The sequence below is a fragment of the Ooceraea biroi genome, chromosome 1 (assembly GCF_003672135.1).
Source record: "Ooceraea biroi isolate clonal line C1 chromosome 1, Obir_v5.4, whole genome shotgun sequence".
Classification (NCBI taxonomy): Eukaryota; Metazoa; Arthropoda; class Insecta; order Hymenoptera; family Formicidae; genus Ooceraea; species Ooceraea biroi.
The window spans coordinates 19566437-19638525 of NC_039506.1; the positions used below are offsets into that span (position 1 = coordinate 19566437).

The 72089-nt window shown below is 42.5% G+C and overlaps 2 protein-coding genes across 2 annotated transcripts; one reads left to right on the forward strand and one right to left on the reverse strand.

Annotated features, from left to right (window-relative positions):
* Positions 1–13413: 13413 nt before the first annotated feature.
* On the forward strand, positions 13414–23569 carry LOC105277977 (tubulin glycylase 3A). The gene is made up of 9 exons (XM_020031233.2): positions 13414–14068; positions 14455–14566; positions 14712–14923; positions 15277–15696; positions 18290–18497; positions 18576–18666; positions 18802–19017; positions 20411–20670; positions 22276–23569. The coding sequence occupies exons 1-9, from the start codon at positions 13697–13699 to the stop codon at positions 22584–22586; spliced, it is 2202 nt and encodes a 733-aa protein (XP_019886792.2). The 5' UTR covers positions 13414–13696; the 3' UTR covers positions 22587–23569.
* A 109-nt stretch (positions 23570–23678) lies between these two features.
* LOC105277978 (zwei Ig domain protein zig-8) lies at positions 23679–48728 on the reverse strand. The gene is made up of 6 exons (XM_011336744.3): positions 46220–48728; positions 35854–36020; positions 29140–29350; positions 28013–28140; positions 25999–26167; positions 23679–24134 (listed from the first exon to the last, which is right to left on the reverse strand). The coding sequence occupies exons 1-6, from the start codon at positions 46263–46265 to the stop codon at positions 24028–24030; spliced, it is 828 nt and encodes a 275-aa protein (XP_011335046.1). The 5' UTR covers positions 46266–48728; the 3' UTR covers positions 23679–24027.
* Positions 48729–72089: the final 23361 nt, after the last annotated feature.

Genomic DNA, 72089 nt, shown 5'->3' on the forward strand with positions numbered 1-72089 from the left:
GGTGTTATTATCGCGAGTGTGCGAGTGATTGAGTGTGTGCGGAGAGCTGATCACGCCCGGACGCAACAGTATAATAAGAAAACATAAAAGAGTAAAAAACCGGTTTTAACGGTCGTGAAAATATGTAATTGATGCCTCAGATGTAACCTTTTCTACGTGAAAAATTTACAATATTTGTACAGCAAAGTTAACGCAAAAAATAACTTTGTTTCATTACAATGGAGCACTTTACAAAAACAACATATAGTGCATTTTAACTGTGCATGTAATGTGCGCGCATTAAAAATTAAAAATGAAAGAATTATGTACTAGTTTTTTCTATTCTATGTAATTTTATTGATCAGACGTTCTAGAAATTAAGTGTTGATTTATTCGAGATTGTTCCATACCATTCGACGTAAAAGATGAAACGAACATTTCGTTTTCGGCCGTATTCATGTGTTTTGAAAAGTTTCTCTGGATCGTGCAGGAATATTCATGCAAATTTACGGAGGCACCGCGACATGCAAGTATTTCGGTAACCGTCGTCTGATGACGACCTGGTGTCTACTCAAACGTTTACCCGTTCAAGAGCAAGCGACCAGCGCCGCGTCAGAAGCACTGCAACTCAAGAGGATGTTTAGCGGACGTATTAAGCAAATGTTCGTCTCTTTCGCGACCGAAATCCAGAGTTCCGAAATTCACCGGTATTAGACGCGCCAATAGCTATATAGCATTCCGCAACTTTGAGTTATTTAACAGCAAGTCAGCACGATCATGCATTTGCCGATTATTAAAGAAATATCGATGATATTGCAAATAATATCAATATTGGTATACATAGAGAGTTCTTGTTGCTCTTAGATGAGCTGCTTTTTGTGAAAGGACCGGCAGCATCCAACGCTTCTCGCGCGCTTTTTCGAGATGCATGCCTCTTTTTTTTCCTGCCCGAACTATGTTCGGCCGAGCGTATCAATCATGTACCCTTCGGGGTATTCTTGGCCGGCTTTTCGCAAGAATCTCGCGGGGGTGATTAATGACTGACGGATAATTTATCCCTTGAGGAGGACGCGCCGACGTTGTTGTAACGTGGCGTAGTTCCGATCGTACGCTACTCCAAATGATATCGTCGCGATCGATCTCGACGCAAACATGTGGTTTTAACCCCTTTTATTATGCATTATGTTTTGCTTTTTGCACTAATTCTGTCTCGACATCTCGTGGGTGGCAGAGGGTGAGATGCTCGACAACGGAGTAAACGAAGAAAGCATTCTGCATTTTAGATCAATGCTGTATTCGTTGCGGATACGAATCATGTTCGTGAATTAGTAGCGTGCTGCAAATTTTTACCCGGCTCGACGACGGAAAAAAAGGGTGAGAGGGTGTTCGACGCCGCGGAAGCCATTACACGGATAGTCTATTCGAAGGAAGCCGATAGATCAGGGGAAATGGGTTAGCGTTCGCCCGAAAAAGTACATCCAGCCAGTCGATGCCTCGCGGCCGCTCTGCGGCCGCCAATAGATCACCCGTCTAAGTGCACTAAATGTCCCGTCCTCGCGTTTGCGTCTCCGGTTATTATGCGGCAAACTGCAGCGGCTTTTTCACGTGGTGATACATTTATCACGACCAACGCCATTGCCAGGAGGCAAGAGTAGAAAGAGACCAAGTGCATTACGTTCGGGTGCGGAAAGAAATCGCGAATGAAACGGTCTCGATACCTATTCGAGCAACATGTATTACATCACAGTCACAAAGATCAGTGATTTATGAAAAATTCTCGTTCGGAAAAGTTTAATTGCAAAGAGTGCAAAGTTCGGATTACTGATATTATCGGGTTTTTTTAAAAATCGACGCAACAAATTTAACGGGCTGTCTCTCGTTCGTTTCACGAGAGTTGATTCGTAACGCATTTCGTGTGCCACAGTCACCCAGTCACGCGAAGTTAAGAGGGTCGTCATGGGTGAACTTCTGCGTCACCAGGGAGAAAAAGTTGTCATGGTGCTCTCTCAGGATAGATTTCTGTAGTGAGGCGTAGATGAATGACGGCCAAATGGAAGCGGCCGTGGATGCCTGCCCTATGCCGTTCCTCGAGCATATATTGCGATGTAGAGCAGCGGTGCGTGGTATTACATACGTAATTGATGCTCGGCTATTTTTCCCACTGTTATGTATGGCCGTGGTGTAGCGCAGCGCAACTCCCTTGTCTGCGCGAGAGGTGTTACATCGTAACTAATGCGCTACGATTTTTAACACGCGCGGAACACGTTGTATCCTCGCGTGGTACGACATTTTACTTGCAACGGGTCACCAGGATCGTAATATCTCCATAGGGAAACGAGAATATTGGAATTGTTACTTATCGCATCATAGTATCATTATTACAATTATGATGATATAATTATATCACTTATACAGGGTGAGGCACCTAAAACAGGCCACCTGAATATCTCGGCTGTTATTAGTGATAGAAAAAAATGTGTCAGACCAAACTTACATGGTTTCGAGGGACACATAATTTGTTCTAAATAGTTTTTTATTAGGTGGACGCGTAGAGGTCATATGAAAGTCAACTTCGTTTTTTTAAATGGTATATGTTTTTTTACGTACCATCTAGTAGAGTGTTTGAAGATGCGCACATTGATTTACGGGTCAAAATTATTCAAGGTCACTAAAGGCCAACTGCAAGGGAAAATAATTTACTTTATATTGCCTAGAGTTCTCTGCTATTAAAAATACTGTAAACTCAGAAATGAAAAAGTTCTGGCCCTTAGAAATTTCTTCTTTTCCGAGAAGTTCTGAGTTGTTGTTATCATTATTTTTTATATTGCCTAGAATTCTCTGCTATTGAAAATACCGTAAACTCAGAAATGAAAAAGTTCTAGCCCTTAGAAATTTTTTCTTTTTCCGCAAAGTTCTGAGTTGTTGTTATCATTATTTTTTATATTGCCTAGAGTTCTCTGCTATTGAAAATACCGTAAACTCAGAAATGAAAAAGTCCTACCCTTCGAAATTTTTTCTTTTTTCGAGCAGTTCTGAGTTGTTCATATCATTATTTCTTATATTGCCTAGAGTTCCCTGCTATTGAAAATACCGTAAATTCAGAAATGAAAAAGTTCTAGCCGTTAGAAATTTTTTCTTCTCCGAGAAGTTCTGAGTCGTTGATATCTATATTGTTTATATTGTCTAGAGTTCTCTGCTATTGAAAATACCGTAAACTCAGAAATGAAAAAGTTCTAGCACTTAGAAATTTTAGCCTTCAGTGACCTTGAATGATTTTGACCCGTAGATCAATGCGCATCTTCAAACGCTCTACTAGATGGTACGTAAAAAAACATATACCATTTAAAAAAAACGAAGTTGACCTTCATATGACCTCTACGCGTCCACCTAATAAAAAATTATTTAGAACAAATTATGTGTTCCTCGAAACCATGCACGTTTGGTCTGACACATTTTTTTCTATCACCAATAACAGCCGAGATATTAAGGTGGCCTGTTTTAGGTGCCTCACCCTGTATAATGAAATATCGTTATTTATATAATAAAACTGAAGAATGTGTGAATATCAAAGTCTTGAATCGCTCGTGTATTTGTCAAACTGTTTACCTATCGAATAGACTCTTGCATTGTAATCGTGTTGTGACAGCTGCATGTTGATATCTTAAAAAATGAGCGTTACGAATGTTGCGTATAATCGTTAACTGGTTAATGTCTTTCTAAGCGCATTTTTATAGCCTAAACAACTTACTTCGCTATACAGTCGTCATGTTGCATAAATACATGGGGATGTTTTTGTCACGACAGCCAAACAATTCCTATCGATCACTATGAACGCTTGTCTTGATGGAACTGACATTGACGCACTTTGTACGTCGACTTATTCCTATATCACGCGAATTTTATTTTAGTATTTTATATAGTCAGTATTTGATCTTATTGCCGCCGCTATAATCAGTTCGTCATTTTTATTCAGACCTTTGCGAAAAGATTGATCGAGATTTACACCATGATCAACGCGCGTTAAACCTTCAACGTCGCGCTACAGTAACGATCGAAGGTGCTTTGCGAGTGAAACATGTATAGCGGTAGTTACGACGGTAGTTGCTACGGTGATTAGGTTTATTACGGGTCGACGGGGGGTAGGCGGAGTAATAAAGGAAATTGGTAATAATTTTCGTGTAACGTCGGCGAAATGAATGCCCGGCAATAATGAGCTCGAGCGATACTTCCGAATCGCGTGGCGCGTCTTCCTTGTTCTCGGCGGCCGAACAGCAGATCGATTCCGTCGCCCGGGTATTGATTATCGAACTTGTTTGAGAAAGAGAGAGAGAGAGAGAGGTACCTCTCCTTTGCGTCTTCGCAACGCTTTCTCGAGGAATAAGTGTATTTATATTATCCCGGCAAACACTCCGTACTTCCACGTCACGATAATCTCTAAGAGAGCGGAGTTAATGGCGTTATTACGAGCTACGCGATATAGGTGCGCACACACGGCGTCGTCTCTCTATCTTCGATATAAATCTTTACGATCGCACAGCAGCGGAACTATCGCGTCTCTCTAACTTCCTTGAGCTACATGTATCAAGGGTATCGTGCTCTCCCTTTTGGGGGCAAGGGGATTAAAGATGGACAGCGGTGACCTGACATGAAATGATTGTGGCGGAAAACTGCCGGTTGCGCTCAGCAAAGTGCGCTCGGAGGAATGATTGGATGTTATCTTTATCGAATATGTCGAGAAAAGGAGAAGAAAAAAGAAGAGAGATATAAAACAGATTTTAAAGCTTCATTGAAAATTTTATATTTAATAATGGTCCCTCTCGAGAAAGATACAAGCAAATAATATGCTTCCGCACTAGCAAAGAAGTGCTCGTTTTCCATAACAGCATCCAGTTTTTTTTCAACCCCTTTACGTCTACGCCGGTACGGATCGTTAAATCAGAGTTGGCAACTCGCTATTATTTGCTTCGAAGCGAATCGGGGCCCTGTCGTGCGTTTGTTACGACGGAGATTAATGCGACGGCAGTGCGAGATGCATAAGTAGCTAATTGCCCGTCTACGGTGAATACTCCTTCGCGCGCGAGCGCTTCTCTTCATCCTAAGGCCGACTGCGAACCGCTAATGAGGCGAACGATTACAACGAGCGCCCGGATAAAAGCGCTCGGTGTGTTTGCCAGCTTCTTGTGCCCGTTGTGTGAACCGCGAAGAAATCTCGCGACGAGACACTCCTCGAGGAAACGTTTGTCTCTCCGGAAGACAAGGCGCGCGACGCAAGGCCACGCCAGTGCGATTCGGGTCCGAATGCGGAATGTACAATTACAAGAATAACAGCATGCTTGTTCGTTCCTCCTCCGGAGAGACCCTTAAAATAGGATGATTACAAATACCGTTCATTTTTTCTTCTGGAGGACAAGCCCGGGAATGGCGAGAAAAACGGGAGGAGACGAAGGTGGAGGAACGCGAGGATAAGAAAACCGGGGGTGGAAACAGAATGTTTTTCTTACGTAATTAGCCGTGAGGCGATCCTTTGGATAAACAGGCGAGAATTACGGAAAGGACGATTCCTCCGAAAGATAGGCAGGAGAAATAATTAACCTTAGCGTTTTCTCGTCGCATGGAAGAGCCGAGATCTTACGTGATTCTCTCGCGTCGGCGTTTAAAGACCGCAGTAAAAGAAGCGGAAAACGCCATCTTACCCAACGAAACGAGAGACGGCGCTTCCTTTTTTCGCAAAAGTCGTACGGAGAGCGCGTCGGAGAAGCGTTCAAGCGGAATTTAATTCGACAAAACAGCCACGCATACCGACCCCGAGGAATCCGAGTCGCTGGCGATTTTCTCCGACTACATTTTTAAGGAGTAATATACGGAGAAAACTAGAAGAAAGAAAGAAAGAAAAGGAGATAACCGCGGATGAATTATGAATATCTACTGTTGTGAGATTATTCTGTTTTGCGACGTGTTTCACGAAGATTAATAGATCAGAGGAGAAAAATCTGATAATACATTTATCTAGTGTATTCGTAAATTTAAATACAATATAAAAATCAGGTTGGAGAGTAGAGGTACTTTGAAGAAATTATCGCGTAATTGATTTGCGACAGCATGATTTACGTCATTTAACTTTGATGCATCATGCATCATCGCTTCTACGACAAAATGTATAAAATCTACAAAGAATAATGATGCCGTATCTCTATTTGGTTCCGATGAAAACGCTCTCTTTCCTTCTCTTTCTCACTCTCTCTCTCTCTCTTTCTCTTTCTCTCTGCAACTCGTTCGAATTTGACTTTAAAATAATTTCTGGGATAGCATTGCGGTCTCTCGGATAGACATACGGAGTGATATTTAATTCATGACTATTCACCAAACACAGCAGAGCGCAGGCAGTTGGCGAAGTTTAGCGACCAGTTTCGAGTTTATATACGTGAGCAAGAGCGAACGGAGTGCGGCGAGCGTGCGAGAGCGAGCGAAAGTCAAAGCGGAACGTTTCATGCGGAAGAACAGTCTCAAAGAGAACCGTGCGTAATGTGCGACTTTGCCGCGAATTGCACAAAAGTGCCTGCAGCGACGCGGTATTGACAGATATGACATACAAAGCCATGTCGATTTCGATTTTGTATCCGTTTACACGAAAGAAAGACGTCAAAGAAGTATTGAAAGCGTATTACTGCTTTATAGCAGCAATGTCGTTAACTCGACAACACACTTTCAAGATTATCGTATTATCATATTATCGTATCATATACCAAGAAATTGAAATTATCATTTATTAATTATTTAACCTTTAAACCTCTAAACTTTAAATCTCATTTATTTCTGACTGAAAATTTTGATTGGATATATTTTTACGTAAATTATTGTAATTCCATTATTTAAAATTATATTTATTAAAAATTAAGCTCTAGAAGCGGCTAGTTACAAAATGCCATCATTGTCAATTAACTCGAGAATAACCGCATTTCGTGATGCTTTCGGTCCTCCTTTCTAAATCGGGATTCATTTTACTCCACTCTAGCGAGTCGCGGATTGCCGTTAAAGCTCATAATTAGAGATCTCATCGTCTTCCATGATACAATCGCGCTCGGGCGAACTCTCTCGCGTTTCTTTTTCTAGATTACGCTAGCAGCCGCAGCGGTAAGAAAGGGGTGGTCCACGTAAGATCGGTGCGTGACCGGAGTTTTACGGAGGGAGTGGTGTGTCGCAGAGTTAAAGGGAGACGTCTCAACCCGAAACCCGGCTATTCCATTGACTTCATCTCGGTCAGCTTCACCGGCCACACTGCGTTTTGTCTTTGATTTCCGGCGAAAGCGCTCTAGCTAGAGTTATGAAACCTTCGAGACATAGAGGAACTCCGTATTCTTTCCGGACGGTGATTCGATATCTTTCGCGGCCGGGGTTGGGCCGTGTCGTATGAAAGCAGGAGGACGGAGAAAAAGCGAAGGAACGAAAGAGGAGGGGGAGAATGTGGGAATGAGAGGTAGACGGGGACGAGAGACGGGGGTAAAGGCGAGAATTGGATTTTCGCGTCTCCCTAAAGCTGACGTGATATTATCCATCGAGGGGGCGGGCACTCCGGGAGTTACCAGGATCAGCTGCTAAGTCCCTCTACGGCGCGCGAGTTATTGCTATAGTGGTACAAAATGATTTCTCGGTGGGAGATATATAGACTCGGATCTTCTTTCCTTTGCGCGCGGTATTGGAGCGCAAGGCTTATTGCACGTGCGCGGATAAGAACGGTAACACGGTTGATTAAAGTTGCAAATATTCGTGGGAAAAAAGGAAGAAAATCTACCGGTCAGCATAGCGCACACTGTACATCATTTTGGAAATACGTCTTATTAAGGCAACGGTCATCAAATATGCCGTTTATGGAAACGGAGAACGTGTGTTTTATTGAACTCCGAAGATATAAAATGTAGGTCATCCGTGCCAGACGCGCCGTCAGACTTCTTAACTTTACTTGGGTTATTTCCATATTACTTCCAACGGTAGCGCGGTCGTAGCTCCAGGAAGCAAATTCAGAACTGGAGAAATTCATTATCCAACGTAGACGGGGCGCATTGTTCTAAATTGAAGGTACGTATTACCCGGCAAAGTGCCTGACGTTTTAGCAGACGCAAGAGTCGTGGTGTCACTTCAGCCGGGATACAAATGCCGATAGAAATGGAAACGGAAAGTAACTCGGCACGTCTTAAAGACCGAGCGAGTTATTTATGATGCATTTTACTCGCCGATTAAGTTCGCTCGGGTCTATTTTAAAAACAGAGTTATGGCTGGAAGATACATTGGTTACGTGGAACGCATGCCGTTATCGGGACAATTACGGGATATCTTTGGTCCTTACGATAGGATTAGAATCCCGCGGTTGCGCCGAGCCGAGCCGAGCCGAGCTTATACTGCGTGACTATTAACCGACTTGCAAATTGCCCTTATCCAGTTTCTCCGTTAAACGAGCATCGTCGACACGATAGCGACGATACGTTCACACCGCGTTCGCACGTTCGGCCAGCGATATCCGGCTGCGATTAGTCTGACTTCTGTACCGAGACGCAAACCCCGACTAGACGGATGGGATAATCCGATAATTCCATTAACCCGCATTGTAATACCGTAAAGTTTCATCTTGAACCGCCGCGTGACCGCCGTCACCATCAACGGCGATCTCGGGTCGTCGCGCGCACGTCGCTCGTCCCGTCGAAAATTACGTTCCGTCGCATCGTGAACCACGGAGATTAACGTTGTTAGTATCTCCTCTCCGCATCACCCATCTAGCTCCTCGTTTTTTGTTATAGCCAGCTGCGGATGAGTCGATTAGCGCGTTCCTGTGATATGAGTATGAAGGAACGGGACGTAGAGATCATAGTAGTGCAAATACGTTCCCACGTTTCGTTGAATGAAATGTTGTTTGCAGATTTTTTTCGCGGAATGACAGGTGAATAATTTTTCACGTCGCTTTTTTCGTGCTTTTTAATATTCAACGAGAGGTACTTTCACGAAGCAACGCCATATAATGAAAATAGACTGAGTGTAAAGAAAAATAAAACTTTTTTTATTTCAATTTTTTTACGATAAATGTATTATTACATGGAATGGATTAGTCTGCATTCATGTTTATCGAAGTAAACTCGCGCAATATGATTAATGCAACGTAATTTAGATTTACGAATAGTGGAGTATAATATTCTGTACAATATTCTGTAATATTTTCTTCTTACAAAAATCCTATGTGTTCTTTAATATTATTTTATGTGTCACTTATACTACTTTTACTTTATATCACTTCATGTTATTTTATTTAATTTGGGGCAATCGTTTTACACTGTTACTTCGATGCAAAGTGATCTATAGTCTGAAATAGCAGAGCCAAAAGAGTTGGCCGATCGACAATCTACTCAGCCGTACGTCACGAGCGCGAGCAATCCTGATTTATGACCACAGCTAACCGGCGAGCTCGGCTGAAGTCTTTCGACCTAATTTACGATTAAGTCTCCGCTATTGTACGTGGCCTTTTTCCGAGAGGGTATCGCTTGCGACGAAACGCTCCACCCCCGGCGATTCCACCGAAAACTCTCGGACTTGATTCTTCGTTCTGTGCCCGGTACGTACTCTACCTGTTTATTCCGTAGTCGCTTCGTCGAAAGCACATCCACCAGACGACCAACATCGAGAGAGTCTCGGAGTATTCGGGAGCTCCATATTCGCATGCCGCGCGTCGAGTCCGGGATCAAGCTTCGCCTCCTTCGAGCTTTGAATTCAATCCGGCCAACTCGGTAACTCGTTCCCGGCGATCCTGCCCTTGCTTTGTTGCGAACGTCGCAATTTCTCCCTTGTTAACCAGGCGTAGTCCGATGAAGAAATCAGACGCAAATTTCTGTCCGCTTATCGAATCGGATGCGAATTTCGCGCGAAGAATTTTGATGATGAAAAAGGAGAAAGGAGAATGTGTGGCTTGTCACAATAATCAATGATATAGTAAAAATATAAAAATGTAATAAAATTAAAACTTGAGTTGCTCTGATGATAAACTTATTTCCAGCACGCAGATTGCGGAAACGAATAATTTAATCAAATCACGAATTAATAAAAAAGTATTAAATGTATTAATCGTACATGTAAATGATATTTTCTGCCATCGATGGGCGTAAATAGAATTTTACTGCGGCATCGGGAATTTAAATCCACTGAAATTATTTCGATTTAAATTCGCATGTCCGATCATTTGTGTCATAGTTTGTCGTGATGTAAATCGTGGTGTTTACCGTAGTGCGCTACGCTAATATCGATCGATGTTCTCTCGTAGCCGTTGCAGAATTACGTTTCATTGTAAGCCACGCCGGCGGCAACAACAGTACGTAATGCGAGAACACGCGTCATTACGATGCTATTTCATCGCGAATGACATAGACGCAGCTAAGGGTGGCTATGGTGGCTATGCGCGGCGTTCGCACGTCTTCCCGGTATCCAGCATCGATGAGACGCGTGCCGTCGTTCCATCGGACTGTTTCCGTTTGCGTAAATCAGAATCTGTACATTATTTTTGAATTATCCATTCTTTTGGTTCTTTCGAGCGACGTTACCGCTCGTACTTTTTCCGAAGAAGAGATTTGACGTTGTTAATCCCGCGCGAAATTACGTCGCTAATACGGAACACGAGTGAGCTACGTAATTAGGCGAAACGCGCGAATTATGCACGGTTACTTCGTTAAGCAAAAGGACATCGCGGTGTCTGCGTTGGATTAAGTTTTTCGGCCGAAAACGCGCATTAGCTTAATAAACGTGGCCGGTGGTCCATAGACCGCAAAGTTGTGTTTCGGTAATTTACAGCTACTTTGCTTGCACGGCACGTCGTTCGCCTCACTCTACACACACACAGACGTACCCTCATAGTACGGGAGAGTGTCATGCATGCACAACGAAATTGTAAGTTAACTACGTAATTTGTTTAGTAATTATCGGTACTCGCCGGTAGCGTGCAATAACAGTCATTACTGTCCAACGTTTTCGAAAAGCGGATGATAAGGTAAGGTAGGCGTAATTGAAAAAGCATGATGCATTAGGTCCAAGTTTAAGCGTATTATCTTGCCCGCGTTATCGCGACTTAATGGAGCAGTAAAAAATTAGTTGTGAGATAACCGTCGGTTACACGACCGAGCTAATACTCCCTGATGCTCTTCACACGAGAATCAGTAATTAACCAGAAATTACATTACCGCGGTGTTCGCGTAAATTGCATTAAAAGAACCACGTTCTTGCAACGCGGTATTCGTCGATTGTGGACAACGCTACGAGATAAACTAAAACACCTTTACTCCTGAATTTCCATGTTTCGTGGTTTCCGTGGTACAAGCACTTGAAAAATATGCATCTGAATGAGCTATTAATTAATTATCGTAATATACTATAAATTTCAACTTGAATAACATTCCAATCACGCGATACTTGAGTATTGTAATTAATGCTATGGCACGATATATTATTCAACAAAATGCTCTTCGTGCGCGGTCACATCGTTTCGCTAATTTCGCCCTGCCGCATTGCGCTTGACGATGCGTCGTCCCGCGCCGAGACGCGCCGCGCCGACGAGCACAAAAGTATGAGAACGAAGGAATTAACCGGTTAAGTAATCGCGCCTTCTTTTTTCCTCCTCTGGTACACTCTCTAATTACCGAAGGCACACCGAGAGTGCTCTTAAACCTACCTATCTCCTACTGCAGCTATATTCACGTATGGAGGGTCCTTTATTAGACCTTCCATTATTTTAATTATATTGCAAGAGACGGAAGAGACGGGAGAGCGACGAAAAAATCTCGTGAAATATATTAGTCAGAACGGGGTCAAATACCGATCGTAAAAATACGACTTGAACGTTCTTTGAGTTTTCTCACTGGGTTCGATATGATCCCAGCTATCGATAATGATTGTTTGACGACGGAAAGATTCCACATGCATCGCCGGAAATTGCAGTCTCGTTAAAGAATGAAGCGTTCTTTGATAGATGTATTCCAGCTCTTCATACGATTTTCGATGAAATGGGACACTTTTGGTGACAGAAGTCGCGAGAAACACGAGTCGAGCTTAATGGATTTGTTTTATTGCCATTTTGCGCGTTTCCTCCGAATCGATGCGTTTTCGTGTGCAGCGCGCGAAAGCGTTTCATATTGGATCCCGCGCACGTTGTTTTTAATCCGACAGCGATAAAATATTGAAGCAAGATATGAAATTTATGTGCGGCACAGTGGATATGCGTATATAGGACTTGGGCGAAAATAAATACGGCATGGGGCATGATGCCATAAATCTGCGCGCGCGTTCGCGCGTGGTAAAGTCGCTTTGAACGCGACTTTATTCTCATGAATTTTGCGCTCCGTATTTAGAACTACAGCATCACCGAATCGTTCAAGAAATCCGGGACACGATTACTTGAAATGCTAGTTGGATGCTACCATGTTTGAAATTCTCTCGTATGTTGAGCCGAAACCACAATTTTCATTTTGATTTTCCGTTCTTGCGGATCCCGATTTGTTTTGAAATGTTTATGTAGAATAACATATTACCTAACTTACAGCAATTTCCCGGCTCGCGATGTGAAATTCTCATGACAAAATTTTGTAAATGCATATTATCTCTTATTTATTTAATTACAAATGCTACCAACTTCTGTATGAGAATATAGCCTGATATTAATCTGACATTTTACATATGTAAAACTTTTGGATGTGCGCGTCAAACTTTTGAAAATGCAAATTTAATCTGAGTCGGATCTCTGTGGCATTTCGTTTGCCAGTATGCAACTCATGATTACTCGCATCCGTCCGTAGATTGCATTTTTCGCGCAGCTTACGTGTTAAATGTGATTTATCTGATCGGAACAAGAGACGAAAAAAATTCTAAGATACATCCTGTAGATTCGCATAAAACTCGCTTTATTTTATGCGGTACGCGCTCTTCTCTCGAGTATGCCGTGCTTCACAGGACGTCTAAGGTTCTTCGTTCTCGGAAAAGTCTCCGGAAAAGTTCCTCCGTGTTGCACGTCCATGTTTGGAATGTTTGGAACGAATTAATAAAATATTCAGACTGAGGAGTTCTACTTGAATCTAGTCGCTCATCGACAACGATACGCGAGAAAAGGGAAACATGAAACGTCAGTAGAGAAACCTCACTTGCACTCACACTAAACCCATATTACTCAAGGCGGACAAAAGTTATGAGCTAAATCCCCGCCAAGTCCGAGTCGCGTAGAGCCGTCGTAAAGATCTGTCTTGAGAAAAATTATCGGCAGTAAAACAATGTCTCTTTTTGTAATGCGGTAAAGACGCACATAGAGGTTATTGAAAATGTTTCTCAAACGTTTGGCAATTGATTAACATTTTGCAGAGTAAAATTCTCATAGGAAATGTCATAGCATCAATGATATAATGCAGAACAATCTTTTCGTTGTCGTTCGAGAAGGTACCGACGACGTAACCTCGAGATCTTTGGAGCTGCTGGATTAAAAATATATTTAGACGTTCTTGTTATTGAAGGCATCCATCTGGATAACAACTTTTGCGCGATTTAGGAGAAACTGATCGCACTAACTCGCATGGACCATGTCTTAGCCGTTTCGATAATTACAAATGACCAATTACGTTGATGAATTACGACAAATTGCGGCAATCTAACATTACTCAGGGACATTAAACGAGGAGCTACCGCACCCCGCATTTATCAATCCTCCGCAATGGAGTCCACCTGCCGGGGTAAGAAGTTTCAATCCAGTTGGAAATTGTCTCCTCCCACGGTGGACTTGGAAAGGAAGAATAGCCCCGTGAATCCTTACTATCGATCCGTTTGCGCGTGGACGACGCATCCGAAATTGACGCCCCCGGACGTGAGGGACGATGATGGAAGCGACGTCGTTAGCGTCTTGCCGGAATTCGAGCGCGGCTTGAATTTCTACGCAAAGTCATGTTCTTGCTGTTTTCGAGAAACCCCTAATGGGGAACTTTTAGACAAAACGATCAGTGCGAAACACCGTGATTGCTGCAAGGAGGATTGGGCAAGGAAGGCAGCTTACCGGAAGATTAAGGCAAAAGCAGAACGCGCCGTCAAAGTAAGCGCTTTCCGGGATTGATCAATTCATCTTCTCGGATGCAAAAATATAGACAGTAAATGGTATTCTCGTTATCGTGTTGCGCATACTTTTTTTTAAATTATATTTTTAGATGATCTATGATATGACTTAATTTTACTACTGGTACTGTAATCGACGATTAAAAAAATTGCGTTCATGCGATCTCATGATTATTCGTGTTTGACGCTGATAATTAGAGAAATCGCGTCAAGTTATCGCGCGTTTAAATATATCCTTACGCGTTATTTTACGATCGTTATCTCGCGGGCAACGGTTGGAGAAATCGCTATCGTCGCTATCGTCTTTCAGTGCGTCTTTAAGTACCGTCATCATGTTTCCGCGATTAACGTTAACACTATTCGCAGAGGCACAAGATATTCCTCATACGAGGTGAGCTGCCGAGACTGAAAGAGGCACTAGAGGCGCGGGGCTGGGTACAGAAGTACGAGCCGGCCAGAACGAGACCACTGCCATACGGTTAGATAGATTGTTTGCGGACGATAAAGTTTAATGCGCGCCGCCGGCTAACGGAATACGGTTGTTGCCGAACCACCGCCGCCGCCGGACGATGAAATATCGTGGCTAATGTCTACCATTTTCCGTGTACTCCCGTCAATTATAGGCGTCGCGGCCAGCTCGGAGGCTCACTCCTTGGGCGATATCACGCAAGCGGACGGTACATTGAACGAAAAGGCGGTGATTTTCGCTTTGCTGCGTCGCAGGCAGCCCGACTTCATCTGGGATTGTAGAAACGATTTCGTCGAATGGCATCGCGGGCTCGGGCCCAATATCCTGCTCAATAAATACCAGAGATCCTTCGTTTATACGTCAAAGGTATTTTCGCGCCGCACGCTTGTCTCAACTAAGCACGGATACCCGCGCCGAGATAGGAAACACGATATTCCGAACCTTCCTCGATTCTCGTCGATATTGCTCGCGTATTCCACTCTAGGCTGATCGTACGATAAACGCGGTTACCGCCTGGTGTCTCCGAACATTTCCTTCGCGTGATTGCCCAACGCTGCGATGCGCTACGAAAATAACGCGTCACGCTCGATACGCCGCGTGCGCGAATTCCCGGTCAAATCCGCAGAAGTGGCTTGCAATAAAGGCGTGCAATCGCGGTATCGTGTCAAGCGATAAGTAAAATCAAGAATATTCCCCATCATGCTCGCACGTGTGCGCAGCTCGGAATGGCACGCTTGCTGAGAGGCGCGTACTGGCTACACGAGGAGAACGTGTCTAGCGTGCTGTTCCCACGTAGCTACGATCCCAGCGCGGAGCGTCGCGCCTTCCTGGATGACTTCCGGTTGACCGCGGCGGCGGGTTTGCTCAAGTGGTTCGTACATGCCGTGAACGCGGACGAGAACATCCTTGTGGTCGATCTGGCGGAACGACGAGCGATTCCGATCTCAAGGTTGGAGTTTGCCGCGGAACGTTGCCAGGAATTCGTCGACGTCGCGACGCACGAGGATCTCGATGTCGACGATCGCGATGAGCGATCGTCCGACGAGGACTGGGATTCCTTCTTGGACGATTGCATGGCGGTGCTTCACCACGGTGCCGGCATCGATGGCTCATTAGAACAAAGCCGCGAACAAATTCAGGTACGGAACATACCGGGTAAATATAAGGGTAAGAAGGCAGAGAGGGTAACAGAAGACGATTTATGTTTTCTCATATCAGTATGCAAAGCTAATTTTTGTTGGATGACATGTTTCAAGAATAATTTCCAAACATTATCTGTGCGACGCATTGAAAGTTTCTTTTAGCAAAATCAGATTCTATACTTCATCATGTTCGGTGCATTTAATTAATTTAATGTCAGATTATTGCGAAAAACTTCGCGACTAGGTTATTAATAATAACCACATCCGACTGTGTGGTTTCTTCTAATATGTTTCTGGTATTTAATTAATATATCAAGTATCATATTAATAACATATAGGAAAGTCTCCGATTATGAGATACCATATCGATTTTGCCGAATGTAAGGAAATCTATAGGCAGAATTTTAAAATGTAATACGTTATCTTGAAGAGAATTTAATAAGCTTTAGGTTGGTGAAATGAAAAATCTAATTTAAATATTATTTTTTCTGAAAATTAAAAAAATTTGAAAAAAGAGCTTTACGCAGGATCGAGAAAGTGTGCTCCTAATATAAGATACTTCGAGAAATCGGTGTTAAAAGTGCAAAATACATCAGTATTGCAATTAAAAAACTTTATTAGATAGTTTTATAAAAATACTGCTGCTACAGCCTTCGCCAAATCTTCACGATTTCACTGTCGACGCTTCCTCGTATCTCTAACCTCCATAGTCAGATTCTATAAAAATTAAATACACAAAACTGCGTAATATAAATTCGTATTAACTTTTCTTTAACCTTAAGTAGTATTTTCTTTCTTTTTATTACACTACATAATCTTCATATTCGAGCAATAATCTCATATTAAGAGTATCCTGAATATCTCATTATACGAGCCACACGTCTAGCGGTTCCGCGATTATGAAATCTAACCTCTACAATTAAGCAATTCAACAAATTGCGTATTTTCCTGTTACTACGATTCTACTCTATCATTGCATACTGAATTTATTGCCAACCATTTCTTTATTATATAATAAACAAGGTTTAAAGACTAACCTCAAGTTCCGTTGACATGTTCACAATTTCACAAACCTTTTCTTGCAAAGGCTAAACGCAATAACGAACAATGAATTTTTCACTAAATACATTTTACACCAAGAGTAATAAGTTCATGGTGGGACTAACAGATGGTGCTCAATAGTTTAGCAGAAACCCCATTATCTCATATTAGGAGCATATCTCATAATAGGGGATTCTCCTCTATTAATAACGAGATATATTAATATATAATTTTGAAGTTTGAGTTAGAATTTGAGTTAGAATTAATTTAAAGAGAAGCTAATTTTTATGTAAATTTGTTTATTTTCCTTGTTTTATCATTGACTCGGAATAGTAAGATGGAACAATTTTACCTATTTTGCACGTGGGCCTTAATTAAATCGGTAGCCTGCGTTGTAACGAGTACTACAGCGTGCGGCCGGCCTTCCTATTGGTATCAGAGTGTTTCGTTTTAGTTATTTTGAACACTGGTTCTTTTAACAGGAAAATCCGCGTTTTCGAAGAAGCGAGGAAAGAGCCGCGGACGCTCTTCTTTAGGCAGTAATCGTATCACGTACCTACTATTAAACGATCAATGGGGTTGGAGTGGCGTGTTTATTTGGCGCCTTACGTCCCGATTCGCACACTAATAATAGACGCGATTACGGGGTAACGTAGGCAACAAAACCAAACTGTGTTAATTATTCAAGCCGCACGAAAACATCCTTGCATTAAACATGTTCCGAGATGCTGCCGCGCGATACCATTAACCCTTAACTGATGGTACAAAATTAAAGAGCGCGTGATAAGGGAACGCCAAGTCGTACAGTGAGGGAAAGACGTACGAGATCCGTAACTGGTGCTTATTTATCGCTTATTTATCGCTAAGAGAAATTATTTCACTTTATTATATCGGACATCTCATTATCTATCGTATCCTCTCTTATAACATCGAATAATTTATTTATTACATTTTTCATCGTCCGTTAAACTCTGTACAACCAATTAGGCGACCTCGTAGAAAAGTACAAGAGTCACGAAAGAGATCCTTAATTCGTTACGTGGGTGATCCTAAGTGGTTCCGTGTTGCACGTAAATCGGAAGACGTCAAACACGTGCTTATCACCGTGCTCTATTTAGGTTAAACCATCAAAAGCACTTTGATCAAAGGAAGTGCGCAATTGACACGTATTCCTAGGTTGCCTAAGTTTGCAGCCGATAAACTTCACACGACTTGTCCGGTCGGGAAGGAGTGTCCGCGAGATAAAGATTTCTTGGCTTCTTGAGATTTGTCATTGTGCAACTTTTTCACTTTCTCTTTCTTTCTTTCCCTCATGAAGATATTCCCGCTTGATCAAAACGCACTCTGCGATTTCATTAAATTAATTTCGCCTCACCAACCGTCGAAACGTGGTCCTCGCTCTGACGAGAGGATCAAATTCGCCGGTGGGTGAATTTATTCGAACTTTCCGGAATTAAAGTCGATTCACCGCAGTCGGTAGTCGCGGCCCCGCAACGAAACCTGATATTCCCCCGCATAAATCGATATCAATATCGCCTCGCTATCGCAGAGATGTTTCCTGACTGCCGTCGTGACTTTGGAGAAATTAAAGACCGTCGATCCGCAATACGAGATGAGCGGCATGAGAGGCATTTGGATCCTGAAGCCCAGCCATCTGTGCTGCGGAAATGGTATCGTTATATCCCACAATCTTAAAGACATCTTGCGCAGGGTCGAGGAGAAGCCGAAGGACTATTACATTGTACAAAAATATATCGGTACAGGGTACTTTTCTACACGTGTGCTCTGCAAAAAGCTCGTTTAATTTATAGTTGCATATCGCATTCAAATTTCAGAACGGCCCCTGTTAATCAAAGAGACCAAGTTCGATATAAGATTGTGGTATCTGGTGACGTGCACCTTTCCTCTCACGATATGGCTGTTCAAGTAATTCACCTCACATTAAATTGCTTTTCCGTGAAACACGAAAAAAAGTATTATATTTTTATATTGTGCTGGCAAATCCTAACTTAGAGTATGATTTTGATGTTTGCTGTTTAATATGATCCGTTCTCCATCCAGAGAGGCGCTCTTCCGCTTTAGTTCGAAGCCGTACACTTTCTCGACTTACCACGAAGCGATTCACATCTGCAACACCGCCGTTCAAGAGAAGTACAACGACGAAAAGAGACGTAGACAGCGTCGCAGGCAGGATGGCGGTCTCCCCGAGGAACCAGCCGATAGCAGGTCGTTGCGCGATCAAGGATGGGACTGCGAGAAGCTGAACGAATACTTGAAGTAATCTCTCGTCTTGGTCGTTATATGCGCGCGCGCGCGAAAGCAAGACGTTTCGATTATCCATTCGTCACACCGGTCGACGAGGGTTGCGTCCAGCCCCTGGGGGCATTCTGCGGAAATTGATAGAGCCTCTGTGCAAATACGCCTTCTCCATAAAGCGCATTCGTCCGAGAACGTTCGGGCACCGTCTCACTGACGATAATGGCCTCGCCATACCCTCGCCTTGGTCCGTTTCCTCCGCCGAATAACAAATCGAACGAGAATTTTTCGATGACGCAACGTATATTCAACGTTCGAGTAATTGCGAATAAAGCGAATAAAGGAAATATATTATCCGCGGCGTGTTGCCCATGAATAGATTCGACGTGGGTGTGTTGGTGCTCGTACGCGCTCTACGATCACCCGGAAGAAACCCATCCTTCAGATATCTCGGGAATGCGTTCCATCGGAGACTCCAGTATCATGCCATTTTGACGATAATGACTTGGTCGGTGGTCGAGTCGGATATCGAGAATTTGAATATCGGGGTGGAGATTTTAATAATTCCCTATTAATAATGTTGAGTATCATTTCTTCGTAAAAAATTATACTCTACTTTTTACATTTTCACATTTTATTTTTGTTGATACTTCAACGAATACGTTCTTTGTTGAAATATCGACAAATGCTTTTTCAGTATAATAGTAAAAATATAAAAAGTTAGATATATTTAGGCGAGAAACGATTTAATAGTATGGGATACGACACAATTGCTTGTAAAGCCGTATTTACAATAATTACACTTTTCAATGAAATACGAGCTTTTATTTTGATTATTGATGTTGAGTGGACCTCTCCATTACCACACGTACCGCAAATGTTTCAATTTACTGCATAGTCAAAGTTTTTTCCGTCGAGTAAAATTTGTCCGATGCATACAAAACATGTTTTATTCAACTTGTTTCGCTTTAGCTGAATTAAAAACGCACTTAAATCATTTTTGCTTACATGTAACGCATATTTCATGTTTTTGGTCATACAAACCCAAAACCAAAACCATGGTATCCATATTCGCCGTAACAATACGCGCGTCCGGATTTATTTTTAAAGATTTAATACAATACACACATACTCACAAACATTTCGGTGTCATATGTTGTAACCAATATGGATCAAATCTTTTAATTTATGTGGTAACATCAGTGATTTACAAGTTATGTTTTTTATCAACATATGTACATGGAAAATAATTATGCCGTATCATAATTCTTAAAAAAATCATTTATTCGCGTGTAGATCATTTACACTTATATGTACCTTCAAATTGCAAAAGGGTACCATTTATTTCAATTGCGAGATAATGAAATCGAAACAATTAACCGGTGAACCACTAATCACGCGGTACTTCTCCCAGATCCATAGGCCATAGAGGCGAACCGTATTACGATCTAATTTACCCGAAAATGGCGGAGGCCATTGTCTTGATGATGCTGGCTGCACAGGACCACATGGAGAGGCGTCGTTGTAGCTTCGAACTGTACGGTGCCGATTTCGTGCTGGCCGAAGATATGTCAGTCTGGTTGATCGAGATCAACACCAATCCGCGTATGCATCCGCCCAGTTCGCGGTTGACGAAGCGTCTCTATTCTAACGTGCTAGAAAGTCTGGTGAAAGGTGAGCAATAATCATGCGTTAAACATGAGAAAAATTGAAAGAAAAAGTATAATTCATGTGTTATCGACGCCTCGTTATTGTACGAGCCTCAAAACTCACGAGACTCGGCAGCGCCGGTTAGACAAATGATTAGACAAGTTACGCATCGTCCACGTATGGTCTGAGATGACCCTCTCTCTCTCTCTCTCGGCTCGCTGGGATGATAGCGATGGCCATAATTCGCGGCGACGTAACACCGATAAGCGCCACGTGCCCCACGTGATGGATTTACGCGAGGAATTAACCGCGTTAGCGAGATTTCCCGGGTGCAATTATCGAGCTTGAAATGGCCAAACACCTGATTGTGCGCCGATTGTATCTTTTATGCACCCTCGCGACTGTATCCTTCCGGATAGTAGCGATTTTAATGAGAAGCGAGTGAATCATCTTTGATAATTTCCTTTCTCAATATTGAATCAATATTAATTATTTTTTAACTTTGATAACTTGTAATAGAATCTCTTTTGTAAAAATGTACTGTTGATATATTCAAATATTACAATGCAAACGCAATCATAAAATTGTTAAAATATCGCATATTTATTGTGTGTACACTACGTTAATGGTATCAAATCTAATTCGCTGTCGAAATATCTCGAAGTTTTAATGATATATAATTTGATTGTGACAAAACATGCAGATATTGAATTCTATGTATACGTATAATGAAATGTTTTTATACATTCCGACTATTAACAAATTAACACAAAAGTTTTGCGAAAGCTATGGCATTCCATAATAAAAAAATATTTGCTCAAATTCCCAAATATTCCGGTCTGCAGATTAAAGATATTTCAATGTGCTCTCGATTCTTTGTCCCTCAGTATCGATTGGAGTTTTATTACTCAATATCCATATTCATATCTTTGTTGAAAAATTAATTATTTAAAAATCTCCTTATTTGTATTAAATAATAAAATCGTTCTGATTTTTCATTTTATTAATGTATTTCCTCTTTAATTCATTTTTTTAATATTTAATTTTCTGGATCCGTTGAGCATGATATTCGTAAATGAATCGATATATTAATTCTTATAATAATATAGCATACGTGCCATAAAAATTGGTAAGTGTACATTGATTCTTCGTTAATTAAACATAAATAGAAAAATGTTTTGGACGTTGAATTGGTGAAATGGTATTTCAATTCAATATCCGGAATAAATTTACAAAACTCCTTCCTGCTTGTATCGGAAATGTCGTTCAAACACTTATCGATGTAATTACGCTCCATTAAAATGTGAAATTGAAATTGTAGAAAGTTATATAGAAAGAAGGAGAAAGAAACGCGAGATATTATATATTACAAAATATGAAATAATACATAGGTAACTAATGCAACGTGTAAACAGACACGTTCTCGATCTCTTTCGCATACAATACATGCAATTCGGCATGATGAGGACTTAAGAAAAGGCACGTGTCAGCGCACGGGGGTCCTCCCTTAATCTGTTAATCTACTTTCTGCAAACTCCATCACCGCGATCTAGTTAAGAGCGATTTAGTAGCGTGGCGAGCACTCCCCTGAAAACCCTCTCGATCGCTTTTGCCACTCGATGCTTCCAGTGATAATGGACGTGCCGATGGATGCTTGCGCCGACACGGGCGGCTTCAGTCTGGTTTACAAGCAGAACGTACCCGACTTCCAACCTTACCTCGGTCCGTGCCTCCTCGTGGCCGGGAAGTCGATGACACTGCACGAGCCCCCTCGGAGAAAACCGGAAAAAGAAAAGAAGGCAAATATTTGCGGTCTCTGGAGCGATAGCAAACAACGACGTGCTAGGACCGACCCGCCCATGGTTCCACGCTCGAGGGAGCCGAACGTGGTCGATCTTATTGATCATTTGAATGCCGCACGATGCACCGCGGCCAATTGACCAACGCAAGGCTCTTCCGGTTGGCGTCCTGGTAAATAAAAGCAGATCCGCGGGTGTCGAACGATCTCTTCGATCTCCGAGAACGTGTGAGTGCAGTTCGCGACGGTTTCAGAGAGAATTACCGTTTAGAATTACCGTTTAATTAGCAAAATTCATTAAGTTCAAAGTAATTGGCTTTTTCTTATCTGATTAATAAAAGAAAGAAATTTTATTGGAAGGAATTTAATTGATTTAATCAAAATGCGTCAAAGGTCGTCAGATCTTCTATCAACAATACAATAAAGGGGCTTAGATCGCGGATAATGACATGAAATATGCTGCATATTACTAACTAATTTAGTTGTTTAATTTTAATTAACGGGAATTATTATGGAATATTAATATGCAAATTTTCATCTCGCATTTCGATTAGTCTTGATGCAAGATAGATTCACACTGAAATTTCAGTGATTCTGTCGATATTAACGTAGATTCGAGGTGGCCAACGGAAACAGGCGCAGGAGCACCCTCCTTTCTGGCTAATTGGGGGATGCTGCCGTGCGATTGAACGCGAAATTTACGCGCCCGTATTTTTTCACGGTAAATTTAGCGCGGCGTCGTTAATTAACGAGCGCGAGATAGCGCGCAGTGTAATTAATGTTGTCATTAGCGGCGGTGTCCACACGCAACCAGCATTCCTTCCTTCCGTGTTCCCGAGGAAGATCGCGCGGCATAAAAGGCGCGCCACCAGCGTTAAATATGCCGACTTAAACTTTAGTGAGATATAATGAGGTAGATCGTGATCAACACCCTTTTGAGAGGAAGTTGCAGACGCGACTATGCAATGATGTTCGGGGATGGTTTTGTGTTATACTTTACATTTAGTTTCGAGAGAATAACAGAAAAACTACTTCTGCATATCTATCTATATGAGACAGCAATCTTAAGAATAATTAAAACTTGGAGAAGGGATGATATGAATTAAACAAATTATAAAATAAGAATGAACCTCTGAATTAACATAATATCTGTTTCAACAGATCGATTCCGAGAGCGGCAGATGCGCTTACGACGGCTCGACGGACTCACATGCAAAAATGCAAACGATCAAGATAAAGACAATCGTTTTATTGATATGTACATACAATAAATTTATTTACAAATAATACAATAAATTTTGACGTCGTATGTTATTCGTTCTTGATGATATACATTAACAAAATACTACGCTCTTACCGATTATTGTGCCGTGCTGATATCTGAAAACTTTTTGGTCACGGAAGTTTCGTTTTTCTTGGTATTTTTTTCAGAATGCTTTTTTCAATGTAAATGGTAACGTTCGGTTTTACCCTGCACAAACATTTACCCAAGAAACGTTAACGACGTTAAGTAGGCAATTCGCGATGTACGCGCTTCTCGTTTTATCGTGTCGGGGTGTGTATTTTTCCGTATTTCTCTCGTCTTATATAAACATTATATTAACTATCACTAAAATTATAAAACAAATCGGCCGTGTCTTGCTGTACGATGAGCTCCCGTCCCCGTGGTGCATCGCGGCTGGATGTTCCTCTGCAACAGAAATTTTTCATTGATTCGACAGGATGTTCTCGTACATGCATGAATAAACAAAAAATGTGAACGAACAACACTTTATGATTTTATCGCGTGTGGCAAAAACATGTTTCTTGTATTATGGTTACGGTGGACCGAAAATATGCGTGAAAATCAATATGAAAAATAGAAGTACCCTATTAGAACTCATTATGTCAACTGATTTGGTTCTATCGGCTTGTAACGCCGTAAAAGTTCACGAACGCGGGAGTTCGCGCATGTATCGTTAATATCACAATATTATTACGCGAGGCGTAAACAATTAACTCGGTGGTGCACCCCGGAAACAAGCAAATATCGACTTCATCGAAAACCGATACGAATTCCTGGCAAGTCCGAAACTAATAATGTGCGCGGGACGTTTAATCAGTTTAGACGACAAATTAAATTGCAACTGCCGATGTGAGACGAGTTTGAAGGCTCTCTTCGAATTAAGCGGCGACTTTAACAAGACGGCAATGCACAGAACGTTCGAATATTCATCGCGAAATTCCGTAAATTGTACACCCGGTTCGTTTCCGATACAGAAACAAGCAAATTGCTGTTGCATGCAAAAATATTCAAATAATGCGCATCTCGTACCGAATACGAAAAAAATCAGTGTACGCGGCGCAATACACGAAAGCAATGCGAAGACGAATAACACATAATGATAACGTATCATCGGTCATATGTATCATGTGCACCGATCGATCCTTCTATTTGGCTGTCGGCTGCTGCTTTAAACGCTTAATGCTTCAAATACGTGATTAATATGTCCATCCCTTTGATTTGCTGGCGCTTTGATTCATCACGCGTTGTGGAACAGAAGCGAGTTTGTGGTGTATAAATTTCATGATCAATACGTTTCGGAATGCAACCGTTTATAATCATCGCTGATTTTTTTAAGAAAAAGTGACGTTTAATATATATATTGCATATTTATGTTGCAAATCTTGCCATTTCTCTTACAAATATTTCATTACAATATCACTAAATATTCTAAATTCGCTTAAATAAAGTGACGAATCACAGCGGAGTAAAGATGCAACATTTAGGAACGACGAAACAATTCGCGCAATCAACCCGTAAGCGTCTACGGGAAGTTGCATCCTGCTCTTGATTGCTTACAGTGCAAAAACCCGTAAATTCTGCTTAAAAAATATATAGAGTTACAAAAAAAACGAGAAAAAAGCTCCTTCCTTCGGGATGAACGAGACAATCCGCTTTCGTTTGATTTTATTTCTCTCGTAACCGGACGCGTACCAAAATTGCGCGAGATCCCGCGTGAAAATCAGACTTTAAATCGCTTTGTCATCGTGAGTCGAGCGTTTCACGTAGTGCATTATGCATTCGTTGAAAGAAACAAAAAAACAAGCACAAAAAACAAGATTTCGAAGCTCGGCAGCTGCGCATACGCAGGGATCCATTCGTGGTATTCCACGCTCGAACGATCGACTCGCCACAGCCATCAATTTCAGGCTTAACGCGCAACTCGCCGGGTAAATTTGCAGTTTGCAATATTTACAGAAAAGTCAATCAACGTTACTTTCCCGCGCAACGCCCCGCGAATCATCCGCGAGATGCGACGGGCGTCATTTCTCTCAATTCGTTGTAATTGTGGTAAAGCCGGTTGAATTTCGAATTTTTTTTCAATTTACCGGAAGCCCACGGAATACTGACTGTTCAGAAATTGAAAAAAATTCTGCATCGACAGATCGTGAAGAAAAATGGAAAAAAATAGATAAAGATGGACTGTTACGAAAAACAGGGATTCACTGGAATGATATTATTTTATAGTAATACAATATACACACGCAGTAAATTTTAAATTTCAACTCACCGTTAACAACGTGCACTTTTATGCTACTGGGATTCGCGTTGCTCGGCTCGCATCTATAAATGCCGGAGTCGCTCGGCACAGCTTTCTGAATCATCAGACGACTCGTTGTTTCCGGACCCTTTTCCGTGACGAGGCTGATGCCACCACGCGGCGAATCAAAATTGATGATCTGGAGAAAACAATATTTATTTCACAAAGTTCATGGAGAAAGAATTATCCTCTTGCGTCCCATTATTTACGCTCTTTAGAATATAGTTTCTCTCTCAGCAACATTAAAAATTTCTAACTACTACTAAATTCTAACTCTTTCTGCTCTTTCCGTGTCTCTTTTCCTCCTTTACCTTCTGAGAGATGATAGCTTCGGATACCGGAAATAAAAGCTAACTCCTCTTTGATTCGCGTTGCTTAATATCGAACACATAGGCGCCGTATGCGCGCCTCATCCGCAATCATTCTCTTTCAAAGACGCCGGCGCGCCTGTCTCTTTACATTTCCCTTGGAATCCCCGGTTCTTTCCGACAACGCAATGACGCCCCTTTGGCGGAAGATAAAAGGCAGCTTCCTCCAAGGTACGAAGTAAAGAATAGCAGGGAGCGTATATACGTTTCTTTCGTATTCCCTTTGAGGATAGACACGTAGCAGCAAGTCCCGCGTACAAAACGTAAAATATCCATCGCGTTTCTTCCCTTTCGTTTTCCCGTTTTCGTGTTTTCTTCTTTGTTTTCGGAACGCTATCTCGTTTCGTCTTGTACAACGGCGTGAATCGTTTTGTAGCGTAATGCGCACCGCGTTACAAAATAGATGATTATCCGCGAATCGAGAAGCGCGCGCAGAGAGAGGATTAATCGGAAAATAATTTCGCTTCTTGGCTACCGCGCGGCCGATCTTCCATCTCGCGCTTTTACTTTGATCAACGTGCGTGATAGTTCCTTGTGAAAATCGTGTTATCTACGTTTCGTTCTAGTAAAAGCATGACGAACCGACGAGTGGCAGCGTACTCGACGACCGATAGCGATGGATGGATGTAACATCGATCAGTCGAGAAATTACTACTTTTTTTTTTATCGATCGTTTGCCAGTTTTTAATACGAGCCATGCATACACATATGGACGTCTCATTAGTGCATGGACATACGCAGAATAATCTCCATTCGAAATTACGAGTATCGGAGGATTCAAAATTATTGTCTAATTATCATTCCGATAAAATATTGTGCCGTCGTCTGATCGTTATGTCGAACAAAATTATCTTAACAAGTTCGTCAATACTAATGGATTCCAATGTAATGCGTTCTCTCCATGCTCTGCTAGATATATATTTACAACAATTTTTGTTGTATAAAACGGTATCGCAAGCGAAACACATTCCCGCATATTGTAAAGAAAATTCTCATCAACGGACGATATCAATCATGTGTGGCTGTTGTTGAGCTTGACACGCGACAAAGAGCGACAGTGTACAATTTAGCATTAATGTCGCGATTGACGCGAGATAAAATCGCACGCAAACATGGAAAATCGGAGATGGTGCGAATCCAGAATTTCCGCCAATCGGATTCTGGAATTCCAAATAAACTTTTATGAAAAGTTCAAAGCTAATCCCTGATTATGGAAATGAAACATAATTCAACCCGTCGAATTTTATTCACCTGCCTCTCATATCCGTATTTATTTTCATTTATATTTCTGTATATTATATTTGTGTTTCTCATATTTCCATTTCAATATTTCTCTGTTTTGTAGCAAACTATACTCAATAATCCACATTCTCACGTGCAATCCATAATCTCGCATGAAAAGTAATCATACGATGAATAACCGGAATCAAACCTCAAGATTTCAGAATTCCGACGTTTCTTCCTGTCGCAAGACACTTCAACCGAATCTTATTATAAAAGTTTCAATCGAACTCAGAAGCGTATCGTTAAAAAACTTGGGAGTTTTTCACCTCCGCGGAAAAATCCGTCGTCTCTCTTGAAATCCGCGATCTACTTGCGGCAGGAACGACACTCACCTCCGCGTTATGACTCCAAGTCATCGACGGGGGTGGCTCGGGGGCGTATTTTACGACGCATGTCAGGTTGATGGTGCTGCCCTTATTGACGAAGAGATCCGGCGCTCCAACTATAATGGTTATCGGCTCTAAAACAAGGAGGATGGTCGATTTGAGCGGCCTGTAGCTTATTGTTAGTCGGATGGTCTCGCGGGCGGGTCGGTTAAACGACCGTGACCTGGCGATATAAATCTCGTTGGTATATTCGATATTTTTATCGCGCGACACGCAGCATCGAACCTGTTCCACGATAGAGGACAAACTTTCGGGTTGCGTCGATAAGCTTCTCTCTGTGCCTGCACGGCTTGCTTAAAGTATCACGGCGGTCATTAACGATATATCTTGCAAGATATATGGCCTCGTACACGCTCCATTTCAGTATAAATACGCGACGTATAGAACGCGCCGTTTTAGACTCGTTCGTTCGATGCCTCTTCGAGGAGTCGTTCTTACGACGTGCTTAGTCAAATGGATTTTTCGGATTTTAATCTGAGATTCATTTACCAAGAGATTTAATTAAGAGCCATTGTAACTTGAGAACATGAAACCTGCGGCGACTGATTTTCCGATTTTTCATTAAGAGAAGGACTGGAGATGAAAAATTGATGGAGAACACCGGTTCCGCGTACTTGACTTACTTCGTGCAAAGAAGAGAGTGACGAGGATCAATTGTGTACAGAAATTTCTCTTCGCATGCAGTAGTTAATTGAACGATGTTTACATAATGCGCAAAGAGGAATTACAGAAGTTCCGCACTTTCTTCTCAGCTAACGAACAACTTCGGAAGTTATACATCCAGTGGAACGTTTGAGTCTTAAACTCGTACGACATTACTGGAAAATTTATATCGCCCCCTCAATAAATACACGTCTCTTGATGAAGTAAAGCTTCTAAAGTTCTAAAGTGATTGTCGGAGAAGCAAAAATAGTACTTCGAAGAAAATTAAAAGCTCATGAGTCTCACAGATAAAATCGCTGGCGAGTAAGGTGATACGTAAAATGATACTCACTGGCCATTCTTTAGGCATCGCTCTCTTCTATCACGGAAAGTAATTTAACATTTAAAAAAGAGGTTCTCCATTTGCTCACCGACTATCGTTAGGTACACGGGATGGCCGATGGGCGGGGTCGTTGATATTTGGCACTCGTAAATCCCGGAGTCCTTGCGCTGAGGATATCGTATCCTCAAGGTCCAGTCCTCTGTATGAGGGGAATGTAGTGCCTCGAAACGTTGGTCGCTGGTGTACGTGTAACGACCAACCGTCAGTAAATGTATATCTCGGTGCCTTACCCAGGAAACCTGAAAGAACGAGTATCGTCTGTCGCTTGATACACTGCCTCGCTTTCCTCGCACAATCGATCATCATTCGCTTGAAAAAGTATCGGATCCTCGTGGCACTTATTAATGACAAAGGGGTATAAAGTCCGCAGCTTTTGCAAGAGATCAGATTGAGAGATTTAAGGCAAAATGCAAAATGTATGAAGCATTCATCAAACGATCATGTATAAAATAGAGATCAACTTTAAGATTGTTTAAGATTAAAGTTACTCGTAACAATTATAATTAATCATAATTATGCATAATAAAAAAATCATTGAGATGCACAGATATGCTATCATGGATTGCGGAAAGTATTGTACATAATAATTTAATATATATAGATGATGTGTGACAGGAGCTAATATTATATATCCATATATAGAGGTCTGCTGCCAATATCAGGCGTTGCTGCGCTACGATATGTCTATTTAGAGCATGGTATCGCCTGCGGTTTGCATAATATATTGTTTGATAACTAAATCGAATGCCTATTTGCTCGTTTAGTACCGTCGCTTACTCACTGTTGAATTTTTAGCGCAAAGACTGTCAGCGACATAACCCGTAAGCCGAGACAAACGGATAAATTAAATTTGTTTGAAATTTTATTTGCCCTGTTGCAAATATTCGCGAATTTCAAGAACACGTAAAGTTTCATTGAAGTTTCAGCGTGCGCAATAAAATGCAGTCGCAACTAATCCGCTGTGTTGACACGCGAGAAATGTGCGAGTGAAGGTAGATAGATCGTTAATGCAGTTTCAGCGACTGCATCCCCTTGAGTAGCATTTACATTCGATTGGCCCTAATTATCTGAAAATTAATACAAACCGCAGAAACGACCGATATTATTTATTTTACTCGTTATTAATATCTCAATGACTTAAAAAAACAGAGCGCAAATTTTGTTGATTGCAGCGAACTTTCTGTTGATAAAAAGCTACGATTTTATGATATTTTAAATGTATTGAAAAATAAATAATTCATCTGTTTACTGATTAATTAATATGTTCGAATCACATATCGTCAATTATCGTTTGTGAACTTTCAAGTTAACAAGATACTTGAAAATACGTTTAAAGCATGCGTAACGCTGCGTAACTTCATAAAGATCAATAAATTCTCTATTGAAAATTCAACTTCTCACTATTATAGCTTATAAAATACGATATCAAATAAACGCAGGCAGAGTAATTAGCTTCCATCCTTTAATTCCGGATGAAATTAACTTCCATCTCGATACCGGTAAAATATCGATCGATTTAAAAGCAATAAAAGTCATTGATTCCTCACCTCGTTCGGGCATTATCCCTTACGCCGGGAGACCTCGCGCAATATATCGTATATTTTTCGGCGTATATTTATTCACTTCTCAATGATTTATATAACTAAAATCTCTTTTGCATATTTATTTCGTGATAATATGGCGCCATACACGATACCATCAAGCTCGGTAAAAGTCTAGCACGGATTTTTTGAAAACCGGGAGAGGAGAAAGTATTTACGCGGATCGAACAGGCCATGCTGACAACGCGCTTTTCGGGTCATTTTACGGAAGCCTCGATGTATTAACCGATCGCGGGTTGACGTCCTCTCGACGAGAGTGACGTCGCCATGGAGAGAGATTCGTTTTGTCCTGGCTCATCCTGCATCCGGCACCTGCGCCAGCTGGAGCTCTCGAGATGACACGGCCATGTTATTGGCATTAACGTTGCCGGTTGAAAGCCAAACAAAATCTATCTGTTCTCGACGAAGCGAGCGGGGTGTGGATCGCCAATGCTGAAGAACGGAATGACGAAAACAGAGGCGTCGCAACACTATCGTGCTCCGCGCGAATGCAAAATCAGCTTTTGGTAGTCGGCCATTGAAATCGATTTTACGGATCTGACGCCGCGCGAGGGTTTTTCGGTCGTGATCATTTCGGTGTACGCGGATTTCGGCTGAATTCTCCGTTTCCATGCGGCTTTAAAACGCGCGGCTTTTGCAAAACGGTAGGATCACATTTTCTAACACGAACGATACGAATAAAGCCAACCGCTTCGTACGAAATTGAAGTCTGCAGTCATTTCTGGAACCGAGAATTCCCTTCTGAGAGATCACAGAAATGACACAAAAGCAGCTTTACACAAAGAACAGTAATATTAAAAATTAAATATTTATATATAATATACAAGAGAGAGTTGATGCAGTATAAAAAATTTAAAAAATTGTAACTCGAGTTAAACTATAGACTATAGAATAACTAATTATTATTAAATAATGCGGAAATAGTATAGATCCAGTGCAATATAAAAATTTAGAAATTATTTTATAACATAATATTATAATTAAAGCAATGTCAAAGTTTAAAACAGCAGAACTTGATTTTCAAACTACGTAATGGTTAATTACTTCCGGCGGACAACGTGTGTTTTTATCATCGGGAATATGTGGTCCGCATAGCATTCGCATATCACATTTAATTCGCGCCATCGAGAGTAATAGATGGTTCAAAAGCTATGGCAATGGCTGGATTCTCAGATTCGTACGAACCGTCATGCTGTCGCTGGTATGACGTCACGATAGAGATTTCGCATTGTCTCATCCTCGCACTGGATTCCGGCTGGGCACTTGCACTCAGCTTCCGCGTCATATTCGAGATGACGCGTATGTGTCATCGACATTAACCGCCGCATTGTTTGGCGAAATTCAACCGAAACCTCCGCACGAGCGCGGGAGTGGTATACGATACTATGTGGGAGTACTACCTTTTGAACCGTGTGCTTATACGGTTCCATGATAACGAAGGCGAGAATACCGTGGGCGACGTAAGCACTCGACGTTACGCTCTATATTATGGTATACAATAAGAATTACGTGTCTTATTGTCATCTCGCATATCTTCGCGGTGCATTTTCTGTTTTAATGCCACTGATTTTCTCATAAACGTCAATTAAATGTCTCGTAATTAATAAATTATTTCTACATTTTGTGTGTGTGTATCTTCCTATAATTTAATATTTGAATATAATCATTTTATTATATAATATAATAACGTTTGTTCCACTACTGTGGGATTTAGGCTGAATGATTTATATTAATTTGTGATAAATTTTAAAACCAATAAACATCGGATGTCATCATGAATGTGATGACCGCTTACTCCATCGGTCTTTAATCGCGAGTTTTCGTCGAAGAATGGCGATTGACCGGAAGCGTTCACGTTCACTTAGACTCGTCAATTCTTGCAACGGCAAGAGAAAGACGACAGGGATTCTTTGTGAACGCGCGGCATGCTTTCTAATAATCTTGAGTGCTTTGTAGCGACGCGGCTTTTATTTCAAAAAAACGGGTAAAAACCCTCATCCAGAACATACAGCAGTAATTTAGCTTAGCGTGACTGAAACGTCGACGCGCGCACACTTTGAGCGATAAAATTTTAGAGGTGGATCTGTACAGCAATTCATAAAATTCATGAAAGTCGAATCTAGCTGTCAGGGGGATCACGTGTGAAATAGACTCATCTTGAAATGTTTGTTAAGTTTTGAAAGCCATTTTTATACATCGCATTTGTGTCTGGTGTTTCTACTGGTGTTCCTGGTAATATGATAATAAAATTTAATGAGTACAACTGCGATTGTTACATACTTTTTCGTCGTGTTAGATATATTTAAATAGTCTATAGATTGGGTTAATCTGACTGGGTTAATTAATGTAAAAGAAATGCAGAAATATAATTAGCAATTTAGGAGATCCGAATAATGTGACAAATTCCAAACGCTTTTGTTAGCAGTCGGACAGCATCAATGCATCCGATTGTACTTTTCAAGATTGCGTATGGCATATCGATGTGGCATTCGCTATTATTTAAACGGATTTGGACTGCATGTGCTTTTGTTCGCTTTGTTTACTTTTGCGATCAAAACCGCGCGTTGACAGCGGTCGATTGTACATGATCTGGATATTTAGGGAGAGAAGGAGGGACCTGTTTTAATGTTGGATTAATATTCATAAATCATTATGGAAACCGCGCGCAACGTTTCAAGCGGCACTCACATGCGGCGAAAGCTGTAATCCGCATTCGCGATTGCAATTCGTTTTTATATCGCTCATAGGATCTGTCGTTAATCAACCATTGTGGATATTTAAGCCGCGCGTTTTCGTGGCGCGCGCACGTGATTACGAGCCGCTCTCGTGTCCACGTGGCGAGTACACTGCACGAACGCCAATTATCAGGAAAGCCGCGAAATGGATATATTCGGAAATGCGAAAGAGATAATCGCGGTCAAATGGTATGCCATATCGTTATATGGGGTATCGTCGCTGCGATATTGCTCCAAAGCGCGACGGCTTTATCTTTATAACGCAACATGTACCAGCGTATACTGCAATAACAGGAATTCGTCAGAATGCTTAATGTTCTGGCTTATATGAAGAGAAATATTAAATACTTAAAATGTTGGAATATCTTTTTTTAACAAAATCCATATTGCGCTCCCGTTCGCTTTCAAATATTTCCTAAATAATATTTGAAACGCATAGTAAATTGACTCGAGTATTGGCACCCCAGGAGAGTCAAAATAGAGATAAAAGATAAAATAAAGAAAAAAAGCCAAAATAAGGACAATTCCAATACAATTCTCAGAATTGGAAAAGTTGGATCTAGTAGTCTAAAACAAATTTAAAACACTGATTAATTTGCATAATATAAAAAAATAAGTAAAATAGATAATATTTCCGTAATCCTCGTTATCAACAATTGACAAGTATATTCTTCCGATAAAATGAAAATCAGCAAGATCGAGTGCGTGGTAACGTTGATCCGCTTGCCGGGAAGCAGATAAGCCGAACTCAAACCGACTTGAATAGCTATACGTCTGCTAATGAAGACGGCCATTATCATCCGCGATGTATTCGCAGCGGCTTCTTAGCGAGCTCAGGCAAACATATCCGGGTAATTATGCATCCTTAGGTTCGCAAGCGATGACGGTAGCAAAGGCAGTAGCGCTTGATCTTCCAGCGCAAGAGTATGATAGCAGCTTCATATATCAACAGATCCGACGATATCACGTCAACGAAGCAAGCTCGGAAAGAGGGATTAAACGAACCCGATTGCAGAGCGTAACCGGATTTTCATGAACTGGAAAACGGCACAATCGTCTTTTCTGACGAGAGGTAACGCTTCACTTTGAAACGGTGAAACATTTGAGTTTCCAAACATATACAGAGAAATGAGTCGCTAATTTCTTGAAAATTATCCAAGCTTCATTACGGGCGCACGCGAATCTGAAATTTAAAAGTAATAAATATGTAATTACGAGAGAACAGGAAGGTGCTATCGGCATGAATCGGTTTCGTGTGGCGACGGGACGTTCCTAAAAAATGTAAGATCGATTGTAGTCATGCTATCTCTACTTACGTGATTAATCGGGTGATTATCTATTTTACACGTACGTTCACCCGTATCGCGCCCGATAATAGAAACGGCCGGATTAATGGTGCGATACTTAAACGTGCGAGAAAATAGTGCCACTGTTAAACGGGATGTGCGCGAACGAGCTGCTCGAATTTAATTCGTAACGGCAGGAACACGCGCTCGAAACACCGGAAACATTTCAGCCGGAATAATCTGGGATTTCGCGACAGGTATTTCCGAAAACGACGGTAATTCGTCGACGCGCGATACAGACGATGAGGGTGGAAAAAATGCTTCCGCTTGCTGCATAAGAAGAGCGGTTAATAATGCAGGAACATAAACGCTAGCATCGCTTGCCTTTTTCATGAGACGCCGGCACTGTGCACGATGAAGGAACAGTAATGTTTATTTAATAGCTCCATTTATACGTTGTACGTACTGCGCCACCGACTTCACCATGTAAGAACAGCGATTTTATATTTCACAAGCGAGGCACGAGTCTCGTGGGGATGCGCTTGTTCACGCATGGTTGCTATCGTGACTGTTTCAAGCTGTTTAAAAATATAAAAAGCCAAGAGGCATCTCATTCTTACAAAATCTCAATTGCATAATCTCATAATGTGAATAGAAGTACTTATAATTAATGGCAGCAACTTTTTAATTAAATTAATTAATAAAATTATTAATAAATCGGATTCGGAGATTAAAACAATTTTCCAATAAAAGTAGCACTAAAGAAATGCAACGGACGAACGTGGTAATTCGCAAAGTACCTATCGTTCTGTTACTAGTACTCTCATCTGACTTCGATGACAATTCAACTCTCTGTGGACCATCGATCGATTAGAAAGTCGTTTAATAACCGATCTCTTTCTTTCTCTCGGTGGCGAGCGAGCGGGCGAATCTGACGACGTGACTCGCCGTTAAAGTATCCGCTGCGATCGCGAGGAAGGGTCGCAAGGTCGTTCGTGCGGCCCTACCCTTAAATTATTCAACAGCGGCGTGAGGTGGCCTGGCCAACGCGCTGTCCACCCCGAACTAGACATAGCGCTTCTGGTCACGAACCAGACGATGGATTTTTCCAATGGCTCACCGTTCGGTTCCCCAAGTTCTTCACCTTGCACACGAGATGCACCGTCTTTCCCACCAGGCCGGTGAAGTTCGATTGCATAGAGGTGTCGAAGTGAGGCCCAGTGCCTGGGGTCGGCCATTCCTCCAGGAAGTCGGTCCGAAAGTTTCGTAGGCATGACGCTATACCACCTGGAAATAGAAGCGAATTTACAGTGATTACGTCACGATTTCTATTGAATTCTCAAATTGATATCGAAAGTAATGTCGATATCATAAGGATGGCAATGAGATAACTGATGCCTCGTCTAATTGTTTGTACGTGTTCTCCATAAGGATGTGTTACAAGCGCACTCGCTAACAAGTCGGGCCGCTCTGGGACGCTTTGAGCGTCAGGCAACTTTCGGCGGGTTTACGACGCGTCACATTCCGCGAGGGCATTTGACATCTGGCACGTTAGTTTCCGGGGGGAAACTCGGGCATCAGCTCGTTAACGTTCACGCGTCAGAAATCGTAACGTAACATCAACGTCACGGATTGTCGCGTTACGTTCACCAACGCGCAATCGTGAAGGTCGCGTGGCGCGCTACGTAGTAAACGGGCCTATTTAAATACATCGCATTATATCTTGACGTGACGGTAACGTTCGCCTTTTCGTGATGTGGCAGCGCGACGTTACAGGTACAGGCCGGATTTCCTCTGAAATCTGCGCGATATCGTGCACACTGACACGCATACCGTGCATTTAACCAGCTGCTAAGCGTATCGCACGCCATTTCAGAGATATTTCTTTTTCTCGCAAAGTGCGTTACACAGAAATCGTTACGGGAAAATTATACTATTGAAACTAGTTGCTTTGGTGGAGGAGAGTATTGTTAATAGTTCCTACTATATACATTGCAGATCAAAATTGTATATCGATATTTTGCTCGAGACGTAACACTTTTAAATCCATTACTGAGAATGCATCGACAATGTATACTTGGAAAATATGCCACTTTAGAGCGGCGCAACCTGTTTTGTGACGCGCGCGACAGGGTCTTTTCTCTATTGATTCCCAAACTGTTCTTTTTTTTTTATGAAAACTGTATTTTTATATTGAAAACTTGTGCTAAAAAAGCAAGCGTACAGGGAGAAAGAGAAAAAAAAAACAGATTGACGTTGCGGGAATTTCGTTGAAAAAAAAACGGCAAACGCGAACAGCGCGACTTTTTCAAGAGTAGTTCCAGTTCCGACCAATTTTGTGTTCAGTCACTGTGGATTTCGTTAACTCTAGCAACAGCCGCCTTTGATTAACTGCAATTTTCGACGTAAAGTCGTTCCGCTGCGACATAAAAATCGACACAAACATCACCGGTGAAATAACGAACACGGAAATAACGAGTATCTGCGCGTCCATAGTTCACGGTGCTATTTTTTTTCATTTCGCTTAAAATCTCCGCGGAATAGCGAAAGCCCCGCCATTAGTAGCACGCGTATTGCAACTCTGTCAGCACGACGTTATATTTTGACCAGTGTCCACTCTCCTCGCATACGGTATTATCAAATTACCGTCAATGGCCTCCAACTGGAAGATACCCGTGCAACATTTCTTAATAAATATTTATTATCGTTCCATAATTTGAATCATTTCATAATATTTTAATATTTCATACTATTTTATAATTTAAAAACAATGCACGCATTAATTTCTTGTTACGCAGTGCATTATTCAAATTATATAACTAAAATTTTATTAATTATTCTTTCACCTCTCTAATGCATCTCGAATGTATTCTAGTAAAAATGTTCGCACTGTCTTTCTAAATGAATATGTGCATATTTATTTTGCGTGTTTTAAAAAAGCGATATATTCCGTTTTATCAAAAAGCGCGCAGAACAGGAGACACGGAAATTTCTGTCACGATTTAAAATGTGAGTATTAGTGCCATCACGCGCGTCATTTCGCTACGCTACGATCGACGCAAAATGATTCGTTCATCTCATGCCCGTAATCCGCACTCTCGAAAACTCGAAAATGTGCGATTCGTGATTAAGACGCGGAATTATACCGGCAACTGCAGCGGCGCGAGCAAATACTCGGGGCGCGCGGCGCGCACGCACGAACTATCGCCAACTCCGAATTGCACTTCCGGATCAGCCGGCGTGCGGGCAAGCACTTTCCCAGTTGCGAATTATATTTCGTCAAGTGCCTCACAAAGCCAGACAGCCGTGTGCCGCGAATTTCCGACTGCGCGATGTGTTTAGGGCGAGTTCGCGATTAGTACGGAATTGCGTGCACTCTCACCCGTTCACGTTGGAGTTGATTTCAACCGGGACAAAGATACTTATTCCGCTTCTCCTCGCTACGCTTTGTCAGCGATAAGAAGCGGTGCAAGTATTTGCAGGCTTAAAATCCTTGAATCTTCGTAATTTAATTAAGGTGCTTTCGAACATGTGCTATGAGTCGCAAAAGTGGGTCCCATTCTTCAGAAATAAAGGACACTTTTGCTGGATTTTTCAGAACATTCAGAAACTTTGCAAAATCATGGGGCTCTCGAAAAGATTCGCAAAGCATAACGATAAAAAGTAAAAACAAATAGAATAAAACATGCACTTGTATTTAATTACGAAACGTTATTTTTATTAATCTCTCATTAATCATCTCTCGTTCAGTTTTCGCTGCTAATCAACACTGATTACTTTTCTTCTGGCCGAAGAAAATGCCCTACCTTTCGTTCAAAATAGCTTCGCTCGCGCGAAGGAGCTAACGCATTCTTCACGTTCTTAACGCCGCCGCAGGACAGCGGTTAATCCCCGGACTTTAACGGAGGAGAATAGCTTCCGGGTTCGCATGAGCGCCACAAAGTTTAAAGGCGACATCGACGTGCGCGTAATATCAAACTTCATCGATGGCAGGGGATTAAGCATAATCGCCGCCGGCGATTACACACATACCATGTTACCGCCGATTTCGTCGAACTTTTCGAAATACCGACCGACGTGCCGTGCCGGATAATACGAAACTTCGAAACGAATGGATTTTCCGTAGCTGCGTGGCCGCGCGCGAACGCGTATTGTCATAAAATAACCCCTCGTAATTGCCTTTCAAAACTTTCCGCCAGCGGAAACACTTCCGTGATGGGCAAGTACTGCCTTCGGTTCGTGAACCATTCGTTCGTTCGTTGATTCGCTTGTTCACGAGACCGCCGTTCGTCAAGATCGTTTCTGAGGCTTCCCGTTGTTGAAAACATTCCCTCGAACGTGTTCCTACGATAGGGATGCTCGGTGCGAGCTCGCTCTTCATTCGGTCCCCGTTCGTGAAATTAATTCCCTCGTCCAAATTCTTTTTCGGAACGGAAGAAACTTCGCCCGTTCGTTCTACTCGAGATAAGTACGTTCCTCTCGAAATTCCCGGATGAGAGTACCAATTGGTATAATATTTATTTCCGTGTTAACGTATTCAATTAGGAGGACGGCGCGGCGGTTCAATTGGGACGTAAATTGCTTAGGTATTCCCTTGTCGTGCAGACGCAAAGGATCTACGATCGTATCTGTTCAATGAATCAAAAGGTGTTAGAACCAAAACGCCTGTATGCATCGCAGTTCAGAATAATTGTTGATACAAATTAATCTTGCGCCTCCGCTGTTGCGCTTTGCATTTGAAATGAAATGCTTAAATATGTATGCACGCGTAAATGCTTAAATATGTATGCACGCATGTCGGGAGGGGATACACAGCAGGGGAAATATTACATTATTAATAACTTCGTTCCATATGCAAATTAGATTACACGGATGCGGAAATCGTTGATAACTAGTCACGACATTTCACGTTTCACATTACGCGATCGTACGTGCAGCAATTTTTCCGCGTCGCGAAACACCCGCGTTTTCATCTTGCCGATGATTGCCATGATTATTAATGTGAAGGGCAGGCACACCGGTGATTTAAGTGCACTTCTCGACGACGCGCAAAGAACGATCGGATTAAAATCTCCTTAGCAGGGAGCAATGTTGTTGATGCAATGGGTTAGTTATTGATTCGAACGATCGTCCGTGGAATTTTATGGTCCTTTTAATCGGGAGGAAGCCGAGACACAAGTTTGCCCCTTCATTATCGGATCCGAAAAGAGAGAGAAAGAGAGTTGTTCTATTATGTCGAAAATTAATTTCGTACTAGAAGTTACGAGCACGGATTCGTTCCGCGTTACGTATCGACGGTTTCGGATATCACTTTATAATTTCCCTTTATTAAAATTCGCGAGAGAACGACTTCCGCTTCGCAACCTGACGTTTCTGTTTCAGTAATCTCTTTTCTTCAGTGATACTGTTTTTGATCTCGCTATCGATTTTACAATAAAACGATAAATCGTTCCGTCTTTTTTTGAAAGATAAAGTTGATTAATCTTTAAACATTTATACATAATTTCCACTCTCTGGGATTACATTTAGATCTTATTTTTTCGATCGACGTTACTTCCTGTAGCCCGCGTTCACAGCAAATATGCTACACAAACTCGAAGGTCCAAGATCGGTTCTCAAGATAGACCGAACACGTAGGCGAAATAGCGCATAGGATAAAAGTACGTTTGCCAGAGCGAGTTTATCAAATAGGCAACGGATCACCCCATGATCCTTCGCCGGAAATTAATTTCGCGCTCGAATCCACAGGAATGATTTTTGCGCAGATTCGATCATCCGCCCGTCGTGCGCGTTACCGTCCCGACTTCCCGATCCTCCCACGTGATGGAATTTCGACGAGATCGTTCGAGATACTACGGGGAGAAGGATATCACCGCAAACTGATCGATCCCGAAATTGGAAGCACTTCAAGTCGCGAGTTAATAGAGGAAGAGACGCGAGCGGGGACGCAGGATGTACCTCGTGTATGCACGGTGGATCTATTAGTAGTCTTCCATCTTCCTTTTTTCTCTCGGCTGTGGGATATCAGATCGATCTGTGTCGTCACCAGCTTGTCCGGAAATTGTAGGAAGTCGCTCTCCTCGATCCAGCTAGGGGACAGATTGGGAGTGTGGACGACCCGTACACAACACGGTCGTTATAATTATTTCAACCCCTAACATCCCGCGAGAACCCGGGTGCCACTATCGCGGCTCGTCTGTCAAGTCAGGGGTGGATTCTTTCGGACAGTGAAGGACAGTGGCTGGGGTTTGGTCAGCCGGCCGCAAAATCCTATTTCCCGTCTGTTGCTTCCCTCCCTTCTGCCTTTCGCCTCTCGCGACTCCCGGATAAGCTAACTTTGTTTCCTCGCGGACGAATCCTCTATCCAACGTTTCGCTTTACGTGATTTTTCTCTTTTTTTTCCCCTCGATGGACAGCTAGTGCGAGCTTCCGCGGGAAGCGATCACGTTTCGAACGGATAAACGAGAAGAGACCACCGTGATCGCGAAAACCTTCATGTCAAGAGTATCTGTAACACGATGGATCGATCGATGCGATTATAAACATTTACAAGATCGACGGCAATCCATTCTGTACATCAGAGTCGATTTATTTTTGTTTGGCCCACTGCTATCAATTTCAATCGCGATATCAAAAAAGTTATTGGACATTAGCGTAAAAGAGAAAGAATATTTAGTAACATGAAAACTTTTCTTATACAACTGCGCCATGAGGAAACAACGCATCGTAAAGCTGGCAATTGTTGTTAACTTCATTTAATTTTAGCGGAGCTCAAAGCGCAAGCATGTTCCGATAAAGTTTCATAGAACAGTTACAACATTTTCACTAAACAGTGCACATAGAGCCGCAAGCGAAGTTCCATAAAGGGTCGAGTAATTTCATATTTCGAGGTTCATTAGATTTTTCATGCCGACATACACGCGCATTCTTGTCCCCGCCTTTGAATCGATTAGACGGTAGAACCTACTGCGGTCTGCCGTGTGTTTCCGCATCTCGTATCGATTTTACGGCAGCGGATTTTCTCGCCATAACGAATGATTCGTACATCTATCCATTTATCTCGCCATACACAGCCAACGCTCGCTCCGGTCCATGTACCCATCTGCCTGTTTATCCATCTACCTAATGTACTACCTATGCGCCCGGAAGTTGGTGGAAGACTTTCCGTCTTCCATCGAGCGCGCACGCCGCACACCCGGGACCCTCGATAGGAGGATGGGGCATAAGTAACTATCGCGAAAACTTTTCACGCCCCTTTTACTCCCGACTACAATGTGCTGTGCAAAGTAGAAGCAATGAAAGTAGATGTTTGACACTTCCGCGTCACCTCACGAAGGACCCGTCATCAAGCATAATTATTAATGTCGTCCCGTTACTTCCAAAGTCGGTGATATGAGAGCAAGCGAGTAAGCCGTTAATTAATTTTTTCGTTGATTCTCGTTGCGAACGAGTAATACATGAGTGACGTGACGTTTCGTTAATTTATTTTATGCTGAACGTTTGAGATATATAAAAATAAGCACGTTTCTAACCGCTTGACAATCCGATTATCGAAATTGGAAAGCGAATCAAATATCAGAGCGCACAGCTATTAATAATATATCTTTTAATTATATTCCACTATTCTTATTAAACTTGTGCATATCGAATTCGAGATTCTACATCAGCAAATATGTACATACAGTTTCTCGACTCGTTGTAAATCGTACGAGATTGCACCATAAACGCATTGCATGCTGACACAGGGGTCATAGAGTTCGCGCCTCTCTTCGGATGACGGCAAACGTACGTAGACGTGTATATCCATCATGCTTCAACTTGGCTCGTCGCAATAACCCGCGATTACTGCGACATTCCGGTAATACGGTTCGTTAAATTTCAACGTAGTCGATGCGACGCGCGATTCTCCCTTCCCGATATAGTGTTAATAACGACGCGTCACGTTGGTGCAAGTCGTGAATCACGATGGGCAGGGAGCCGCCGCGCGAGGCTGTTAATGAGTCGTCAGATAATAAACGTCTGAAGCATGTGATGAACGGTGAACATGTGAACGGTTTGCAGCTGTTTCGTAACGACCAGGTCGTTGAAATTGAGAAGCGAGTTAATTACGGCGAGCCAAATATAGATGCAACCGTTTCTATCTGTAAGAACTTTTTATAAAAATATTGTTGAACTAACTTCATTTGACTCGAGTTTATTTATGGATCTTGCCTAAGTGCTAACTTTAACCATCGCTCGAGTGTTGGCGACATAAGAGTGTTTCATTAGGGTGGCTCTTATTTACTCTTGGTGAAAATTTTTGGGGGATTTTTTTCGCGCTACCCCCCAGTTTGGTTCCATTTTATAAAAAAATAATCTGTGTAAAATTTCAGCTCAATCGGATAAAGAGAAAGGGTGCCCCTGGGACCTTAAAAATCGAAAAAATCATAAAATCACAGAAAAAATCAATTTTATTTGTTTATCTTGCGAAATATTAATTATATGCAAAAAAGTATTCTACAAAAGTTGTAGATCTATTAAAAATGCACATGTTATCATCTACCACTTTTTCTCGTACGACTAACGATTTCCGAGAAAAAGTAATGCCACGAATCAAGCTACTCTAGTTAGTATAGTATAATAAATTCAGTTTGCGTATTATAGATCATTGTTGATTCTGATTTAAGACCATCTTAAGTACGATCATAAGATATTTGAAACCAATCACACAGTCGTATTAGCATCTTAAGACATTACTTCAGATCGTCTGGAAATAAGAACGGACTATGAATACTTTGATATTAAAAAATAAAGGACATAATAATATTAAGCAGATATTTTTATACGAATAAATATTTTAATACATAGAAATATATTTATTAATACAAATAAGTGTTTTTTTTCAAAATACTTGGCGCTACTAAACCGAATCATTATGTTAATTGCCTCATTCTCTTTCTTTCTCTCTTGTGAATGCGTGCATGTGTGTGTATGTGTGTGACATTAGAATTAAGCATAGAATAAGTTTAACTACATTTGTACATATATGTATTTCAGCGAGTTGTTATGTAATTTAGAGTTTAAGGAAATTATTGTAATCTTTAGATTATTTAAATACTAAGACAATTTTTGATTCGGTTTAACAGCGCCAAGTATTTTGAAAAAAACACTTATTTGTATTAATAAATATATTTCTATGTATTAAAATATTTATTCGTATAAAAATATCTGCTTAATATTATTATGTCCTTTATTTTTTAATATCAAAGTATTCATAGTCCATTCTTATTTCCAGACGATCTGAAGTAATGTCTTAAGATGCTAATACGACTGTGTGATTGGTTTCAAATATCTTATGATCGTACTTAAGATGGTCTTAAATCAGAATCAACAATGATCTATAATACGCAAACTGAATTTATTATACTATACTAACTAGAGTAGCTTGATTCGTGGCATTACTTTTTCTCGGAAATCGTTAGTCGTACGAGAAAAAGTGGTAGATGATAACATGTGCATTTTTAATAGATCTACAACTTTTGTAGAATACTTTTTTGCATATAATTAATATTTCGCAAGATAAACAAATGAAATTGATTTTTTCTGTGATTTTATGATTTTTTCGATTTTTAAGGTCCCAGGGGCACCCTTTCCCTTTATCCGATTGAGCTGAAATTTTACACAGATTATTTTTTTATAAAATAGAACCAAACTGGGGGGTAGCGCAAAGAAAATTCAAACTTTGAAAATAAGAGCCACCCTAGTGTTTCATCATGTATGTACGCGCGAGCGTGGCAGTTGAAGCTGTGGCCACACGCTCGGTTAAAGTATGCACGCATGCTATTACTGCGGAGTCGATGTTCTTTTCATTTTGCATATGCGCTCAGTCGCAAAATGAAGAGCATTTTGCGCCTTTATCCCTCAAGAGGAGACGAGAGAAGTAGGTTTATCCGGCAGAACTCCGCGTCGAAGCATTGTCACATCGAATCTCATGAAATTGAAAACAGCTCGGAATGTGCAAACGCGCGCGCCACTCGCTGGTGATTAACATTTTATTGAATATACATTTTATTGAAATTTTTTTTATCAGCTTTGCGCTGAAAATTAACACAAACGCACGGATGCTGCACCGAGCACGCTTGTCCGGTTACGGGTTTTTGTTCGGCCGTCCTCTCGACGGTATCTGATTATGGTTCTCGAATGAATAGCGCCGAGTTCACAGACTCCGTCCTTTTTCCTAAAGTACTTTTTTATCGTCGGCGTAGTACTGATCGCGAACTTCGTGAAACCATGCCGCGTGTATTTCCACGAGAAAGTTTGAGATATCTACGTCGTTTGTGCCGAGCACCATTGGCGTATTTTCGAGAGAACTTGCAACTCGCTGCTAGTAAACTGCGTGGACACGTATATTCAAATTGTTGTATAAAATATTAAAATTGGAGATTATTACGAATCTTTAAAAAATATATAAATAATATCATAAAGTAATTCATGGAGTATTTAAACAGATAGATTTCTATGTTCAAGAAAGTAGATATAAATTTTTCGGCAATTGTCTATAGCACACGGTCAATTAACTTGGCGTCAATTAATCCAAATATAAATATCGATTGCCAAGACCGAGTGTAATATGCATCCATTAAAACGTTATGCAATACATGACAGTGTAATGATTCTACACATTTTGTGTTTCTCACTTTTAGAAAAAATTCAACGGCACTAGTACATGGTAATGTTTTTAAATGAACGCAACATACGTAATATTTGATGACCATGTTATTCCGTAGGATATTTTCATGTAAATGTTGTATTAACATTATAGCAGGAGAGAGGAAAGTGAATAGATGACCGAATTAAAAATTTAAGAGGAAAACGAAAATATTATTTTTGAGAATCTTCGCACAAAGTTGTATGAGCAACAGCCACGAACAACACGTATCATAATGTATATGTGCATATAGATTGTTGTACGCTGCGTCGCGGTCATCAACAAGTCCTCGCTTTTGCATAGCTAACTTGACGGCGTCAAGTCACGAAACATTAATTGGGCCGTACGTGCTTGGGACTTGATCGCACAATGTAGTAGCACCGGCGTTAAAGCCATGGTAATACACCGCCGTTATTAGATGCCTGTATAATTGCGTGTGCAATTAACGTGAATGCATCCGTTATTAAGCTCATCGATAGCTGCGAGAATCGTGATCTGTTTGATACAGCGGTCATATGATTGTGGACCCAAATTTTCCTCCCATATTTGAATACGCATTTAATGGCGAACGCGATTTACATACGCTATCACAACAACACGTTGCAACGTTAATCAGCTTACGGTTGTTTCTAATTCATTTCCGTGTACGCGAACGAACCAACGAATGGATATTCTACAAAAGCGTTGCCATTTTTGCGGCGCTTTTTCGCGATAATTCGTAATTGCCTCGTGATTTTGATTTTTGATTCAAACGGTTTTTCGTGATTGAAGCGTTCAGCAGCACTCGAAAAATACTTACCAAAACAAATTATAAAACAGACGAGTATGGGAAGAGAAGTAGACATCGCTTTTCCCCGGCGTGGTTCATTCACATACTGATATACTATCTCAGACGCATCTCAGTCGTTTTCAGGAAACGCTAATCGGACAACGAACAGATAGATCCGCTATTCGCACGTTCGATGCATCGGCGAACGTGTGGCATCCCACGTACTCGCGATCGAAGCGGATAGCAGCACCACCTTACATCACTCGTAGATCCACAGCAGCACGGCCACTCGCGAATGAACACATAAAGTCTCCTCTCACTTTATTATATTCGTCGCGCGAACTGCGTGGCGCTATGCTCAATTAGTTCTCGAGCTCGAAATTGCATTAAATCTGCGAACACGGGCGGGCGGCAGATCTCGATAATTCGCTCATCATCACGAAACGACTCCGCGACAATTCCGCATCCTCCTAATTACGATGCAACGTCGTTGATGGCGCAACGCGAAATCGTAATGCGTTCTCGTGAGTCACGTATCCGCATTGGGTTATCCTAGCCGCAGAAAATGAGCTTCTAATAATTAATTCGGCAGTTTGTTTGAATATTAAATAATTCGCGCTCGGCCGTCGAGGGTCGTTGCTCACGAATCACTGGTGATTCGGTTTGCTTCTCACATCGCGGTGCGCTGACGTCAGTCGCATTAATGTTCAACTTTAACCGTTATCGGCCTTACGCGCACTCAAGCGATCCACACGACGTCATCGTTATCGCTCACTATTTTGACTGGCATCACTCCCCATTGTTCCATGATCCATATTGATCGAAGCGGAAATTCGGTGTATCAACACTTAAGTGGCGTTTTCCTGCTTTTCACTGCTACATCGGCGACCGTAAGATCGCCCGCCGTACATTAAGCCGTTCGTCGTTATTAATGCAATCTACGCGATACGCCGGACGTTCCATCGATCATTCCGTCACAATTATTTTCCCCGCGTCCGCGTACTTTTCCGGACTCGTGCAATCTCTCTCCTTCGAAAGATCGACTTCGAACGCGCGCTTCGATGGTAACAACAAATGGAGGAGCTCGAAGGAGCTCCACTTCCTTTACCTTTTGTTCTTTTATAGTTGTTGCTCGGCGATCAATATAAATTGCTCGTTTTCGCGATCGCGGTCCGTTCGCGCTGTATGCAGAACGTTCTCCGTCGTGCGTCGACAAGGAAGAATTTCTCCGTGGATCTTTGCCGGTTTTTCAATTTCGCATCGTCCGTGTCGCGGTCGAAATAAACAATAAGTTCCGTTTATACAGAGGCAACGTCGCGCCACCCACGAGACGACGCGCTTTATGAGTGGCTTTTAACTTTAACATCTCTCCATCAGCCGTCGCCAACCCTGCCGCACAACTGCCCGTGCTGGTCCGCGCGGATGCAGCTCTTTCCACTGAGACTTCTCCCTCACCGTCTGTTCCTCTTCTGCGACGCGCCTCTACACGTCCGATATTGCCGCCGGCAATTAAACGCAGATTCTCTCAAGAGATCTCGCGAGTCGACGATGTCCTTAAATGTCGTTTGAGAGCGATGCTTCTGTCATAAAGCTGAACATGCTTCGCGTAGAATTCACCCACAACGATGAAATACGGCAGGACGGAATTCGCAACGAGATTCGAGCGATCTTGAAGACTCGCGTTGATCTATCAATATCTTTTACAACCGTGAAAAACGTTGTCTTTTTTAATAAATTTTCTTGTATTTTCCCAAACGGGCAGTGAAGTATTTATTGCTGGGCAGTTACTCAAGTATCACCGCGATAAGAAAACGTACGGATATTATCCAGGAAATAACACTCAACAACTCTTTGACGTAACCCGTGTTCTCCACTCTGATCTCGCGGCAATCCTGATCGAACCGCGCAGATGGCTCGTTGGCTGATCGAAATCCCGCCGAGGTAGCCTCCGACTTGACCATCCACCCGACACAGTCTCTGCGTCTACATCGCTTCACTGTGGTATCACTATACTATCACAAGACCGCGGAGGGTCGTGAACATGATCCTACGAAGAGCAGACCCCCACAAGAGTTTCAAGGGTACTCCACGCACTCCGCGTCACGCACTTTCTCGCGTCGCGTTATTTTGTTCGCGGAGTACGCGCGTGAACAGCTCTGAAAGATGTTCGGGAGAAGATCCAGATGAGATAAAACCGCCTCGAAGAAAAAAAAGAGAGATTGTAGGAGCACGCAGGCACGCACGATGATTCCGTCAACGATTTCGAAAGGTAGCGCGGACACCGAGTCCGCGGGGTTGCGTTTTCATGTCGTTGCTATGCGATTCCGCGGTCCCTTGGGGGAAAGGGTTCGTGACAGAGAGAGACGTCTCTCCTTGAGCGAGCGAGCGGGCCCTTCTCGCGCGAACTTCAGGCCCCTTCTTGTTAGCACCACTGTCAACGGGAAATACGGGAAACGGAGGCGCGCGACGGGGAGAAGGTCGCGGCTCTTTCGAAACGGCGATGCTCCCGCGTCGAGGATAGCCGAGGGACTACATTGCGCGAGCGCCACTCGGGCGTCGAGCACGCAGCCGCCCCGTTCAGCCCGTGAAACTGCGCCTGTGTGCGCCCGCTGGACGTTCATGTGGATAGGCGGTTATGTGTGGGTGCATGGGTGCACTTCTGCATGTGAGTGTACGTGTATGGTCGCGCGCGCGCACGAGTTCCTCCCATAGCTCGGTTGTATATCAGACCGTTTCCCCACCCCCGCGAGCGAGCGAGAGAGAGAGAGAGAGAGCGCCGCCACTCTTTTACCCCGCGTACATCCCCCTTTTCTTCTTCTTCTTCTTCTTCTTCTTGTGCTTCTACTTCTTCCTGTTCTTCCTGTTCCTCTTTTGCGCTCTGTATTCCCCCTTTCCTCGTGTTCACTTGTCGACCTCTTCTTCAAGCTTCGCTCCATCTCTTCTTGGCTCCTTTTTCCTCCCCATCCCTCGTCGACACTGAGAGAAAATCGCGGCCCTGGTCCGATAAGGACGCGAAAAAGCGCGAATCCGGTTATAACTTATGGCCGAGATAATTAAAAGGAGTTACAGAGCGATAATGGAGTGCCGGCCCTGTCATCTTCTTGCGCGACCTCCGAGTACGCGATTCCGAGGGCTGAACGTCGTCGTCTATCAGTGCTGACTCGTGATCGCTGAGGAGAGAGCGCCCATTTCTCGGCGAGACCTCGCCGCCAACCAACCCTCCTGGCTGTTCTCATCGCCGCGATCCAAAGGCACTCCGTTATCGTGAACGTTCGACAAGAAAGCCGCTGACTCGTGCAGATAACGGCACGGTAGAACAGTCCTCGCGATTTCTCGTTATAAAGATCAGTTTATTTGCATTGAAAACGATTTATTTATTCTACCAAGTAATTTTCTTCCTTTTCCGACGATTCTTCCTCGTGATTTCCCTCATTTTTGTCTCATCCTTGGTTGATCTCATTTACTCCTTGATTAATCTCATCTATTCTTGATCTTCTTTCTTATCTTAATCTTTTTGACATTATTGACAAATCACAATAATGCCAGATAAGAAAATAGATGCTATGTCACGTTCCTCCACGGAATGGAAACTCGTGGAACAAATGTCCGGAAGGCGGAACAGGGAAATTATCGTCGTGTTACGGAGTGCACAACGCGATCTGCTCATCCGTGTTCGGCGTACCTACTGCAGTCACGTGTCACGGACTATACCGACCACTTCGGAAACTCACCGCGGAAAGATCAATAGGCATATTCCGCGCGTCTTTAGCATTCCGAGGATACGCCAAGAATTCCGCGGATATTCTCGTACCGCGCGCTCCTGAGGAAAATTAACCGTCCCCGCGATCTTCGCGCTTCTCCTTATGATATTGACTAGCGATTACGAGGAGACCGAACCTGAAGACCGATCGCCGAGCGTGTTTTGCATTCTCCCTGAATGGGCTCTCCGTAGGGTCGGAAGAACGCGAATCCTTCGTTCTATGGATCGAGGATCCATAAACAGCGAAACGATCCAACGGGATGTATAGGGTAAATTTATGAACCAATCGCCGAAGCAACCCTTGTCGCGAGGCGCGGGAAGACACGTATCCGGTGATCTCCGCGCTTCGGGTCTTGTAGTATCTCGATTGTCTTCTATCGGGTATCGATTGCGCCAACGTACGACATACGACGACTCGATGCATGGCGCGTGCCAAGATTAATTGTTATATCGATTTGCCATGAATTTTAATGTGTGCGCGGAACTCCGCGGAGAGCAGTGCTATACTTGATTAGCATTCGCTTTGTCAGAGGTAAGAGCGCATTACGGCGCTTCCCGCGACGTGTCGTGAATATTGTCGTCGACTTCAAGTGGATGTACCTTTCTGCTCCAACCGCGCTTCCCTCTCTTGTATCCCGCGAATAATTTCGCCGCTTTGTTTCGTCAAGCCATTGCTTTAATCATGCCCTCAGACCGATCGCGGTTAAATCACGTTTCGCGTTCGTTAAAGAGATAGATCCGTTCAAGCGGCTGAGAAAATAGCTAAATTTCGTTGATTTAAGCTTATGTACGATACAATTAATGGCATAAGACGAAAAACAGTTAATCTCATGTTTTCTGGCGCAGAGAAATAGTTTAGAGAAAATCGCGTTTCTGAACGTTGGCTTTCTACGTAAACGTTGATTTATAACGCGCAATATTTCACAGATACCAGCGCGCGCGCATACTTTATCTTTAATCATCAATTCTGATATCATGAAAAGTCCGATGCAGCTCCTTGATAAACATATGTTTTACATTACAGCGCAGCTACTACCGTCGTTTATATTAATTTACGTCACCGATTATAAACTGCGAGATCATACAGATGCATATGTACGGACAGGCAATTCTAAACAAAAAAAATATTGGCTGATAACTTGACGAGAGATTCCCTCGTGAATTTTGCGTATGGCTTTTACAGCTCGCACAGCTCGATTGTTGTCAATGGCGAGCTTATCGTTGACAAAGGCACGACCCATATGGACAGATCGATGGTTATATTTCCATGCGCGTGAATTTCGAAAACGTCCGTCACGATTTATCATCTGTGACACGCGGTAACCAAACCAACTCGTCCGAACTCGCCGAATATTTGCGAATATTTAAATCCACGGGCGCATGTCATTACATCATTCACGCGCGTTACACCGTAAAAACCGATATTCGCGGCAAGAATGAAAATTCAATATACTACGTAAATTTCATTTCACGAGTCGGACCTTCGTCGGTCGACAAGCGGAGGCATTACACCGCGACTTTGATGTGCGATTTTCGTGTCCCTCGAAAGGGGGCTCGTATCGCGTGCAGTAACGAGCATGCCAATCAGTCCGGGATTCACGAGGGCGAGGACCGTAAGAACGGTTCAATAGACATTTACTCCCCCCGACATTTGCGAATTCCAAGGATACGAGCGATCAAACGCGCTGGCCAGCCCTGATCGTCCCTTCCGTAACTTTCAGAGACGGACCTTCTGGCCAAGTGCGCCTGCGATCGTGCGCCGGCGAGTCACGACGGCGCGCTCGTAAAGAGAGATCAATAGGCGACACATACAGATGCGTTCCAGATCTCGTGAATGTTCCGAACAGCCGCGCACTGTTCCGTATCCCTATCGAACCTTCACCGAATTATGGATACAGCGCCAGGCGTGGCGAAGTCAGCCCTCCTCCTCGTCTACCGAGAAGCCTCGGTATCGGTCTACAAGAGACGCAGACGGAACTACTTGCCACCGATTCCAAGCTATTATCGTCGACTCTAATGCGGGCTCCTAATGCGAGTCTAATGCTTCCGCTGTCTCTTGCCCCGTCGATCGATGTTTCAGTGGTAGCGCGTATCGCGGGATTATAAGCCGATCGGGCCGTGCACCTGCGTTCCTGATCTACTTGGACGCGTTGATCGACGAAGATATTGTGTTTCGTCGTAATCGACACTGTACTATGTTTACTTTAATTTTCCACCTTCTATGTGCAATCTACAGGATACGTTTATTTCATGGAATTTTTGCTAAATAGAAATCACGTTTTCGAAATCTAGCTATATTAAAATTTAAGTGACAAGTGCTTTTTTTGACAGGGCTCTTAATTACCGTAAAATAAGGAAGTGAATTCTGCGAATATTCTCTCGACATGTATCTCGACATGTCAGTTGTATTCTGCAGCTATCAGGTCATCTGGGACATTTAAGGATGATCTCGGTCGCCCCGGGGAATGTTAATGGAATATCTCGGAGATGTCTACATATCGCGGCGGCACAATGTGTTCTCAGTTAATTCTGGACAAATTTTACGCACTCAAGAGTCAGCAGAGTCGTGCGCAGTGTCTTGCAATACTCGATTACAGCCCGTTTTTTATTACTTTTGTTTTGTTGTGCGCGTGACAAACTGAGTGAGATCGGTGTACCAGTAAATAGATAATGCTAAAGCTAAATGCGATAGCGTTGTATCTCCGAAGAAAGTGCCTCGCACATGTATGACGCGACGCGCGTGTGTCGGGCGTGCCGTGTGAATTGAAGACGATTCGTCTGGAAGAAAAATGGAGTTTAAGTAAAGTAAATACGACGTCAGTTCCAAAGGCGCCTTCAACTTACGTAAGAATAAGTTTCCTACGGGCGACATTCAGCACTTTGGGAAGAAAGAAAAATTACATGCAGATAGAGTTGCGAAATATGTTTCGCCGCGCGCATATCTTTGGTATTTGCTTGTCGACTGAAAGTTAACGGCAAATAGAAAAAAAGAAAATGACCAACAAAGAAAGGAAGAATTCCTAAAAAATATTCTTTTTCTTGATTTTTATGCGATTCGCCGCAGTTCTTTATGCCCTCGGTAATAATATTTCTTCCCGGTGATTTTTCATCGATATTTCATGCATTGTAACGTTGACACGCGTGCTTTATTGTATCATCGTTCTGGAAATAAAAGCTGTACAATGCCATTTATGTAGATACGCGTCCATTACCGTTTGCATGTCCCATTGAGCATTTACATTACCAAAAGTTCGTAAGTAGCCCGATTCGTTTCACATCGTTGGCGTTGAAACCAAGTCTCGCGAATCGTTTTTCGGGCGAGCTGGTGCATATACGCACACGCTCGTGCGCGTTCTCGATGCTATATCATTCATTTTTCTTATCAGCGTCGCGCACAAGCTGATACATCCGCTGTGCTTCCGTCGAACGTCGCGCAAACGTAATCCGCCAGTCTCCATCCATTGTGATGGGACACATGGACCAAAACGGGGCACGGGGAGAAGCCACGGGGCGGCGAGAGCCATCATCGATCCGCGCTCCGCACCGGCGACGAACGAGCCACTCTCGGGGAAAAAAGGGAAAAGAAAAAAAGAGGAACGCGAATACGGCAGCCAACGTCAGCCAACATCGCGGGTTGCACCCTCCGCTCCGTCAAGAGCGTCGTCGACGACGACGAGAACGAGGGTGCGCATACATATATATCGGAAGTCCGTGCACGCGACATGTAGTCCGCGCACCGGGTATGTGGGTATGCACGAGCAGCTGCGTGTACGTGACGCGTTCAATTTAAATTCAAGACACCGACACGTATCGTATCCCAGCCGACTCATCCTCCTCGTCCTCCACCTCCGAGGATGACGAGCGCACCATAGATCCGTACGGTAATTTCGCGGCGCCTGCGATAACGTCCTTTGAAGAAGTTCTTGCACGTTCGCGAGACACCTCGAGCCGTCGGAACGGCGTGGAAGCTAACAAACTTGCCGGGCCGCTTCTCCATCTTCGGACTCGACCTCGAAGAGTTTCTTTGAGGGGGTGAAAGCGTCTTTCGTCGGATAATTAGGCTCGCAGCCCGCGTGCCGGCCGGTGTGAAGTCGAGCTGGAATTCGGTCAGGGTTCGTCGAGGTAATCGTAGGTTAAACTGTGGACTTCCCCGGCTAATTAACGCCGCATAATCGCGGCGCGAAGAGCACGGTCGCTGAATTAAGAAGAGAGCCTGCGCTTTCCTCCCCTGCAGTCTTCTTGTTTGTAATAAAAAGACGGAAACAAGCGAGGGCAACGTCTCTCGACTACCATTACAAAGTCAAATCTGAAGTCTCTCTCCGGAGCGAGAGGGTACCAGGCAAAATGTAATTTGAGATCTTTAGGAAATAAAATCCACCAATCGAATTTTATAAAAAGTTTTATGATGTAATTATATTTTAATGGATCAATGTAATGTGTTGATTAATAAATGTTTGCTTATACATACGTTCAATGGAGTATAAATAATAAGTGTAGAAAAATATATATTTTATTGCTTCCTACATATGCAAAATGGCATTATAAATGGCGTTCAAGGATTAAACGACCCATTTTTCCGATCGTTACAATCAAACGTTAATTTTTGTAGGGAACGAACCGTTATTGACCGATTGAGTATCCGATTAATCTTTGTTTGTAATTTCGCTATCAGATTCATTGCTGTTCACGATCGCGCGTACACGCGACGTCCCACCATGAAACTGAGTGGCAACGTTACATTGCTTATCTCATCTTTATTAATCCAATCTTATTTCAACTTTAATCTGAAGCGCTCATTAATCATAATCACCTAACGTTATCTTGTTTTATCGGCTCAAGGCATCCTTTCACAATAATCGGCCCTATGAATATTCCGTCGTCGCTCTTTTGATAAGAACTATGTCGTCATCCATTCAAGCTGGGTGGTTGACCGGATCAGTACATGATATAAAAACTATTAAATCTCTACCTAGGTGTGTACACTGCAGCCACATAACGACCCAATGTATAATACATTATATATATATATATATAACGACCCAATGTATATTAATATATATATATATATATATATATATATATATATATATATAATGTGTATATACGACCGTGAATATGGGAACCATGAATTTTGGTAGTAGAACGTACAATTGGGCCCGATCTCGCTCAATCAAACGCAAGGCCCAATCGACAGACAAGGCCCAAGTGGAGAAAATGTCACCTTGGGTATTCGTATTATTGAGCACTCCCATAAACACTACCCAGCAATATCCTAAATCATAATTCATGATATTCTTAGGTAAGTCTTCTTTACCGTGAATCCGCTGTAATTTCCCTTTTGGGGCTTTCCAGGGCCCAAATACTGCTTTAAATGGAGTTGGGCCCATGAGAACTTTTGATCAGGAAGTTGAACTGGACCTTTTCCCAAAATTTCATCAAAATCCGCCGAGAGCCAATTTCCATAAAGTTGGTGCGGGGTCCTTTCTCTGTAATTAAGAGAAATATCTCTCTTCATTTGCACGATTAAACGTATGGATGAAACTGTCTCGTGCTCGTAAAAACTAAAAGATCGATGAACAGCGCGTTGCAAAATATTCTTGTAAATGTGGAAGCACGGCATTAATGTACCCGTTTGTACAAATGTTCATACTGCATCATCTCCAAGTAAACGTCCCCGAGTAAACGACTACTTCCTAGTTATATCACGACGTACACGCGGTCGACAGTTTGTAATAGGCTTACGATCGACCAACCGACCGACCGATTGATCGATCGCTTAGGAGCTCGTGCTGCGTAACCGACACCTCCCGCTGTTCCGTGGAACCGCAAACCTGGTCGAGCATACTCCTGGAGAGAGAAAGGCCGAGAGAAAGAGGAGGAGAGAGAGCAGATAGTGTCGTCTATCCGTGTTGATTCTATTTAAAGAACGTGTCGTGCGGTGAGACATGCCGACGCTTTTCGGGGCGGTTTTCCTCGAAATCTTATTCTCCCGTGTTTATCCGGCGGAATCTGCGAGCTCCGAGAGGAACACGTTCGAAGCTGGACGAAGCGGAAACGGCTGTGAGGCGAAAGACACCGCGGAATTTTACTACGTGTCCTAGGAGACGTTAGTCTCCTCGGAACACTATGTGAATACGAACGACCAAACAATTTGTCGCAACAAGAAATGGAATTTATAATAGTTTGTTCGTGTCACATATACACATTTTTTAAAGAAAAAATTGTTATATTATTAAAATATTAGATTATATTAATATAATATCGCGTATGCGCCCAACGATACACAATGAAGAAGATCAGTGTTGTTAACAGAAGAGGAATTTTCTGAAACAAGTTCACGTGTCTCTGGGAATTCGACGAGAGAATTATCCAGGTTATTGACACTGACAAGGGCCAAATCCGGCTATCGGTATGGAATCCTAGTCGCGGGGGATACGCAATGATATCCGCTCGCATTCGCCATTACGTTCCGGTCGACGACACGCGCCCTCAGTTATTCTATCAACGTGCGGAGGCACTTACCTCGACGAGTCGATCGGGGACTACTCCCCCGGACCTTTTTTCGATTTGATCCCGCGATTCAACGTAGAGAAGAGGGTAATCTACGTAAATCCCTCGCCTTAAACCAGACCGGACCTGCGTTGCGCCCGGATGGCGTTTGTGAACGCGTTCAGGTAGCGGATGTTTGCAAACATTCATATATTCATACACGCTCGTTGAATATGGGTTGGGGCAACGTACGCATCATGATTGGAAACATTTCGGATGATCGAAATGATAGTAACGACGAATATATGAAAAGTAATGAAAAGTTCCATCACTTTTAGTTTCTCGATTATTAGAATATTTAAAAATCAAGCCAATATTTTCGAAAGTAATGTATTTTCAGAGTATGAGCATATTCATCCTGGTTTCTAGATTATGACTCCCGCGATTCAATCGCCGGATATTGCGGCTAAGCTTCCTTAGAAATCATCAGCTTGAGGCCACCGTTCATCCCTGGGCGAGAGTTGCCGCGATGGTGGATCGAGAGCAAAAGGAAACATCTTATCCCCTGGAAAATGTACGCCGCGGTTAAGTTCCGGGCTTGAACTTCGCCTATTACCGTATATAATAAAGGGCCGTTATTTCGCGGCGCTCTTATCTACGTGGTGGAGGCGGTGGCGGTGAAATAAAGAGGCGTTGCTTAGTTTCGTCTGGCGGAGAAGTCCGCGGGCGTTCATAAACATCAGGACGATGGTACGCACGTTGATTAGAAGTTCGTTACTTAATGGCCTTTAAAAGCATGGAAACCTACTGCGCTACACATCTCCCTAATTAATTTCGTCGATCGACATTTGACATCAATTGATTTTCCCGCAACATGATGATCATCATCGCGATGATGACGTTCATCACAGCCGTTTAGATATCGTGCCTCAAATGCTGTTCTACAACGCTTCGTCGCATCGTATACATTTTACGGACCAGCCACAAAGCTCCCCGAAACTGCACCCGATTCTGAGATATCATTTCATCGACCGGCATCCGGAAATAACTGGCGTCTCATGAGAGATTGCAAAAACCATGGGTGAACGATGAAGCGATTGCGAGCTCTCCGTGCCAGCATATTCCTGTGTATTCACATATCGCGTTGACTTATTTTCAACTTGTTTTCAACAAATTGAACATGTTTTTTAATCCTGGACACGTATCAATTGTCACTCTGTTGTCGTAAACAAAATGCGAAAATTCATATCTCGAAAGGAAAGTTTTCTTCACACAATAACTTTTATGATCCTCATAGCAATAATTATTACTTGTCTACTATAACATTGTCTATTATTATGATATTAGTTCCTTTAGGGCTACTTTCACAAATCTTGACGAAAAGCATTTCATAAAGAGTCGTAGAAATATTTACGTATTCGCAAAAATGATATAAGATTCTTTCTTCAAGAATTTCAAGAACGTGCATGCGAGTACACTAGGCACTTTATCAATCGGAAAATGACGCGGAGATATGCTGCCGTAATCCCCGATTCCATTCGCATCTTGTCAGGAACGTCGTGGAAATTCATTCAAGCGTCAGCGGTGTGGTTTTTGATAATAAGGCACGATATATTGTAAGCGTAATAATGGCACTGTGCGACGTCGGATTAAATTAAAGAACGAAATATCCAACGAGAAAGGGAGAGAGAGACAGAGAGAGCTCGATGACCGGTGGCCGCGACCTGACCTGCCGGGGACATTACGTCGTCGTTTATCATCCGCCTCTCACCCCCTCAGTTGGAATCCACGTACGTACTCGACCGATCGCACTCGGACGGGTTGCTTAAAGTCGGACCGCCCGAGATACTCGGCCCGATGGTGTGCCATAGACGGGTCAGGTCAGCAAAAAGCCGCGCATTGGAAATTGGAAACGTTCGGACCTTTTAAGCGTAAATGCGGCGAAACGGCAAAAAAACACAAGGAAAAAGAGAAACGGTACATTACGTTTCGCTTCTTACGCAACGGGATTTCGAGTTCGGAACTTTTCGACGCCAGAGGTTGTGTGAGACAGAAAACAAGCTCCGTCAATGAGTACTTTACAGTACACGAATAAAAAATAAGTGAAATGCTAGGTAACATGATAATTGAAACTATTTAATTATTCTATTATTCTATTGTTCAGTGTTTCCACTTTCCGTTCATTTATACATTAATTCAAGTCCATTAATATAAGTTAAAATATAATCCGAATCAATTTAGATAATGAATTACTCGAGTGTTCCGTAATCAATTTTATCTCATTTTATCGTTATTTCTGCCTGTGACTTAATTGCATCGCTAATTGATATTTCGTTGATTAATGAATGGCAACAATTGTATGTTAAAAATATCGCTGCACGCGCAGCTCTCCGTGTGAAAAAGTTCGCGACACATCTCTTTTCCTTCGCGAAGTCCTTTCAGTGGTGCATTGCGACTCCGGAGATTCAGCGCAAAAGTACGGTAACGCGGATAAGTAAATAATCCTTCAATTAAAGGACCCGCCGCCGTGGGATATAGTCCGGAATCGATATAAGTCTATCCCTCGTGTGTGCTAAATCGAGCGCGCTGAACAACGTCGTGTATAAAGCCATGGCGCGCGCTAATTTTCTTTCCGTGATCATGGAAATTTGGCATACCTCGCTTTACTTTTTTTGGTACGCTAAAAATAACGATGCTTTCACCAAAAGAGGTTAAGCCCTTCAAAACAGAGAGGGAAAAATGGAAAAAACCCCGATATTTCATTCGTTTAGCGGTGCGAGAGTAATTCTGACAATATCCCAACGAAATCGTCGAAATAGCTTTGCTGTGAATCACTTCGAGAGAAATACGATGTAAAACTATTAAGATCGCTTCACAATGACAAGACAAGATGCTCCAAAAAGCTTTCAAACGACTGGATCGCCGCCAGGCCATCAGTGACTGAGGCGATGTTAAATCAAAAAGCTGAGCTCGTTCCCGTGGCGAGAGCTACGGAAAAATTTCCGCGAAAGCGAGAGCACGTACGGGAATTTCGATTCGCCCGTCGTATTTTCGGATGCGCTGTCGTACGATGACGCGAGGCGGTTTTCCTCCCGGGCATATGCGCGCCTTCTCTCGTCTGCCCGCGCGTGGCATTAAAAAGGCATCCCCATATGGCTTTTTTTCCGTTCCGAATCGTGCATCGATTTATCGACTACCGGCCGATAAATAGGCCGACACTGCAAGCGTTTTATTTTAAACATCGACGTTCTGCAACGTGAACGTGGGTGGCAGCGCGTGTACTGACCATACACAGTTCGAATGCGGAACCGATCGCGTTAAATACGATACACATGACGAAAATATACGATAACCGGTATTTATTGCGAGAAATTCAAATATTTGGTAAACGAGTATTTTATCGCAATTTACTGAAGTACATGAATCAAGTAATTTCAACAGCCGATGAAATATTTGGCTTTTAAATTAGTGTACGCGCGCGCGCGCGCGTGAGCGTGAGCGTATGAATCGAATCTGCACGTGGAAGGGTATCCCTAAAATATCGGGATGATTTAGAACGTATGAAATGTCTAAATAGCAGCAAGATATAGGCGAATTTAGCTTAATCAAACTCGCCGGAATGCCTCGAGAGGATCGAATTACCAGAATTTGCTCGAATTATTCTACTGAATTCAGTTTACTCAATACCTCGTGCGTATATTCTGCGTCTTCGAGTGCTTGAATTCAACATGAACACGATCGATAACACTCACGCTCGACTGGTCTCAACGGCATTGAGCTTCCGTATATTGTAAATTGTGCATTATTGCAGTCAATTCAATATCATTCAAGAATATCGGGCTTAAATTTCCAGCACGAAACCTCCCTAAAGCATTATCGAAGACTTTACTGAGGAGAAAATTCGTTACCATGAAAATTAATGGGTCGCTTTGTTAGACGTATTTCACTTCATTAACCATTTCCACTTTTCTGAGAGGCTTCGCTCGCGCGTATGATTCAAGTTATCACCTTGCGAAATAATGACGGTTTCCAGTAACCACCAGAGGATGGGGGGCCAGAAAGACAGATCTCACATCTGTTGACTTCGTAATTTACGCGGTGCTTTCCCACATCGTTTGCGTTTTCGCCCGTGGCGAAACAAATATTCGCGGTGCGACCAGCGAGACCCGGCAAGCCCGGTGGTTGTTGCTCTTCGCTCGCTCTCGAAACCCGGGTGCCATATAGAACGACGGGGTGTCGCGCGGAGCAGCCCTTTTTATGCGCGTCACGTCGGGGCGACCGAAATTTCGCACTCCCGGGCGTCGCCGTCGCCAGGCCGGGATTCCGGGGGACGGTTGTTCCGTATCGTATGAGAGCAGTGAGATTTACCGGCGTTGAGGTTCGCCACCACCCGCGAGCGTGTGATCCCGGCGGCGACGACACGTTCTTGGGATTTCTGTCGTGTGTTTCTGCGAACACACTGCAGCCGCGCAAATAGAATTTTAAGTGTCGAAACACCAACAGCTTCCCGGCAATACGAACATAAATTAATTAACGGTGAACTCTGGACGCTTATGGTTTGACTGCGACACTGTGTCGGTCTACCGAGCTTAGAAGTTGCCATCGTTTTATTTGGTTCGACTTTTAAGTAGGCGAAACGCGAAATAAATGATTTTCTTGATTTTCTTTTTGTTAGGTATTTTATGAAGAGATTTGTTTAATATTGACGTTAAAAGATATTTTAATATATTACACGATTATAATATTAATATTAAAATATCTTATATTAATATATTAATATATAATATTAAAATATAATATAAGGTAACTCATAATTGCAGCATAATCTCTCTGAAAAAGAAAAACGTAATTCTTTCTTTTGCTAGAAAGAAAACAGAGAAAATTTTCTTGTAGATATATTTCCGTTATATCTCTCGTCAGATGTAATATTCAACACATCACGTCCAGTCATGTAATTATATGATTCCCTCATTATAGAAATGACACCTGAATTAAACAAAATTAGGACACATATTAAAGAACCGGAACACAAATTTGTTTAACACTAACATTATTAGTCGTTAAAGACCTATTAAATCCACTGACATTTAATTTAATTTAATGACGCTGATATCAGCGGATCTCGCTAATTATCATCGAGCTCTACGTCTATCACCGGGCTTCATGGATAATGCATGTAAACCCATGTGAACGTACACGTGCAAACAACGTAGACTTTATACCGTAAAGTATACAAGAGTGACTCTGTTACTGCTGCGGTCGCATTGACTGCTACTGTAGTCATAGCTCTGACTCGGCCGACTTGAACAAGTCTCGTCGCGTCACGACAAGCGAAATTTCACACTTCAGTGTCGTTCTCGCCGCGAAATTCCCACTGGTTGTTTCGCGTATGAGCCGTGAGATTTGTAAGCCGCCCGCGGCGACACCGAGCTCTGGCACATTTTCCGAATTTGTGACGAGGTGACTATCGCACGCGAACGAGTCGTACAGCCATGGCGGAACTGGGTAACCAAGTCTTTCAGCAAATTGAATTAGGTGCCAAGGAAACTGCTGTCTCTCTCTCTCTCCCTTTTTTTTCTTCTCGCTGCTTCTCGCTTTTCTCCGACCGACAGTTCTCACGTTTTCTTTTCAACCAAAGACACATCGTGTTTTCCTCGGTTTTATCGTGCTCGCAACTCCGCAATCGCGTAGTTCCCATTCACCAACTTCTTTCTTTTTCTTGAATTGAAAATAAGCTAGTTGCGCAATTGCGGTAACGTATATGTAAACGCTTGCCTCGACTCAATTCCGAGTTTACGCAATCTTGTCGCGAAATTAATCAATGTTTCATAATCACAGCCGCATAATCCGCAGGGAGAACCACCAAATCGCGCGTCAGCTCTAATCCGATTCGAAATCCGGTCAGCGCAACCCGAATTTATACAAGTCACGTTCGCCACCCTCCTCCATTTTCCCAGATCAAAGTTCCATTACAAAGCGCGGCGTTTTCCACGCTCCCGATCATCAGCGATGGTCAGAGTTCCTTTTTAATGTTCGCGTCTAGCAAAAAGGGACGATACGAGGTCGGTGTATACGGTATCGCCCTTAAGTTCGCACCGTGACCCGTAAACGCGCCCGTAATTTCCTCGCATCGCCTCGACGTTCCCTCAAAGCACCGGGGCTGTGGAGCGAGGTCATTCGATTTCCTGGGGTATGCATCCTGTAATTTCCACGCGGAAAGGGTGGATGTTATCGGCTTGACGGAGTCACACACATCGAAGATGCGACCAACGCCCAGTACCCGTTAGCGCGTTTCTCGTTAATATTCGAGATTAATACGTCGATATACATGTACACAGATGCGTGTGTAGCTAGATAAATAATAAATTAAAAATGCAAATTAATGTATTGGCACAGTGAGCAAATAAACGCTGCACTGCGTTACGTGCAGTTGCATGAACGCCGATAATTTTGTGTCGATTAACAGTAATCGTGTCCCGATCGTAATCAATTTTCGAACGAATTAACAGCGATGACCACCTTTTCAGCTGGCGAAATATTCAAATTCGAAATTTGTCTCTCAAATTTGCGGAGCGCTCGTTTAGGCCAGGCAAAGAGCGAGCAGCCCGCAAAAATCACCAATACGTCGTGAAATTCAACAAAAGTACCGAAAATTTCGGCGTTACGTGCATCGTGATTGACAGTAATTGACATGCGCATCACGATGTCAAGCCGGTTAGCATCGCTTGATGTCAACGATTAAAAGTTACGGGACCAATCTCGCGCTTATTCGAATATATTCGGTGGCGGTTTTACCGCCTCGTAAAACACGCTTCATAAAGTAACCGCGTGACGCGTTTGCGTTTACCAGATTAAAAATAACGTTTGGTTGAACTATAAAAAAAACCTAACATATCAGCAAAGAGGATCTGCACGCTGCACATGCGATTAATATTGCGCCACGAGTTGCAGTAGTCCCGGTGATTTCGGAGAGAGCCGAGCCAGCCGGACAAATTTATCGCGCGCGTATCCTCTGGTCCTTTGTATCCCCCGGAAAGATTATTTTCCGATTGCCTGTCTAGAAGTAAGAATCGACGAGGAAGAAACGGCGACCCCGAGACGGGCAAGATGAATGGCCGCTGTCTCGGGAATTCCTAGGAAGGAGGTATTATCCCGGAGCGCTTCCTAAGAAAAACATTATCCTGAGAGATGACGGGAAAAAACGTTGAAACCTTGAATACTAAGTCCTGTTTAAACATGATCTATAACGTCCTCTTCGTTCTCGCTTTGCCCGACCAATCCTCGGCCATCGTGAACGTCGTCGTCGTCGAGGTGCAGCGATTTCTCTCGCGAGGCGTTACTGCGGACATCAGAAAGCCGGCAATATAATCCCAGTGCTCGTGCAATGATCGCGAAAACGTCGCACGTTTGTCGCTCTTCCTTCACGATGCCGCTACAAAATGCCGTCGTTTTTTGTTGTTTCGCAGCGCCGACGACTGCAATTGCTCGCATTTTTATCTTGCGTTGACGACATAGCGCGATGACAAGCGAGTAAACGCGCTTGATGAAATTCGCGTCAGAAACTTTGCGTCGGCAATCATTCTTTTTTACTGTCCGTGTTCGGCTCTTCGGCGTCACTTCAAACGAGTACGAAGACGTGCGCCCGAAGATGAATGTCATAAGAAATACATCTCATATCTCGAAGTTTCCCATTCATCTCTCCAGCGCGCTTTTCTAAAGATTTACGAAAGTAACGCATCGTAAAAGAATGAGATTACTGAGCGATTAATAATATTAAACCGCGCGGAAAAGTATGACTCAGCGCCCGCTTGGCTTTTTTCGCATGCGCCAGGAGCAGATTTACCCTTCAGCGAATTAAAATGCCGCCTGTATATCTATTTAATAGCATCCTACATTACTCACGGCGAAAAACGCGCAACCTTACGCACTTTTTCCCCGAGGAAAAGAATAAGCGAGCCAGATAAAAAGGTGCGTGGCAAAAAGGGGTGCATGCGGCTACGTCCTCGAAAATGTAATTTTTTCGCGCAAATTTTCTCCGATATAGTCGAGAGTAATTTTGCATTCCTGTTGATGCGTACGTTTACGACGTGAGCGAGAAATAGTTATATTATTCGTATGGCACACACTTTAAGATCCGTTCTTCGCCGGTATGATTAATGTGTCGCCCTTAATCGATTCGGAATAATAATAATACCTTCGTGCCTGCTCGCGGCAGATTTTTTAGCAAACGTAAAAAAAAGAAACCATGGAAGAAACATTTTTCGGCCATTACAACATTCAGTCGAAAACATGGAAAAATCGCCGTATACAACATTAATAATGTTAGTACTATCGATGTATTATTTGCGATAGTTCCATCTCTCGTAAGAATTAAAGTAATCTCTGTAATGTATTTTTTTCCAAAACTAGCTTTCTATATTATAAAAAAATGAAAAATACTCGAGAAGAGTATAATCTGAACGAATGTAGCTAGCTCGATAAAACGACGCTTATTTTTTGACGCGTGAAATGTTGCGATCTGTAATACAATTGTATAAAAATCGTCGTACGTTTTGATAAAAAAGAAAGAAATATATATGTTTTGTAACTCCGACAGGAATTTTTTTCTATATATTGATAGCATTCATAAATCTAAGGCGAGTGACATATTTGCTGAAAACTTTAAGTGTTAATGCGCAAAGAGTAATATTTGTTTAATAGAATTTGTTGAGCTTAAATTTTGATTTGTTGCATATTTTCCCAATATAAAGACGTTGGATAATAGTGGAATGAGTAATATAAAGATTCGTAGATTCCCAAGTAGACTCGGAATGTTGCTTCGCTAATTAGCCATAATTGGCGAGAATTAATACACCAAAAATAGCGTAATCACGCTGAACGACAATAAGGATTCATGTTACTCCTTGAATATTTCCTTAATACAGCAATTATGTAAGAAAGCAAGATAGTGCATAGCTCCATTTACAACAGAATTATTCGAGCGAGATGTGTGAAATTGCTGTAACAGTGGGATATATGTAAATGGATATGTAAATGATCGTTAAGGTATCTGCCTGTATGTTTGTGCAAAAGAGGTCAGAGGGTAACTAACTGCGATATGTATATGCGTATGTACATTCGACGTACAACGAAACGTGTATCGTGATGCGCGCATTAAGGACTCCTTAGGGACATTCCATGGGAAGCCGAGTTCCATAAAATGATCAATGTAATGCCCTAGACAGTCACCGTAATGGATATTGATATCAGTATAATATTGCTAATTAAACGTGACAAGGAAACAGGACAAGACATGGTATTCGCAGCACACGACATAATTGATTTATAAAATTTGGAGCTGATAAACGAAATATCTAAAATTATATAACGATATTTTAACTCATTCAATATATTTCCAACCACTTATTATAATAATCAAGATTATTTCGAGAAGAAGTTGAATTATATCGATACATCTGGTATCTTTGTGTATTATTTGGTGTCCAACGGTCCGCCGTATCGAGCGGGACATCGAAGTTTATATGCCTTTAAGCTGGAACAAGACCGGAAGATATTAGTTGTATCCACGAAGCAAGAAAATTCGCAGGGCGGATAGTACATCGACACGAGAAAGCGCGCTTTCTACGCTTTCAGGGGGTAGTAGCGCGAACATGAGATGAGATTGCTTAATCATTCTTGCATTACGTCGGCTTTCCTCGCGTTCTTGTGCGCGCGGAGAACACGAAAATCCTGAGAGAGAACGCACGCGTTCGCCCGTCCGAACGAAACGGCGATCGATGAACAGCGCGCTAACAATATTTCATACAACCGTGGCGCGAGCCATGGAGGGATGCACGAACAGTTGCTACTCGGTGACCAATAACTACCTAATCAATTCCGAAACATGCCTAATGCCCCTTGATATCGGCCTCCACGTTAGATAGAGCCGATATGCAGTGTATCGCGAGTAAATCTCATTGGACGCGGCTGAATCGCTGATCGTACATCAAACGGAATACGTAGAACTCGTGAAAAGGCACAATAATTATGTTTAGGAAAGATTGATAACAATCGTGTTGATTAAAGCCGCTGATATTCGAGAATGTATTCAATTCTCCATTCCGTTTGCTTAAAATTTATTTCTCTAACTTCGAACTGGACCTGTGATTCGTAACGCGCGAGCTACCGTTTATTATTCGCGCATAATCGACGAGTCAGTATTTTCGCGAGACATAAACCGAAATCCTCCGCGAAATCGGGAATCGCGAACGTGATACTGGATTCCGTTACGAGGCGCAGAAAATCCGGCTGGTGCCGCCGGAAAAATACGGCCCCCGCGATTTACGTGGCACCCCGTATATCGGCCCCGAGAGAAACTCTCGCGAAGTACTCATCGGCGAGGATATACCTACCATCCGCCAATCGTGGAAGCGAACGTGTTGGGGGAGCTGTTCTATGCGGCCTCCCCCTCGCCCGAGTTACTCTCCCGGGATCCCGTAACAAGGCTGCTATCATAAAGCGATCGATGTAATCGGTCCCGCGGGAACGGAAAGGCGTTAGGCGCGACCACCCCCGACGAAAGGAAGCGAAAGGTAGACTGGCGGATATTCGGTTTCGGTGTAGAACGAAGGGACGAAGAGAGGACGAGAGCACGCCGCCACTTTTCGCGCGCGCGCCGCTAGGAAAACCACTTCGGCTGAAATATCGCCGTGACTAGACGCAAATCCGTCCACCATAAATAACAATCAGGGGATTCCTTGGCGGCGTCATACCTCCTTCTTCGTCTCCCTGTTCTCGATGTCCCTTCCTGTTACCCTTGCCGTAGCCGCTACCACCCGATAATAACGACATTTCCACCCTGTGAAATGCACGAAATTCTTAGTCTTCTTTTGCTTATGTTTGAATAATAATAGAGATGAAATAGTAAAGAAAACTGTGTGGAATCTATTCAGTACGTGAGAAATGAAGAAAAAAAATGGAAACGTCAAGCATTAATAAATTAATAAATCAAGACTCGTTCCTTCCGTTCCTTATAAATAGTCAAAAGCGCAATTCTCATAATCTTTGCTTCAGGAAAATTGTCCAAACCTCCAACACGCTCACAGCTTTACGACAATTGATTTGGTGTGTGTTCAAGTTGAAACTGGTGCCTCTCGGTTACACAGCCAGATTACAGAACTCCACACGTGCATGAGGAAATTCAGGTATTACCCGAGTTTCGTCGGGCGGAGAACTCGCCAACCTGGTCAACTTCGCGAGCATTTATTACCTGCACTCTTTATTTAATCAGACCCTTTCTTCGCTTTCATATCAGTATCAGTCAATGCATCTCTTCCCTTCGCAAAGGTTATATATATATATATATATATATATATATATATATATACAGAGTGGCCCATTTTAATTTATACAGTCGATTTTTTAAAAAACTAAAAGAGATACGAAAAAATGTTTCAGACAGACATGTCACGATTTCGAGGGGGACATAAGATGATACCATTGGTTTGACCTTGAATAGTCGTTTGAAGGTCACGCGAAGATCACCTTCAATTTCTTAAATTGAAACCCCAACTTTTTATTGCAGATTCTTATTCTCGGAAAAATGTTTTTCGGAAAAATGTTTCAGACAAAAGTTACTTACTTTTCGATGGAGAATAAAAATCTGCAATAAAAAGTTGGGGTTTCAATTTAAGAAATTGAAGGTGATCTTCGCGTGACCTTCAAACGACTATTCAAGGTCAAACCAATGGTATCATCTTATGTCCCCCTCGAAATCGTGACATGTCTGTCTGAAACATTTTTTCGTATCTCTTTTAGTTTTTTAAAAAATCGACTGTATAAATTAAAATGGGCCACCCTGTATATATATATATATATATATATACATATACAGGGTGTCCCGGGTTTTACCGACAAACTGCGGGAGCATATTCTACTAGTGGAAATAAGAAAAAATTCTTATATCGAGTTTGCTTAGAAATGCTTTATTACAAAGTTATAAACCAATATTGAAAAGAAATATGAGATAAGTAACAACGGAACATAGTGTAGAATTTGGAAGGTCGAAGATGTTTATGTTATGTGTATTCACATGTATTCATGTTCACTATGTTGAAACGATTCAGTATGATTGTTACTTTCACAACAGTAGCTGTTAGATTTCAATCGTCGTGTCAACTAGCAATTACTATCAGAATGCCAAAAGTGTTTTCAAATGAGGAATACACTGATATTCATTTCGTGTACGGATTCTGTGACGGAAATGCACGAGCTGCCGTACGAGAGTATCAACGTAGATTTCCTAACAGGAGAGTACCAGATAGATTTAAAGCAACGAATTACTAATTCAGTTACTGAAATGCAACAAAATTGTCAGGAATGTCGTACTGTAACAGATTCTGTACTACGTCGATGTCTAGCTTGTATCGATGTGCAAGGACAACATTTTGAAACGCGTCACTAAATCATTGCATACATAATTTTTATTTTTGTGAAAAAATCCGTTGTTACTTGTCTCATATTTCTTTTCAATATTGGTTTATAACTTTGTAATAAAGCATTTCTAAGCAAACTCGATATAAGAATTTTTTCTTATTTCCACTAGTAGAATATGCTCCCGCAGTTTGTCGGTTAAAACCCGGGACACCCTGTATATATAATTATATAAAAGGATATATATAGTTACAACGGCGTTAAAAAAAACGAGCGCTTCGCATTCTTCGTGCAACCGCGCGTTTGATAGGGAATGTACAAGGACGTGCTGTTCTCGACGAAACTTTACTGAGAACGAAATTGTCAAGCGAGAAGAAGATGTCCCATTCGGGTACTCGGGCGAATCTCGGTCTTTTCATCAAAATATCCTGCTCTTCCTTCACAACCTTGGCACGAAACTTTCCTCTCTAACAATCTGGCCCATTCATCATCATGAGACTGTTGAGTTAACGACCAATTAAGCGATCGTAGACGCACGGAATGCCGGGCACGTAGTAATATCTGCGTAAGGATCGCTCACGAAGAGAAGCGGGTACTTGGAGATTTCTGGAGAACATCCGTTGTGTGTGCGCGCGCGCGCGTCGTTTTCATTCCAATTCTGGTTTTGTGCTTCCGATCGTACTCACGATTCAAATGTAAGGAATTAGAAAACAATGGACATCGTTTCGAGATGGTATTTCGCTCGGGCGATTAAGGATCCTCCAAACTTAAACTCTAGTCTTAGTCAGGATGATTTATTGCTATTCAGTGTTGTTGTTGGAAAACGCGATGAATATGACATTACAGGCAATTTAGAACACAAGTGGATGTTTAGAACAATCTAAGATCCATTTTAAGAGATAACTCAGTGCATCGTTAGGTAAAAAAATTTTAAAAGGTCTCTCTAATATAAATAGCTATGTTCAATATTTATCGATTTTGATGAACGCACGACGGAATCACAGGCTGATTTCCGGAAAAAGGGAAAATACTTAACATCCTCAGGCCGATTGTTCATCTTATTCCTCGATTCAATGCAATCTATGTAAATATGCTTCCATATAATCGAATCGCACCAATCTGAGACAGCAGTATCCGATAAGCACCGCTGCTCTGTGTGCATCCGATTCCAAATGGAAATCAATACCGAAATGAGCCTCGCGCGTCGCACTGTTCCGGTTCTTCTTCCGGCGTGGACATTCATCACTTTCGGCGGCGCGATAGACCCTGCGATCGGTGAGATTCTCCTGAATGGATCTTGAAACGTAATTGAAGATCCGAGTGCAGAAATCCGAGCGAACCATTTCTTTCAAACGTCACGGGAAAGAATTAAAAATTACATTCGAAAGACATTATAATGTTATACATAAAAATCTTTTAACTATTAGGAGTGTGATTTAGTTTTGAGGGTTTTGTAACAGATGGCTGTAGTGTCAGTTTGTTCCAATAGCTGTTTCCGATAACTGTTGTTTCTTACAGTAATGACATTATTCATGACATTTAGTAGCATTATAGCAATAGATGCAATAACAGTCGTGTTTATATCATCGTAAAAATCCGAAAGAGCATTTTCGACATGCGTTGCTTTTGTTTTTTAATCAAAAGAAAACTGCGGCTGAGGGTTATAGAATTCTTGTGAAAACTTATGGTGATTCTGCCCCATCAATTAAGACGTGTGAATACTGGTTTAGACGCTTTAAAAGTCGTGATACTGATGTGAAGGACAAAGAACGCTCGGGACAACCAAGAAAGCTTGAAAATGCAGATTTGCAAGCATTATTGCACGAAAATCCAACACAATCCACTTCAGAACTTGCCAGAGCATTAAATGTTGATCGTACAACAGTTACCAAACATTTACATGAAATGGGAAAAATTCAGAAAGAAAGGAAATGGGTTCCACATCAATTATCGGAAAGTGCCATTGCGAACCGGTTGAACATTTGCATTTCGTTGATCGCCAGGCAAAAAAAGAAGAGTCTTTTGTCTCGGATTGTTACTGGGGCTGAAAAGTGGATCTATTTTGATAATCCCAAACGCAGAAAATCACGGGTGGATCCAGGCGAACCATCAACATCCACTCCGAGACGCAATATTCACGGTTCAAAAGTAATGCTCTGTATTTGGTGGGATCAAGAAGGTATAGTGTACTATGAGCTATTAAATCCGCATGAGACTGTCACGGCTGATCGTTATCGACACCAATTGTACAAGTTGAAGCAAGCATTGGACCAAAAACGACCACCAATTGCGAGTAAACGACGGAAAGTGATTCTTCTTCGTGACAACGCTCGACCTCACGTTGCGTTATCAGTGAAACAAACACTATTAGAGCTTGAATGGCAAGTCTTACCGCACCCCGCGTATTCTCCGGACATTGCTCCATGCGATTATTATTTGTTCCGGTCGATGCAACACGCTTTAGAGGATACACACTTTCATAATTTCGAAGAAGTGCGAAAATTCGTCGACGAATGGATCAACTGAAAAGAAGAGTCATTTTATCGTGGCGGAATCCATCTCTTGCCAGAAAGATGGGAAAAAGTTATAGAAAACGAAGAAAAATATTTTGATTAAGGTATTCATTCATTATCATATTTAAATACATGCGTTTTTGAGCAAAAAAACCCTCAAAACTAAATCACACCCCTAATAGATGAGTACATAGACACGACGCGGGCGACGAGTAAATTTGATTCTCTGTTCCTCAAGAAAAATTCAATTCATTTGCGTGCTTAACAGCATTCTCGCGAGGAACCAAGAAAACGTCATATTTTAGTAAGGAGTAAGGAGATCACACAGTTTGATCAGTATATCAGTCGTGATCCCGCCACCTTCTCCCGCTTCTCGCTCTCATTGCGAAGTTTTAATAGCGATTATCACGTGGAGCGTTTTTCTGCCAATAACTCGCTCGTTGCGTATTCGAGCGCCGCTTTTCGTGCCGACTTCGTGACGGAAGTTTCGGCACTAAACTAATATTTGCATAATCGCCGAGCGGGCTCGCGCCCCCTGCATCCTCGCCACACCCCTGGCTCTTTCCTCTTTCCCGCCGACGTTTATTCCGAAGTTTAATTGTGTTCCTTTAACAGTTATACGGCGGTGGCGGGCGCCGCCGCGATATTACCGCCGAAATAATTCACGGGTGCGCTAAACACTTCCGCGTCGACTGTCAAGCAAGAGTAATAGCGTCGCGGGCTGAAT

Coding starts and splice junctions, on each gene's coding strand:
- LOC105277977 (XM_020031233.2), top strand. CDS start 13,697: ATGGAGTCCACCTGCCGGGGTAAGAAGTTTCAATCCAGTTGGAAATTG. Junction 14,069..14,454: donor AAGCAGAACGCGCCGTCAAA/GTAAGCGCTTTC, acceptor CACTATTCGCAG/AGGCACAAGATATTCCTCAT. Junction 14,567..14,711: donor AACGAGACCACTGCCATACG/GTTAGATAGATT, acceptor CGTCAATTATAG/GCGTCGCGGCCAGCTCGGAG.
- LOC105277978 (XM_011336744.3), bottom strand. CDS start 46,265: ATGTCTACTTCTCTTCCCATACTCGTCTGTTTTATAATTTGTTTTG. Junction 26,168..28,012: donor CTTGGAGTCATAACGCGGAG/GTGAGTGTCGTT, acceptor TGTTTTCTCCAG/ATCATCAATTTTGATTCGCC. Junction 24,135..25,998: donor AAAAGTGCACGTTGTTAACG/GTGAGTTGAAAT, acceptor TTTCTGTTGCAG/AGGAACATCCAGCCGCGATG.